This window comes from Tympanuchus pallidicinctus, unplaced genomic scaffold, assembly GCF_026119805.1.
Source record: "Tympanuchus pallidicinctus isolate F22 unplaced genomic scaffold, pur_lepc_1.0 scaffold1, whole genome shotgun sequence".
Classification (NCBI taxonomy): domain Eukaryota; kingdom Metazoa; phylum Chordata; class Aves; order Galliformes; family Phasianidae; genus Tympanuchus; species Tympanuchus pallidicinctus.
In genome coordinates, this window is record NW_026294618.1 from 77,911,860 (window position 1) to 77,983,948 (window position 72,089).

Below are 72,089 nucleotides of genomic sequence, written 5' to 3' on the forward strand. Positions count from 1 at the left end.
GTTTGTCTTCCAGTCTACTGCACCTATTGCCCTCTGTTGTTAGAAGCTGGAGCTCACTCTATGAGCTATGAGATGCTTCAGTCATATGTATATACATATATTTCTCCACTCTCGCCCAGTCTTTAGATCTTTGTGGACATCACTATAAGGTAATGTCACTGTCCTAAGCTAACTGTCCAATTATTAGTTGTATATATTGAGGCCTTATCAGTCCTCCTTGTCTTAGCCATGAGTTAGCCGATGTCATCTTACACATCAAAGAAGTCAAGGGATTGTGAAGTTGTCCTTATTCAATTTTATTTCCTTCATTTCCTTTAACAGAAATACTTCTCCAGATATACTTCCCACATCTAGTCTAAGACTCTGAATTGAAAGCCAATGAAAGCTGGTCTTTATTTTTCTTCACAGTTGAGTGAATTCTGGATCAGTCCATTTGTGAACAAAATTATCTGCTTGCCTGCTACATTTTATTGAAAACACTGTTGTCCTACATGCTCAAAGTATGTATTTTTATGTACAGTTTGTGTTACACAGGTGGCATGAGGTTAATGGCAGTCACACGCTAAACGAGATCTTCAGGGAATATACTAACACCACCACACTTGGCATCTGTTCAAACAGAAAGATCCAGGATTCACAAACATGATGGAGATCTTTTAATAAAGCCATTAAATATCACAGCTGTGATAGATTCATCTAAAACACTAAATTTTACCAGTCTGATTTTTAATATTGTACCCATTGATGTTACAAACAAAGTATAGCTTTAATATTTAATTTGTAAAGTTTTCACGTATCTATGTAAAACCAGCAGAAGTTTTAAAGTAAAAAGAGTTTTGTGGAAGCAACACCTTTCTCTTTAGAAAGATCCTAATTATTTAACAGTAGGGTGTAAACATTCATGATTTCCTTTCATACATACCTGTGTATATATTAATTGATATAAATATAATTTACTATAGAAATATTTTTGCTTTTGATTTTGCTGCACGCAGTTTTATGCTGGCATCACATATTAGTTGATTAATCTTTCAGAGTAAGATTTATGCATTTTGCATTCTAATCCCCATTATGTCCATTGCCAGCAGTGGACTCATTGTTCAGAGAATTGAACTCACGGTGTCAGCAATCTAAAATTAATCTTCAATATAGAATTATAAATAATCAATCAAAAATGAACGCGTCATTTTCATGACATAATTGCCACATGCTTCCCATCGACTGAGGCCATTCCCATCGACTCAGCTGGAATTCACCTGCTGCACACAATCACTACAGACTCTCAGCTTTATCACAGCATGAAGAGTTAAAAAGTGCGCAGTATCACATCTTCAGTGTGAGAAGTAAATCCTCTAAGTCCTTCTGGGCCTCTTTGTCCTGAAAGAAATAGACAATCATGCATCAACTTAGATAGGATAAATCCCTTGATTTGCTAAGACGTGCCTATCCACATTTCTTTACTAACAACAGACACAACACACAACTGTAATAGCCACAGAATGTACAGGACAGCACAGAAAGTTAATTTATCAGTGATTGCAAAAATAAAGCATGGAGTGAAAACAAGAGCCAGATGGCAGCCCTCCCTTTACAGCTCTGTTAAAGCACTTAAATGTTAGCCACATATAGCCTTCCGAGCAGACCAGTGAGCTTTCAGCTTAGGCCATAACTTTTATTGCTATGCCTTGCCCTGTGCTTTACATAAGCTTGCAAATCGATTATGTGCAGTTAATCCAAGGATACTTCTGCAATACCTGGAAAGGATTTGTTATCCCATTAACAAACAAAAACAGAAAAAAGGTAAGTTTGATTAACACAGACTAAGATAGTGGTTTCAGCATACAGCCACATGTACCAGTAGCAACCACTACAGAGTCAGAAACATCCATACCATGGTTGCTGGACTCTCTCTATGCTACAGGCTCACAGCAGAGTGGAGCCAGATAGTGAGCAAGAGGCGAGTAACCTGCTAAGATCAGAGCCAGTTCTTTGTTATAAATCCTAGGACCGAAGGCAGTGGCTCCTTTTAGGCTGATGCTCATGTGTACTGTTTGCACAGTGCATTAAACCATGCCCAGACCAACAAACCCTTTCAAGGTTGGCCAGTGACACACATTTTGGCTATTTCCATATAAAACCAGTGAGGAAAGAGGTACACGTAGAACAAAAAACTGCACTGTTCTATTTATTTTTGAAATGCCTCCTGAATATAATCCACTCCTCTTGCTTGCTGCTGCAAAACTTGCAAAATGCACTTTGGTTTAAATACACAGTTCTAAAAAGTCAGCACCTCATACCCACAGTCTGTGGTGGTAAAGGTCTAACCACCCAATACTCACACTTGTGCATTTAGTAAAGCAGAGTCAAAAGCACATGCACATCACCAAGTTTGTGCAAGTATTCCTAATGACAGAGACCAGTACTTCTTTCCCAGATAATGCCACAGGCAATTCTGAAAGAAAATACTGCACACAGACAGTGAAATAATCACTGAATTTCAGGATCACTTCATTATCTAATCAACCAAGAAGTTGGAACAAAATATAGGACATTTTAAAATACGTGTTACGGGTGAAGAAATTCCTGCTTCTCTTTATTTTGGTTAGTTGTCCATAATGTCATGAAGGAACAGAGAAGAATATTGAGATGATAGAAACCATATGCCAGACATGTCAAACTACATTATATTATTGGTCTGGATTAAGGCATTAATACATTAGCTGGATGCTTCTCTTGGAGTCACTGCCTTGCTCCCACTGGCAACAACAGGCTAAACTATCTGCCTAATCATTTATCAGAGGCCTCAGAAGGCACACACTGCAAAGCCAGTACACTCTTGCCAAAATACTCTAACAGAAGGAAATGTCACACTGAATTCAGCACCCCTTAAATTCCATGTCATTACAGGCTGCCTGGAGCACCAACCCATGGCTTTCATTACAAATTGAGAAACTCACATTCTGCACCAATACGTTGATTAATTCAGAGAAGATACACTCATTTCTGTACTGACCACAGTCAGCTTGTGAAAATTATTCTGAGCTCCATTAAGCAACAAAGTAAAAATATTGTCCCACGCTATTAAAAAGAGATAAAGGTTTTGTTGTATCTGGTCCTTCTCTTTTTACGCTTTTCTAAGCCAAAAATAATAAAGATGTAGTTTTTTCGTATCCGGATAGTGCTCAGCATTTCATGAGTTTATAGATTTATTTACTCACTTTGAACGATGATTAATAAAAAATAGATGTCTCCAATCAATTGTGTATAATCATCTCCTTCCTTACAAGCAAAGGACAGCATTGGGCTAGGAGGAGCTTTAGTGAGTTGCAAGGTACAAAAACCATTGGGCAACCTTTCCTGAATCTTCCTCAAGGCTTAGGAAAAAGAATAAAACAAAACTATGATTGTTCTAAGAACTAGTTGGAAAAGAAACTGCAAACGTGCAAAATTTTATACCTCTGGGTTGCCAGTTCTAAGCAAGACTGTATCAGACACAGGAATTATTGTTAGAAACTATTTAACAGAATGTGCTAATTGAGCCAGTGGCTTCCAGTCGATAATAATAACCCGAATGGTAAAAACATTTTAAACATCAGTAATGACATTAAAAAAACAAAGCTCAGAATAGTCAGTGAAGAGAACTATTATATCACACTTGGATTGGGTCCTTCTAGACCAAGAGTTGTGTTACATAGAAAAAAAGAGAATCCCAGAACACTGTTCTTTGTGCCAGTCTCTGTCTTAGGGATGAAAACTTCAGACTTTACAGACTTTACAGTTAATTGGAACAAAGTCCTAAGTTCTATATCTGGACAGCATTTCTCCTCACTGATTTCTGGATCTGCAGCTTTCTAAAAACAGTCAGGTTTTATTTATTTATTTTTATTTTAAAGACAGCCAGGTTTGAACTCCCTCTAGAGTGCAGTAGGGAGATGAAGAGGTGCAAGTCATACGAGGAATGCAACCTGTTTGCATCAGTCCCATTTCTCACCCCGATGCTTAGTTCAGTGCTCACTGAAGAAAGCCATTTTCAACCTTGATTCTCTACTGTCAAGATTTACATTTATTATACACTTTTTATATCATTTTCAGAGTTGAAGACAAGGTCAAATGTACTGCAAACCGCTACACAAGTTAGAGAATCAGTGAGTGTATTTCTCCTATTCCTACTTACTTGCCTTTCTTTCCTGTTTCATCATTCATGGAGGATATGCACAGGAAAAAAGATCTGGGAGGCCAGAGGCAAAAAAAAGGAAGAGAGGGAGTTGAAAACACAAGCAAGACAGAAGAAATGACTGATGGGAAAAAGGGAATGCTGGCCTAACTGGACATAGTCCACATTTCTACGATTAATTTCTGCTAAAAGAAATTACCAATAAGCATAGACACAGATATATACCCATAAATATGCATATAAAAATTAAATAGCAATTAGACATGGGAGAGAAATATGATGATTTTACCTTCCATCTCAGCTAATTATTCCCTTATGTGCTGAACACTCTCAACACAGGCACAACACATGTGTGCACTTGTTGACAATGTCCCAACTGTCAACAGAGAACAGATACATCCCCGTGACCACAGCCAAAATGGTAACTTCAGCCAACTACAACATAACTGTGCGCAAACAGTGCCAAATCCCAAGCTGACATGCATCCTGTAGGGTTTCACTGAAGTCAGTGTGGCTGCATGGTATATTAAATGAGCCTGACTGCGAGGGTGGTCCAGAGCTGTACTTTGATAAGTGGTAACAGCTACGAGGTGCTGAGAGCCACTTCTGCATTTGGGTACAGCTGCATCATTCCTTCACAGCTCCAGGAGAAATCCTGGATTGTAAAAGAAAAGGCTTCCAAACATGCACAAGGATTGTTAGAATCATAACTCTTGGGGACAATATAAATCGTATAAAGATATACGCTATCCATTCTCAATTTCTTGACAGAGTCTCACAAATTGTTACTGTAGTAGCTGTTAACTAGCACACAACAGTATAACTCTGTTTTCCCCTTAAATATTTCAATAAACCAATGCAATCATCCACTTAGAGTTTTCTGTGTGACTGCTGTATGTCCCAAGTCAGAGCACTTTATGTTCTTTTTTATTTTTAGTATCTTCCTCTGGGGATGAACCATAACTTCTCAGGGCCTTTCAAATCAAGGTAAGCACAGCCCTAAAATATGAGGCTAATGATAATTCAACACACTCTGATTATACTTCAAAGCAGACAGAAGAACACCCTTTCACACCCAGTAGACTGGGAAGGAATAGTTTAGCTAGTTCTAGGACTGCTACTGAAAAGTTATTCAAAATTGAAATATGCCATTTTGTAAATGATGGCTGTGTAAAGTTTTTATCCACCAGCAGACACTTTTCTGACTGAAAAGCCCAAGTTGCACCCAAATTCTGGTTTCCTTTCATTACTGTACTCAACATGGAGCATTTGGTCTCCAAGACATCCCCCTTTTCTCTCCAGCTGCTGCCCCACTACTGTGGGACCTACAGCCCTTTCAGAAGGACGCTTGTTGAAGCTCTCTCTCCACCCTCTCCATTGGCTCTGAGACAACATATTTCAAACACCTGGAAGCTTGATTTCCCTTGGCCACTTTTCAAAAACAGAAAACAAACTGCACACCTCTTCACCTTGTAATGCTCTGCGAATCCGCCTCCATGAATCCTTCTCCCTCTCTCTCCCAGCATGCCCACAGGAGACACGCTCCATGTGTTGAGGACCTGGCTGTCCATCAGCTGCTGCACTGACAATGCTGCTAAAACCGTGCTGTCTTCCACAGCACTTTGTCACAGATACTGCCTTATAAACTAGTCAATTTAATAACAAACACAGTAAGTTCAGGACAGACTGCATCCTTACCTGTGAAATTACTGCACTTTTAAAAAGAATAAGCAGACAATGCAAACAATTCTTTTGACAAGAACTTCAAAAAGATGCAGACTGATCAGACTGATCACTAAGAGAAACATTGACAGCATCCTCCGAAGTGCAAAATAATTAAAAATAAAGTAGGTCTCTACTTTTTTTCTGTTGACCTTTTACAGTTGCCTCATTTTTAGCGCCATTTTACAGTCTGATATGTGATCTCCTTATAATGAATTTCTAAAAGGTCTATTCCCTGAGCTTGAAGCACACATATTCAGCATAAACAGAACCACAAATCAAGAAATAGTTTTCAATTTATTTATGTATTTTTATCTGTGCAATTTTCAGCGAAATGTATATTCACAAAAGCCTCTAATTTGGGGCTGCTGGTAGCTGTCAGAAAGTTCTTGTTCAATGCCAGAAATAGTATTAGCAGGAAAATAGTCTAGCATTCAAATACAAAGGTTTCCACTGTTTTGTAAATGAAATGTTATGGACTTCTGGACAAAAAAAAAGTACAAAAAATCTAAAGAAACAAGTATCTTCTGAGGATGATAATGTTCTGCATTGAACAATACGTGTCATTTGGCATATCTTTGAACAGAGGAAAAATCAGAAAGGTGCAGAGAAAAGGAGATTTTTCATTTCATGAAAAAAACAGTTTGTGTGATGTGACACATAGTTTAAATAGGTAGTTTTTTCACAAATAAATCATGATTTGTACCTTTCATTCTAAAGCAGAAGCAGATTTCACTCCCCAAAACCTTACTCAAAAGTACAGATCAGAGCAGAACTCAAATGAGTTCTATTGGAAATATCACAGCAGTATCTGCCACACGGGGTCAACCAGTGGTGGCTGGCTGAAATGGGCATTTCTTGGTAAATCTTTTTGGAAAATTCAAGATATACAAGAGGTCTGTTGAGGCAGGAAGTGGAAGATGCTGAAGTTCATGCTCTGCCCTCTCTTCCACCCTTTTTAAACTCCCACTCTTTTCAACTCTTTATCAACATAATTCAAAACATAACTTAATGAGCTGGGAGGTTAACCACAATAATTCATGATAATCATGAAACTCTTACAGGCATTATTTCTCCTCAGTAGCTGCCCTCTTGTTTAGAACTTCAGCCACTGTTCTTGCACATTATTACACCTTCCTCCACCTCCTCCTCTCCTCCATATGGGTTTTTCTTGCTTTTTGAATGTCATTGTTGCTGAAAGCAATTTTGCCATCCATTACAATTCCTTCCATGCTCCAGCGTTAAGAAACAAATGTCATAAATGAAGAGTTTCTGTCATATATAAATCTCTTTCTTGTTACTGCCAACTCTGAATCGCCTTCATTGGGAAAGAGGGATTCTTTTTTAAATGAAGATTTTTTTAAAATCACTGATTTGTTTATAAAGTAAATTCTCAGCTTCAGGAAAATAATCTGTATTTTAAGTACAACTTTTCAGTAACTCTCAGTGCAAATACAGTTGCTCTGCACTTTCTGCTTTTCTGTTTTCAGCTCTTCCAAAATTAAATTTCTTGTAACGTAACTGATGCATTGCAGATTCATTAAAAAAAAAAAAAAGTTGGAGACACAAGAACTTTGAGATTTTAGTGAAGCAATCCCTTCTTTTTCTCTTTCTCTGCCAGGCTTAGGTTAATACCTCTGTGACAAGCTTACTGATCCTAAAAGCACACAGGGTTTATTCCCACCTTCACGCTCACTTCCAGACATAAGAAAAAATAATTTCTTTACTTTTATACTTCATAATTCTACATTTATACATAATTTTTTCTACAAGTTCCTCCCTTGAAAGTGCCAAGCAATTTTTGTCATAAAAAAGAAATTGATGTCATCTACATATCTAGCTCTGACAAATCACCTTATAAGTAAAGCAAAAAGCAATGCGTATTTGATCAAGCATACACATCTACACACTCATTTCATCTTTCTGAATGAAAGACAAAGGTTCATGTTTTCAAATTTGAATTATATTTTCTCCCCAGATTCAAAAAAGGCGTTTTTTTCAACACTGTAGTCCACCACATCTGGTTTCAACAGCCCTTTATGTAGCCACACTCAACACGGCTCTGAATGCTTTACAAATAATGAGTTTCAGTAAGGGTACTGCAAGTTCAATGAGATAAACAGAGCAGCTGTTATCCACTTTGTAATAACTCACAGCAGCCCTAAGCATTAGGATCTCTTTTCATGAAGGGGTGAATGTTTCCCAGGACCTTGGGTTATCCACCTGGACAGCAACCAGAGAAAAGCAGGACAATTTAATGTCCCCATGCACCTCCAGCCGTGTAGTACCACTCCACAGTACAACAGTATTTATGGCCAAGGAAGAACCACACAATTCATCAGAGGTTTCTGTTTAGAGTACAGAGGATAGAGAGAAAGGTCTACAATATAGCACTGTAACACAAGTTTCATTTTCCAGACCTAATTTGCACTAAATCTACTGTATTCCCTTTCAAAAGAAAAAAAAAAATAAATAATAATCCATGGAATGATTGGTTGAAAATGTGCCAAATTGACTATGAAAAATAAAAAGAAAACAAAACCACATTTATACTAGGATTTATAGGAATCATTAGTTTGGAAGCCCATCTAACCCTTGAATTAAAACAATATTCTCTAAGTGGCCGAATAGACACTCACAGAAGGGATATTTGGATGTGATACAACATTCAAGACAAAACTCATCTCACTTAACTTGAAATGCTACATGGAATGAATTCTAGACAAAGTGTCAAAGAAGTACCCTGAGTCAGACCGGCTGAGAATTTGACTTCAGGGTCAAAATGAGTGATGGGCTATTTTACTGATGCTGAGTACCTCTAGTTTCCACTGAAGTCAACAGAAATTGGGGATGCTCAGAAGAACTAACAAATTAAACCATTATCTACTACTACTTTTTCATAGTTATGCTGCAGGGTGATTTGTTATCATGAAATACTACACATTTCCTCAATGTGGCACCTTTCCAGCAAGTTTGTCTCATGGTCTACAACTGTTTTTATGCCTTTATACATATGCATGTTTCTCAGCAGAAGCCAACATTTAGAAACAATAAAGGAATTTCCCTGCCTGAAGAAAGAAAGGTTTAAAACTCCACATGAGGAACTATGATTACACTTAGGAATGATGAGTTTCACATGACTGTGACAACATCCTATACTGCTGACAACCATGAGATCCTGTGCTGTGGCTAACTGAAAGAAATCCTCAGACTGCTGCTGAGCTGTTTTCTATTTTAGTCTGTGAATCCTAGCTTTTACAGGGCTGCAGTCAATTCAATTTCTTCAGTCCCTCCCTTAAACAAACCTGACTAAATATTATTCACACATAGAGCTCTAAGCCTGAACCATTTCAGTTCCAACACGTTTCCCCCAAAATTAGTAAGAATTTTTCTCTAGCACCATAACAAAATAAGACGCAATATTCTAATTCAGATGGGACTTGAGGTAACAGCTAGCAACAGAGGTTGTGTTCCAGATCTCCATTTTATCATAATTACTTTCAGAATGAGGTTGGTGTTACCTTGTGCTTACTGATTTAGGGGAAAGAAAAAAAGATTTACACACTATTGCTCCAGTGTTTTGTATTCCTGAACTTTATACCTAAATCTAATTCAAAACACACTGCAAGTGAAATGAGCCAAAGCAGATAAACCTGTGATATGTGAAGAACTAGTCTAAAAAGAAGAGGACATGTCTTACCATCTTCTTCAGATTCTTCAGACAAAAGATTTTTGTGACACACTTGCTGTTTTTCCTTCAGTTTACAAACCAATATAATTCTAATTTCATCACCACTCTGCTTGCCAGAATACACAACACAAACACACACACACACACACCTTGCATCACTCCCATATTCCTGCTCTCAGGATCTGCTGGCACTTTGGAAACACGCTGAGGCATTCCTTTGAGAAGAGTCTAACTCCCTGCCCCAAGATGGCCCAGGATGCACTGAACTCTGAAGAATGCACTGAGCTCACCTTTAGAATGATGACACTGGCCTTTACAGGCAGAACTCACCCTGCATTAGCAATGCAGTCAAGGCGTATCACATATGTATCTTAGACATGTCTGCACACGCAGTCTCTCTCTGCCTTTCTCTTTTTCCACCGAGTGTATGGGGAGCCTCAGCAACTACCTGTGACTTGACACCAAAATTTTCTCCAGCCATTTTTGTGAAAGACAAATCTCACACTAGATTATTTCTACACTTTTTCAAGGAGTCTCTATGAATGTTGAATGACTTTTAATTCACTCAACACACGTAGCCTTCTGCACACCAGAAATTTATGTGAGACAATGCTTTTTTGCAATTTTATTGGCGAGCTCTGAGCTCATTGCAATAAGACCTGTGTGTAGGAGGTTGAATACAGAATAAATAAATAAATAAATAAATAAAATCAAGAGAAAAGCCAAAGCAGACATACATAAAACAGGCTGAGTCCAAGCAATTTCAGTTCCATGCCTATACCATTTGCGCTATGTTTTATGTAGCATTAAAGTACAAAAAAACCCATCAGAATGTATAGGAGTCTTTCCATCATTTCTTCAAAACAGGCAACCTGAAGGTACATTTCAACAATAAGTAAAGAATAAAGCAGTGTTAAGATATTATGTCATATCTGTGTTAGGACGTACTAAACGAACACTGAAAAGAAGCACTGAACTTCAGCAATGATTGCTTAATTTATGATTGACACATATTCTAATTTGGACTAAACATAAAGGCCACACAGAAGCAGCTGCTGGTAAGGCATGCAGTGGTCTTTCTTCTGAGTGAGAACTTCTGACATAAACATGTTAGTGCTCCACATACAGCATCAGTTGTCAATCAAATTCCAAAGCTATGAATGGTCTTTTTCCTCAACTTCAAAGAATTAAATGGGATAAGGCCAATTAGTCTCTGGAATCACCTCCCTCCTCTTCTCTACCACATCTGCTGTGCTCAAAGGGGGTCCCTTAGGCTGACAAAGCTCAAGTTTGAACTTGTCATGCTTTAGGATGGTAGGATGTTTTCAGTCATAGGCCAGTAATTATGGAACTTGCTTTTACATGAGATGAGATAGCAAGAGTGAACCTTCTTGCCATGACTTGGCTTACATTTGAGAAATTAGATCACTTAAAAATTTCACAAATATCTATAGAAAACTCACACATCTGAGTACTAAAATACTCTAACGGGTCTAAAACTGAATCTAATTATGTGTTAGGATAAAATACACTGTATCAGATGCAACAGAATGAAACGTGTCTCTGTAACCACATTGTAGTTGAAGACAAAGACAAGCTCGAACCAGTTAATCCACCTCTGTAACAGCCAGCAACAGGCAGCGCCCTGGAGGCCTCAGCAGGGATCACAAAATAGAGATTCTCAGGCAGGAGTAGAACAAGAACTTGAGACAAAAATCCCAAGTACTTTCAATTGAGAAAAAATAGGTCTGAGACAAAATTCAGAACATCGATGCGCACAATTGCTTATCTTAAGATAGTCCAATGAAAACGGACTGAATTACAAAGAGTGCAATTTAATTTCTGACAGCCTCTGGCACAAACCTAGCTTCTGACAATTGCTCAAAGTTTTGTTTTTGTTTTTTATGCAGTGGACATAAACAAATGCAATAAGCCAACGTAAGTGGAGGAAAAAGGAAGATCCCACATTTAGATTAAAAAAAGAAAAAGTGCAACATTACATTATTACTGACAAAGTAATAATGGGAGCTAAAGCAGACAATGGTCATGAGAGAACAAGTTATCAGCCTCAGTACCCACCTCATTAGTAACTGGGAGAACTGACAGTGCAGATTCACAGTACTTCAGTGCATTGGTTTTCTGGCCAAGATCTTTATAGCACTGAGAAGAAAAAACATTTTGTTTCCAATCATATCACTGTAAGAATATGGAGTCTAGAAATCATTATTCTTAAAAGAACTTGGTTACCTTTGCCAAATACACATAATTGCATTTGGAATATCCTGGATGCATTTCTTCTGCCTAAAGGAGAAAAAAAACAGGAAACTAAACATAAAGACAAACCAAACATCATGTGAGGAGATTTACCTGTCCATATATCATTTTCGACAACACAATAAGCTTCCTAAAACAGACTGAATCATCCTTACTGCGTGCACCACAATGTTTGGCACTTTCAATAAGAAAACAAATAAACAACATGAAAACAAACAAACAAACAAGAAAACAAACTCTAAATCAGGCACGTAAGTTGCTGACATCAAATACACTGAAATGTTCCATACCTCCTGGCTTCCTCACTCACCACCTGCTTAGAACAGATACCACCTCATTCTATAGAACATCTATTGGATGCCTTCACTCCCACAAAAGGCTGGAAAACATTTCTCTCTCTAAATCATTAGCATTTTTTTCCTCATCAAAGAAATATGCAACCAACCATTTTCATGCTGAGTAATGGATACTGAACTGTATTTGTCCATGTGATAACTGTTTCTCTTTCACGTATTCGTATTTTCCAGCTATGGGTTCACCCTTCTTTTCAGATTATTATCTTCTGAAAAAATTCAGGTATTGTGAAAAATTCAAGATCATCTTCCCTTTAAAACATGCCATGGATGTAAAACTTTGATTGATGAGTACAAATATTACCAGTTATTTACTATTCAAGAAACAATGATAATAGACAAATAGCTTTTGGGAAAGAAAAGTTACATCAGTGAAACATACCATAGCTGCAGTTCTTGAACCAAAGCAATGCTGCTGTCACTACAACTGTAGTCAATTAAATAATTGAATAATTGAATAATTGAAAAAGATACAATTGTCTTTCAGAAAGCAATTTAATTTTTGTTACCGAATTTGACTTAAAATCACAGCTACTGTGCAGCTCCCTACAAAGTGCCCTGAACCTGAAGTGAATATTTCAAATTATTTCTATAATCTTTGGATTTTAACCCTGCAGATAAGACCTATACACTGGGAAGATGGCAATGTATTATATTCTCTAAAATTCAGAAAGCATTCAACCTTTAACCAGACTAAGAACACAAAAAATAAGTAGTTTTGGTAGTGAGAAAAAATATGCTTGTCCAATTCCTTTGGGAAACTATCTGAAAGGAATTGTAACGCTGGAAGTTTACGCTTTGAATTCAGCCAAGTGAAAAACTTGTATTTTTCAGTGCTAGAAGTTGAAATTATTTCTATAAAAGACACTGAAAGACAGCTTGATTTTTCATTATTATTACTATTATTTTTTTTTGCATGCTGTGTTCTCTAGTAACTGCACACTCAAGTAGAACATCCAGGACCAAAGACTTATGTGACAGAGCCTTCTTTTCTACTGCACTGTAAAGATCTTTCCTCAGCATCAATTTCACCTCCAGAAACAAGAAAGGCTTCTACTGAAATGCGAAGAGTTTCTGATAAGAAGAATGGAACTGTCACAGTGTCCAAGTTTTCCTTGCCTATGTCAACCTTCTTGCAGAAGTGGTCAAATAACCATCACAATTATACATACATCACTATTCCATACAATACTTAACTAATCTGTATTTATTTCACTTTAAATTCACTAACTATTGACATGGCAAGTCACTGAAGATTTCTGCAGAATAAACGAAGAAAAGAAAGGTGCAACTCATTCATCTCCAAACTATTTTTGAAATAGAGAACAGCAAACCATTTTACTGTAGAGCTTTGTGGTATTTAGGAGATCCCTGGATTTACAGCTGCAGACTCTACAAAATCTCTTCAACAGACTTCTTGAATACAGATAACTGCTGGTAAACAGTGAAGGAAAACCATGGGTAGGACTTACCTTAAGAAAATTCTGCAATGCTTCATCTACTGTTGAAGTTGGTGGAGTACCAAAGAGAGCAGTAGCTACTTTCTTTTCAAGCCAAGACAATTGAGATACCTATAATAAGAATATGTATATATAAAAATCAAAAGTCTTTAGGATTGCTTCTCTGTTTTGGAGGAAATATTTCACTGTACTGCTATACTACTTATGAAACTTATTTTGAAAAAAAAACAAAACAAAACAAGATGAACCCACAACACAAAGGAATGTTTTTTGCTGTCAGTTTTCCAACTCAAAGAACAGTCTTTACAATATTACATTCCACTAAGTGGGAAAAGTACACATTAAAAAAATACACAACAAAACACCAACATTACTGATATGAGAGTCTTCCAGTATATAAAGTTAACATACAGTTTGTTATCGTAAGACCTTGTCTTTTCTAAGGCTAAAAGACTTCAAGCCTGTTAAGTTTTTAAGTTAAATTTTTAAGTTTTTAATGATAGACAGCTTAATGCTGTAATGCACATGTGGACTGCTTTTCAGTGTTATGAAAAGAAAGCTGCTGCTACAGTCAAACTGTCACTGCTTTGGTCCCCTGTAAAACAAATCCATTTACTACACTGAAGCTGGTCACAATCACCGTTAAGAAAGTGGTTTCATTTTCTCTCTTTAGATTTGAAAAGTAACACTTGTCAAAGACCTCTTTCAAGAAAGACAGGCAGCAATGAAAAAGCCTCTGGAGAACTGGCACATTGGCACACAACGCACATTACTTATTCCCTTAGGTATATTGACATCTGACAGAAACTGCTGTGGTTGCTGCCATGAAGTACTTGCCTCCACCGCCTAACCCAGAGAAACACACTCCACATCGCTAATGAATGATGGAGCTAAGAAGAAGTTTAATGTAAGACTGGATCCTATTCAAGCGGAGAAGTTAAGCCACCCTCCTTTGGCCACATCTATGCCTGCAAAATGAACTCAGAACTTCATTCTTCATCCCCATCAATACTTGAAACAAAGAATTGATTGCTCCAATCACTAAGTACAGTTGAGTTAAAAATAACAAAACCAACAAGGTTCTGCGTTTTCCTAACAACTCCTAACCTGATCTATGCAGAAGCAATGCAGAAAATGGTTACATGCAGTCAAAGAAAGAGAGCTTCCCACTGGAGAACTAGGAGGTGAAATACAAGTCACCCATGGACATCTCTGTTTCAGATGCAGATGCAATTCACATCTTCACAAGAGTTGAGCTCAGTTCTGTGCTACTGCTTTAAAAATTGTTTTGGATAGTTTCAGATTATTCCCACCTCATTTCCTGGCTTCCCAATCTCTTCAGGGCTGTTGCTCCTTTCCCTTACCCCTCTCCTGATGGGTTCAGTAATTACCCAGAACAACAGTTAATCATGACAAAATATAAGAACCCATTAAAGCAATCAACCAGAACACTACTCTTCTGAATGGGCATCAAGCACTGTGTATTTCTTGTTGCAAACTGCCTAAAAATACTATTTCAAGGAATACAAACACAGACCAGCATGCAACAGGAAAACGCATTAGACTGTACTTTAATGTCTAGCCTCATTTACTCAAGCTCCACAACAGCAACATTACTTGGAGACAGAGGCATCCTGAAGAAGTCTTTCCGGTTGCTTGACAGGGTTCAACACCTTATTTGTTAAATACCATCAGTAAGTCTCATACAGACTCACTAAAATATTTCAGAGAGAAGCAATAATAAGAAATTAAAGCGTTTTTCATTCTTCCTCTTTCATCTCTCACTCTCAAAGCATCTTCTAAGAGAATAAAAAAGCTCTCTGGCAAACTCAGAGCTCTCATTCATTGAAACAACACGATGGGGAGCCCATCTACACTGCAGTGCTTTTACACTGTTACAAACTGCAGCACGCCGGTTAAAGGTTCGCATTGTAGGTATGCCTGTAACTCCTTCCCACACTACACTTTCCTAGCTGCACTCTAGTTTCTAAGTCATATTCTGTGAGAAGCAGTAATGTGGTTTTTGCAAATGTATTGTTTTCTTCTGCTGCAGTGTTCTTTATTCTCTTGGAAGAGGAAGGAGTTTTCTACTTGTCTAGGTTCTTCTTATCAAGGAGTGAGCTAACAGAGGGCTGATAAGTGGAAAATAATAAAGGGAATGATGCTTATACTGTTCTCTGCAAGGCTACCCAACACCCTGGAGGTTTACATACAACGCACAGATACAACTACCACAAAAGTGTCTGCTGTTATGCAATAACCAGGGAACAGAATTGTTGTTTTTCCATGTGGAGCTATAATTGCATATTGAAAACACAAGTCCTTCCTGGCAGTTGTTTTATTTTCTTAAAAGATTTCATCAGAACCAATCTACTGAGGTTTTAGTCATTATTTTGTCTGGCCTGGGTGCTGCTTTGCACTATTCAAACTTTTTAAAAAATATACACTCGGCCATTTTTATATAATAAACTCCACCAACCTAAAGCAATCTTGAAAAGCATGATGCACATATGCACAATAGTGATGTATATTCCATGCACACTGGATTCAAAGTCTTCCTTTGCGACTCTTGCATAGATAGCCTGATAGTTCTGTAATATTTGAAGTATCCTGATTTGCAAGCTGCAGGCTTGATAAACTCATTACAGCTAGCTAAAGCCATCTATAAATGAAGTGCCTAGTTTACACTTGTCCATGCTCTTCATACAGTCAATAGAGTCAGCAGCATCTCTATTAGGCATCTGCTGTTACATCAATTATAGCAGTTCAGCTTGAACACTCCGCTCCTTCCCTTCATTCTTTTCTTCAGCTACAGAAGGAGCATAGACAATCATGACTTGTGGATAGCAAAAGATAGGCAGATGAATCCTATCCCAACACCTTAACCACACCTCACCTGGGTCAGTCAGTACCCCCAAATGACTGAGGTGGGTAAAGGGCTGATTCATGCCAGACACAGAATTGTGTCATGGAGTAATAACTATGGACAGGAAATACTACTCTTTCCCTAGACAAACAAAAAGTTTCTAATTTGAAATAACTTTATTGAAGTAAATCTTTATGCCATGTTCAGTGAGATGGAATTATTCTTAGTACATCGGCTAACTTTATTAAGTATTCTTCTGTGTGTAAGCAAGCACAGGCAACAGATACCCTGGTGCAGCAAGCCCTCGTGTAGTGAAAATTTAACTTCTAAAGTTAAGATTATTCCATATAGTGCAGTGCATATCTCAAGGTCCACAGAAAATGAAGTACAAAGCAACTCTGTAAGGAGTGAGATCATTACTGTCACAGGACTGGTAATGGACATAGGAAAGTAATATGAAAAACAGCTACTGCAGCAAGTAATTACTACTATAACAACAATAAAACAAATTAAAGAAGGAAATGCCCTACAGATGATTTCCAAAGCTTAAGAGAGACCTGATGTAAGTCCCTCCCAACAGCCTGAAAAGTCACAGAAGCACCACAGGAATGCTGGGTTTCCAGAGAATATCTCATTTTGATGTACTGGGTCACTCTGAAGAGGAATACTGCTCCCCAGCTGCCACACATGAGGACAGCTAGTCCTGCTCATTCATAAAGAGAAAAAAAAAGAGGGGAGGCTTGAGGGACCAGCAACCACTCCCTGAACTTCCCCAGGGTAGGAGGAGTGTGAGTCACCACAAGAGCCTGGTCATTGGCAAGGAGGGAAGGCCATCCTCGTGTTCCAAAGCTCACAGAGATGACTGTTCCGGAAGGCCTCTTCTATAGATGTGTCAAAAGAACAAGCTCTCATCAGCTTTTTCTACTTGAATCTCTTGAATACTTGAATTAGTAGCAAGAGAGAGAAGTGTCACCCATGGAATTAAACTGCAGCTGACTGTAAAGCTGCTCTTTCATATCAGACCTCTCATTCCACTGAAGATTAGGGCAGTAAATGTGGTTCTCTCTTAAATACCGTGTAAAGGAATTCCTTAACATGTCTTTCTCCTCTGTAGCATAGCATCAGCACAACTCACATGGGAACTAAAAGCACTTACTGACTGAAGTTCATTTTTTTTTGGTTTTGCCTCCTCCTTGGTTTTGAGAAGCAAACCCTGTCCGTTCACATCTCTTAACAAACTCCAGAATGTTGGCACCAATAAAACTAATTTGTTTGGATTGAAAATTCAGCCAGGACTGACCCACGACCTTAAACAATTTCCTCCTCCAATGTTAAATGGTAACAGCTCACTGTTGACAATTCACAAAGTTGTCTTCCACAAAGGAAAACAATACTGTTGATCCAGCTTCAATAAAACACCACTGGCATCTACCAAAACACTCCCACAGAATGCTTTTCTTTGTCTTTTTAATGACGATATATTAATGTGAAATTGTATTAAATAATTGTACAATGTTTTTATTTCTGGAAGAAATTAAATATCTAAACAGCAGTTTTAAAATACTGGCTTCCAACACAAATATTCTCCTTCTGGCCAGCTGAGGATCCGCTACAGTCTGTACAGGCATCTAGACATTTATCCAACTTGAATTCCCTGGGTTTTCACTTTCCTGTAAGAAGAGCACACTCACAGAGCACTCACACAAATGAACTTGATCAGTTCGTTCCCCACTGTAACCCAAACAGATGATACTGGGATACACCACACGAATCCAATGCATTGCATCTAACCTCCAAAAACAAACTTCCAAGAAATCTAATTTTTAACACCTCGATAGCATTTACCAGAGGCTCCAATCTGCTAAACATCCTGAGTCTGTTCTGTAAAGGCAAGTAAGTAGGCATAAAAAAACCTGAACAAGGCATGGACTCTGTTTTAAAATCTGCTCTAAATGCTAACATACATTAAAATGAAACATTGAATGATTAAGGATTATCAGATAATCACTTGCAAACTCTAAAGAAAGAAAATAATTCCTATACTTTATGTACCACAGATCAATTAACTTGCAATAAATGCTTTGTGCTGATCTGAAGAGCAAAGGTAATTTTCACTCTCTCAATAAAAAGAAAGCTACAACTTAGAGGGCTCTAAACACTGTATTTACTTTAAATAACATTCATCTACACAAGCAGATAATTAAAAGATCTGAACGGTGTTGTTGTGCTCTTTGTAGCTGCTGTAGTTTCCGTGGAAACAAACAAGAGGCATTACTTTCAGAACGACCTCTGTAATAAAGATTTCAACAAGTTCTAGTTGGAGTGATCTAAGATTAAAATCCTTAACAGAACCACGTGTCAGAACCCAAACTATGGTCTCATCCTCCTATCAGAAGCGTGCAAATCACAGAAAGTGGAGGTGCCTGCCCCAGAATTTATCACAAAACGTTACTCAGTCCTATACTCACACTTATCTGAGCTATGCAAATCTATCCTTAGTCCATCAGGTTAGTATTTTGTCATGGCCAGCAAAAAAGTCACAGAATTAAAAAAGAAAATATGTATCAATCCTAAGTATTACAGTGGCCACATCAGTTTGGTGGATAGTTTCACTTATTAGAATGCAGGTCAGGTCACACCCTAAGGCAGTGCTCATCTGTGGCTTTATTGTTCCTGAAAGGAGCACTGGATAGATGCTACAAGTGTGGAACATTAATTTGTAATGATACACTTGTAACAAACCACATGCATCAGCCAGTGAGTGTAATTGCCACTAATGTGAAATGATTAAAAAACCCAGTGCAATATAAACAAAATGAGGTACATTTGGCTTACGTGTAACGCTTCCAAAAGCAATAGCTCAAGTGAGAAATAAGACATGAGAAACATCTGGGAGTGTTTGACATAAATGGGAGCTACACTTGGTTGTTGGCCATAATATAAAAATGCTTAAGGAACCACTGACAAGAGAGATACTCTTTAAAGGCAGGAGGGCAGAAAGCACGTTATGGGGCAATCTTTAGCAACTCACTTTTGCATTGCCAATGCTGACATTCAAGAATAGCTGTGACAAAAATCAAAATGAAAAGCTTTTTTAAAAAAGTTGGTGTCATTCTTTACTTGGATCAAGAGAGGAAAAAAAATCTAGATGCTAAAAGTTTGTTGAAAGTTATGTATATGATCTGAAAGAACTACTGAAAGGTTACCTTGCATTAAGCTTTGCTGTAGATAAAGTCAGAGGCTGCAGTTCACAGCAACTCCCTCCTTCCAGTTTGTAGGCACTATATAGTAACTAGCACTGGAAGTAGCTGAAGAAAAGGCAGGGCTGGAATTCACTTTGCACCAGCCACTGCTGCTCTGAGAAGTCTCCCAATGGTCTTTTACAGCCTACACTTTGCAAGAACATTTCCTTCTGACAAGAGATCGAGGTTGTGGTTGGACTTGACGATCTTTAAGGTCTTTTCCAACCTGAGCAACACTATGATTTTAATATTCCTCACAGCATAGAACATGAGCTATAAAACAGGTGGCTTTAAGAATAAAGCAACTCAGCAACTCTATATTATAAGCACAAGCATTTGCTAAAAATATATATATCAACAAAAATATATATAAATAATCAACAACTAAACTGATAAACCAGTGAATTTTTTTTCCCATATGAGTACTTAAAACTACATTAACACAATATTTAGAACTCTTTTATTGACATAACAAGAACTGTATTTTTGCAAAACATTTTGGTGAATTACAGATTTTATATCTGAATCTTTATTGTGATATCATCCACCAACATTCCACGTCATTATGATAGCCCAGGAACATCACATGTGGAAGTTAATTCAGGAAACTTACATGTCCTGCTTCATTTAACTCAAAATATCTACTTCAAGAAACATCTGCTTTAAGTCCCATTGCTTCACTTCAAATGCATTTTAATTTTTCAATACAATAAATGTTAGATACAAAAACAACAAACAAACACTTACTGAATAGCACCATCTTCCATTTAGGTAATATAAAAGAGGATCTTGAGGCTTCAGTTCAATTGCTTTATCTAGATGCTCCTAGTAAAAAGAAAACCATCAGTGTCACTTCAGATGTCACATTCTAAGAAGTTTACTGCAAATCATATAAAAAAAAAATCAGAAATTCTTTTCTGTTGAAATTATTTTCTAATGTCCTAAAAGTATTTTAATTACTGAACACCTTACCTACAAAGGAAAACCACAATAAATGTTACATAACAACTCTGCACACAATACAACAAGACCAGCAACTCAAAATCTCAAAGGGCTCAGGAACTTTTGTCTTAACAATGCAACAACCTCCATTATATTTTTAGATATAGTTAGCATTAAGCAGACTTGCATCAAATCAGTGGGAAAGCAACCACTGTGACAGCTCAGACATGTCAGTGCCCATCACTGAAATCTCTATTACCCTGGAATATGACTGCCCCAATGAAACGACACAACAAAGTGTTGTTAAAACATAAAATTCAGGAACAAAATGGTTGCATTGCAGTGAAACAATAGAAGCTAGAAAGTTTCTAATCTGGTGATTCCTCCAAAACCATTATCATTATAGGTTATAAACGTATTCATTTCTCTCTTTAATTCACTGAAGAAAGCTCTCATTGCTCAACTTGAATTAAAAAAAAATATATATATATATATATAAAATACATTATTGCACCCCTAAGTGCTGTTTGCCTCTCAAAATAAATACACACAGGCTTTATTATTTTTTCTCTCCCAGATACCACTGTTCTTGTAACTAAACCAGTGACTAGGATTTCTGAACAATAAAGATACGTGAGTCTATTATTCTATCACTGTGTCCACAAAGTAATCATGGAGGAGCTATGTTTTTATGCTCTTATTTTCCTCGAAGCCCTAACTTATCCAAATGATTCACACGGACTTCAGAAACTACCCCTGAAGAGGAAGATCTCACTGAAAGCGCTACCAATGCCGTGTGCTCCTTTAAAACTCCATTTTTAAACAACCACTGCATTCTTCTGTTACTTGTCACCTTCCCCTTCTGACTCAGCCTGTTGCAGCACCTGGTGCTTGGCTCACTTGGCTCAGCTCAGATGGATTCGGCACTCATTCATTAGAAAGCCCTGCAACATTCTCTGCCATGTGCAGGATGTGACAGGGACTTGCCCCAGCTATTCCCTGGGAAGGGGGATAAGTCTGCTGTCGAGGGGAGGGGAAGCACGTGTAACAAAACTGCTCACCCTGGAATACAGAATTATCTTTGAGAGGACAGTGTTAAAACAAACATCACTCATTAAAAGTAGCATGAAGCATGACTGCAGGACCGTGTTAGTTCATCACCTTTGTTTTTTTAATTATCTGAACAGAGTTGTTCCTCCTTTTTCCTCTGCCTTATGACTACAAAATGAAACAGGAATCTTGATGCTGCTCCAAAAACCCTTATCTCAATTTTTATTTTTTGAAAGCATATAATCCATTTGCATACACAAAAATAGCTCACTTTAACATCAGCACTGAAGTAAACTGTGAGGCTGAAGTAACTGCATTTAAAAAATCTGTCTTTGACACTGCAGGGAAATAATTTGAAGAAATATCTTAAAAAACAACAACAACAACAACAAAAAAAAACAACCTACAAACATACCTTAAAGAGATAACCATTCCTGATTTTGTTTTGTACACTGTCAAACTGAGACATATAGCCACACATAATTGCAAACCTGAGAGGGGAAAAGAAAAACACACACACATACTTTTGGTGATTTAAATAAACCTTTGATCAAATTACAAAATATTTCAATACCTAATTCACAGATTAAATACTGGTTTTCTTCCATTTTGACAGCTGGAGGAAAGTTTGGCATGAGCCGTACAGATTCAGGAGCAGACAACAAAACTGTACAAAACAAAGTAATAATGGAAACAAGAAGTTTAAATGACACCATCAATGAAGTGAAAAAGCAGGGAGTTTTTTCCTCCAAAGTTTCTACCTGTCAGCTCATAGCTCAGTGCTTCCCAACTGGCCCCAACCCTACCAGCAGCTCAGCCCAACCTGCTGCACTCTGCACTGTGGTGCTCCTGTGAAGGCAAACCTCCAAGGTGTGCTCACAGGGAGCAGCAAGCCTCAGAAACAGCAGTTGTCTTCTGCCTTTTGCAAGCATCTCTGTGCATTCCTGCACCTCCAGCATTCTTTTAACATCTTTACAATTATTTAAAAAGCATTACAGGCTCTTACAAAATCACAGCTGCTATTATAGCTGCCTATTGACTAAGATTTCTTATTTTAAATCTCAGAAATTGGGTACCGTGACCATATATAAAAGAAATGTAAGGTTATTGCTATTAAAAATTTTCTCATGGATTGGGTAAATCTGAAAAGGTTTCAGAGCTCTCTCTTTTTAGAGGCTCATTTTCTCAGTGATGCTTATCTGACACTTCACTTAACTTCCATTACTTTGTCCTCAGTACTTCAACAGCAACAGAAACTGCTTTTCATAAAGCAGCTCTCCTGGATACATCAGTCCAACCTTTCTTGGACCTATTCTCATAGGGTATTAAAACAACTTCACTTTTCTTCATAAAACCAATAGAACCACCTAAGCTGTACTTGAGCATGACAAACTAAACTGATGACTTATCAATTTTTTAAAAAGATTTTTAGTTTTGTATTAAAGATTTTACAAGGTAATATTGAGTTAAAGCAAAGAATAATCCTAGAAGTGAGAAATGAAGTTGAAGAACAGAGCAAAAGATGGGAGTTGTGCAAGCAGCTTGTGAAGTCAGTGGTGGTAACGCGACTGCAATCTGTATGGCACACAGTGTTTAAAGGATTACTAAACCTCAGCTTTCTTTAATTTCTTTATATAATGTAATTATTCAAGCTTCAATGAGTCCTCATTAAAACATCACTGCCAGCATAACTAAATAAATCATTTTATTGCTCAGAGCCATACCTAGTGGTGTTTAATTTAGCAATATTCATGCTGCAAGTTATTGCTCCTTTGGTCGGCTGACGTTCCCAGGGACAGCACAGCAGTTAACACAGCACAGGAGTTATTTGTGAGCTCCAGGCAGCTGTCAAATCCCTCTGGGAGGACATGAGCTGCCACTGGGGAGCACTGAGCAGAGCCCCACTCATGGCACCGCGGCCTCTGACAGCAGGAGCTGCACAGGGAGTGTTTCCTATGGGAAAGAGTGAGGAGGGTGGGAACAAGCAAGGTTGGGTCAGGAAAGTTCAGGTATTTAGAAAGAGGGGGAAGGCACCGAAACATTTATTAGGCTTAAGTAACTCAGGCAACATTTCCCCTATTCCCTTTACTCATTAAGTGCTAATCAGATAAACTCAGCATACCATAGCTAAACGGATTGCTGCTACAAAAGAAAACAATGAAAAGCGAACAGCTAATCCAGCACCTTGCAGTATTTCCCTGTCTGTGCGTGACAAGAAAGAGGGCCTTAGTTTAAACCAGTTCAAAGAAAAACTTCTACTTACAGCTCAAATCTCCGGGGAGGGAAATCCGAGCAACATTCATAACGAATGAAAAATAAGCTGACCTACCCACTTAAAAAGCGTGAAAATGTGTTTCACGTATATTCATAGCCTTTTTTTCCCTCCTTTTTCTATCTCATATTTCTAAACTGGGACAGACAATAAATCAGTATAAATCAATTATTAAATGTTTAGAGTTGAAACTCAATTGCATTTCAGAGATTCATTTGGGGAAAGGGGGGGAGTTGGTGGTTACTTTTTGCCAGGAAAAAAATCTTTTGACACCTCAAATAATTTTCAGAGATTAAGAAAACAAGCCTAGGAAAGGCAAAATTTTTATCGCACTGATCCAAGCATCAACGATAGAATTAAGACACCAATCAGTGAAAACTAGGAACTGACCACATTCGCATCGGTGCGTTCCTTACCCGAGCATTGCAGAGCTTTGCCTTTCAGACCCCCCCCCGCTGCAGCCGATGGCCGCGGAGCCTTCAGCGCTGGCCCCATCTGGTGGAGACGCGCGGAACTGCGGCTAACGCCCGGCCCGCGGGTACCGCCAGCTCTGGGCACCTTCGCTGCTTTTGAAAAACTTATGGGGAAAAATAATACTAATTTTTTAAAAATCACATAATGATAATAATAATAATGAGCAAATATCTTATGAAATGAGTAAAATATGTCTTCTGCAAGCCAGAGCTGTTTGCTCACAATCACTGGCAATCACGTGAACTTTTAAGAATAGCAAGGATGCGGCAGCCAGGAATCTATGCACAGACAGGGGGATGAGAGGTTGGAGAGCAGCTCTGTAGAAAGGGATCTGGGGGTTCTGACTGATGGAAGCAGAATCTAAGGCAGCAGTGTGCCCTGCCAGTTCAATGCGCCAACTGTACCCTGGGGTGCAGCAGCCCAGCACCGCCACTGAGCGAGGAGAGGGGCTGTCCCACTGCTGTGCACTGCACAACCTCACCTCCAGAACTAGGTGTGGGTTGGGTGCCACGACATAAAAAGGACATAAACATATTAAAGAGTATCCAAAAGAGAGCTGCAAAGATGGTGAAGAGTCTGGAGGGCACTGTGCGTGAGGAGCAGCGGGGTTGGTTCAGCCCAGAGCAGAGGAGCTGAGGGGAGGCCTGATGGTGGCTGCAGCTCCTCACAGGGAGCGGAGGGGCAGCGCTGAGCTCTGCTCTGTGTGACAGCGACAGGGCTGAGGGAACGGCATGGAGCTGCGTCAGGAGGGGGTTCTTCACCAGAGAGTGGTGGGCATGGAACAGAGGGCAGTGGGCACAGATCAGGATGAATTCGCATTTTCCTTTCTGTCATTCCAAAATCTCTACACCTATTCAGACAACATAAAACTGCATAGTGCATGCCTGCTGCAAAAGAGCCAGCAGGAGGCAGATCCAGCAAGTTTTATCAAACACGTTTGCAAGCAAGCAGAATTTTAATAAAGATAACACAGAGAACTGATGCTAGCAGTTTAGCTCTGGCAACCACAGCTATTCCAAACAAAACCAATATATATAGCAAAGATTTAAGATCTTGAATCAAATGCCACATTAGAGCATTCAAAATCCTATCTTACTCCTTGGCCATAGTCTTCCTGCCATACTTGCTTCACTCACTGACATACTCTGACCATCTGCAATCAAGCCATACCCAAAGGCTCACTTTTGAATCTGACTTCAACACAGTATCACTTTCCATTGAATTGCATAGGTTTTTTTTGCAACTTATATTACTGCTTGCGATTCCTGCTCCATTACTCTTCCAGAGATCATAGTTTGACATCACTTTCCTACGCTGACACATCATTGTAAAAATGTATCTTCTAAGCTTTTAAGGAAAAAAAATAATAATTCAGTTTGCTGTCTCTACCCTAGTGGGAAAGGTATAGATACAGAAGTAGAGTTATGAATGTGAAAGACCACCAACATCCAAAGTAAAATGTGCCAAGGTGCCAAGCGAAGTGTTTAGCTTCTCAGTTGTTGGGTGTTGGGTTTTTGGTTTTTTTGTGGATTTTTTTGGTTGCACTGTTGGTTGTTATTTTTTCGTTTTTTTTTTTTTTTCCCCCTGCTTGTTTGTTTTTAACTTGGAATGCATCTAAGCCTTGCAAAAATTGGCAGAAAAATAGTTTTCATATTAAAAATTTACCAGAGCACTGAAGCTGAGCTCCAGGAAAATATCAAATGCTGCATATGCTGGGATAAAGTGACACTAGAAAATACATGGGAAACAAATCCATGCTTTGGTAAAAGAAAAGAAAACAAAACAAAAACAATACATGAACATAAGAACACTTAAGAATTCTGGGTTCATAAATTACCACAACACATACAACATATTCAAGCAAGGAAAAATGTTGCTGCTAAGGGATATTCACAGAAGTTCATCAACAGAACACAGCTATGCCATGCTTTGCATTTCTGAGGCTGCAGAACCCACAACTAAAGTGTGTTCCAGAAATTTAACTTTTGCTTTTGTAGCTGACATTACTAAACCCTGTAGCTGCAAGTATGATCTTGAAAAAATTAGCAGGGTCTTCACAAGTCTGGAAATAAAGTGAAGCAATAGCATTCTGGGGTAGTAATACAACCATCCTTGACAGAAAGGTAATAAGCATTGCTTGGTTGCCAGTGTTATTTTCCCTGTGACTGGGCAAGAAGCTTCTAGTAAATACAGTTCAAGCTCACCTCAATTGCACTGGCTGCAGCATTTCATCTAAGCACCACAACCTCAAGGCCCTTATCCCAGGGTATACATCATGCTCCTCCTCACAGGTTAGTGGCTTAGGAAAAACTCAGTGACCTGCAACAGGCATATGCTGACTTCTTCATTCACATTCCTTCACAACTTGAGTAATCAGTACAAGCTGAGCAAAGCAACAAACCATGAACAGTATTTAGTCTCTCTCTGGGGTAGTCAAACAAAGAGTAACACCTCACAGCTAGTTTTTCTTTTCCAGTGTTACCATTCAAATTTTTTTGTTTTATTTCTTAAGCAGCGACGATTTGATCTCACTGGCAGCGCAATATTAAGAGTGATCACGTTTTCAAATATCTGGATTCAGATATGAAAATTATTTGCATCTGGAAAAGTTCATTACTAAAACTGATTGTTTCAAGATACATTGTTCTTTTTGTTCTGCTAACATTCCATAAAATTTTGCTTAAACATAGTATTAGTAATTTGTAAGTGTTCTGATCAGCAAGCCAGATATTCTAACTTCTGATATATCTTATGATACAGTTTCATGAAACAGTGCAGATGACCTACTAAGAAGTTAGACAACATTACCTATTTTTATCCAAAGCATGTCTGAAAAGTAAGGAAGGATATCAGAACTCTAAGCATACATGAGCAAGGGTTTAACTGACAAACCATTACACTAAATTCTCCTGGTGCAGACAAAAGAGATATTTTGTTTTCCAGACAGTTCCACAGCGCAAGAAAAACCTGCTGTGGAAACGGGATGCTTTCACCAGCATAGCTTTGCCTACACTAGGGCTTTTCTGAACAGTTATGTCAGTCAGGGTGTGACCAAAACACCTTTATGCTGTAAATGGAGCTTTCAAACAACAGGACTAAGTTTCCAAAACAAACTTCCTGAGAGGTCTATTGTCCTACTTCTTGCTACACCATAAAAAGAGTGCCAGGCTATATGAATTTCTATGGAAGTTATTATGAAACTACATTCAAGAGCACAGCAGCAAATGATCCTTTCTGATGCAGAGGAAAGAAAGGAAGTAATTTTAAGGACTAATTCAGTTCCAGCAAGATATTCTCTACTGAATTAAAAATCAAAAAGGAACTGGCCCTAAAAGTTAAAAGAGCTCACAGCTGAAGTGGGGATATTGGATGGGTGTAAAAGAATAGCACACAATTACATACATACATGAGAAATTCTAAATACAAACTGAATTTCAACTTGAAAGATACATACAAAATAAAATAGCTGAAGGGAAAGAAACATGAGAAAGAAAATACAGAACAATTAGCAGTGAGAAAAAAAATAGTCAATAGAGCCCCTGTTCAATTCACAGGATTCCTGCCTAGGCTCAGGTGCCCAGGTTTGATGTCACTTCCACGTTATTTCTTCATGCAGCCTTGCAGTATTTAAAAGGGGATTATAAAAAGGAAGGGAATCAACTTTTTACTCAAGTAGATAGTCACAGGACAAGGGGGAATGGTTTTAAGCTCAAGGAGGGAAGGTTTCGATCAGATGTTAGGGGGAAGTTCTTCATTGAGAGAGTGGTGAGGTGTTGGAACAGTTGGAACAGGCTGTCTAGAGAGGCTGTGGATGCCCCATCCCTGGAGATGTTCAAGGCCAGGTTGGATGGGGCCCTGGGCAGCCTGGTCTAGTACCAGATCTGGAGGTTGGTGGCCTTGCCTGTGTTAGAGGGGTTGGAACTTGATGATCTCTGGGGTTCCTTCCAACCCAATTCTATGATTCTATCATCTTAATTGTATTGCACTGTTTTCTGTTCACACAAAATTCTGTTTGCATACAGTTTTGAGAGCCCAGTTCATTCTGGAAAGATTTCCTGAGCCCTCCTTTCCTGTTCATGGTGATTAACGTGTAAAATACTGTTTATATAAATCTGCATCAGCCAGACCCAACCAAAGCAGATCTGAGATGGCTGACAATCTTAAGTTCTCTTGAATAATGGAGAAAATCCCAGCAGAAAAGAAAAAGGAAAATCAGTTCTTATTCGGAAAGAGAAGAACAGGACAGAGGCTACAGACAAGCCAGCAAACACATCTGAGATAACTGCTTGGTATGCTTTTGACTTACAGAAAAATGTTAACACAAGTTTGTTATGAATTAAGACTATCACACAAAACCATTTTAGTTTTTTCCTGACAAGATAAAGTGTTATTAGAGCAATGTAACAAATGGGGTATGGCTTGACCTCAGGATAACCTTTGACTTTGTCCTACATAACATTCATCATAATCTAGCCATGAAAATATTGTTTAAATAGTTGCAGAATCATCAGTAAGTAGTTGCACGGTCATTAAAGGTATTCCACAGAATTTTGTCCTGGATCCATTACCTTCTAATAATTTCATTAATGAAAAAAACAAAAAAAAAAACAAAAAACCAAAACTTTGAAAATAAATTTGTATTCTGAGAGAGGACGATGCAAGCATCTGTACCCCCAGCGGCTCAATAAACCAGAGAAATGGGCTGAAATCAACATGAAATCTATGAAACTTACTGAAAGCACTCTACTGAGGAAACAACACAGTTATGAAACAAATTCATTGCTGGTTAAGTAGTGGCACAGAAGAAGAGAATATACAGAGACCACAGTCTGAGCGTTAGCAGGCTAGACAAAAAAATACAAGTGTCTTTCTGGAACATATCAGCAGGAAAGTTCACTCCATTCAGAGCTTCAGCTAGAGCCATATATCCAATATGGACACTACACTTAAAAAAAATAATATACATATATATATACATGTACATGTTTCAAACCAGAAAGACTTAGAAAAGAAGAAATAAGCTGATAATGCAGGGGGGAAAAACATTACACTAAGCTATTTAAATTTGCAATGTCTGCATATATCACTAGAAAGGCACCACTTCAACAAGTAATAAAATCTTCATATCCATTTGCAATCCGTGTACAAAAAGCATGATAACTATAAACCATGCCAAAATCCCTTGCCTCTAACAAAAAGCAGTAGTTTACAAAACAGAAAATACTCAAGTAAAGACTCTCAAATAGGTTTTCTCAACTAACCTCTGGAACATGTCTCTTTACACTCACAATTCTTCCCTTGCTTGATGTGCCTGCCAGTACAGGATCTCACATCTGAACTCAACAGACCACCTATATCTCCCTCAACAACATACAAGCTTTTGTCAGTATAGTTTCTGCCAGTTGAAGTTGAGTTTATACATCCTGCCAATCTCTCAGGATGGTGGCAAGAAATGGGCAACCATACATTTGTGAGATTTTGTGGTTGTTTATATGCATAGCTCTAGCTGAAGGGAATACAGCATTGTTACTCTGAGCAAGTGGCCATGGCTGTGGTCAGCCTAATAGCAGAAATGGCTGCAAATTATTGTCAGCAGGTATTCAAGCTACAGTGGCTTCATACCACCTTGCACTAAACAGTGATGCTCAAATGATCTTCCTCCATTAGTTCTGCTGCTGCAGTATCAAACTCCAGCAGATAGGCAGTAACAAGCAGCTGAGAACAGCCAAAAGCAAAAGCTTTATCCTAAACTGCACATTACAGATGCTGTCATTATTTGTTACGAGGGACCAGAGAGAGAAAACGCAGATCTCCATGAAGGTGAGAGCCAGCCTGAAATTCCCACAGCGCACCACTTCCAGCACCCCACTGTTACATAGTGGGTATTTTGGTCACTAGTTGCTATAAACCCAAGGGAAGAAAAAAGAAGAAATGCAGCAATGCTCACAGCAATGCAACACAAAACCATAACACAGCCATCTCTGAAGCTAAGAAATAGTGAGATACCAAGCCTAAGAGTCACCTACTTAAATGAAACCATCTGTATCTAACTAAGTAGTTAACCTGAGGAGAAATTATTGTCACTCTAACTCAGGTGGGTAAAATGAACTCAGATAAACCATGCTCCACAAGTGGCTTCTTCTTTTTAGACAGCCTGAAACAACAGGATTAGGTTTAGATACTTGAATGTTATGTGAATTCCCAAGTTAAGTACGTGAGGATAAAATTAATTACAAACATAGAAGCTAAAATGGAAAGGAAAAGCTAAGAATACTGGAAAAGAAAACAGGAGTTCAGTGACAGTGATTAACAAAATAGCAATGTGAGGACCTATTACCAGAACTCAGTAGAATCATCTTTTAACTGATAATGATGATCAGATAAGAATCGTTCACATTTGCAAAGATTTTTTAATTACAGGAAAGGTCTATGAAATTTATCCAAGTGCCAAGGTTAGAGAAAGATTATACAAGAAAGAAAAATCTGACAAGTCATTTGAAATTTTTATAGTACTCTTACTGTCTAATTATTGGAGTTTAGCTTATCAAAATGTTGGAGAATGCTTACTTTTCATAAATGTAAAGACAAAGCCTGAGGCCAAATGACATTTTTTGAGAAGAGTTGAGAGAGGAAGTAAATTGAAAACTATAGCTTTTCTGAGCACTAATATACTGACTGAAGCAAATACTCCCACCTACATTTCACAGCAGTTATTAAAGCATGGTTAGTGAGTTGTCTCACATGCTATCATAAGTGCTGCGCGGAATACTTCAATGCAATTATGTAACTACAACTAATACTAAATGACTTCCATAAAAACTACGAAAAACATTAAAGAATATTTTATGAAATTTATATCCAGCTCCACCATAATGTGGATACTTCTTTATAGCCACAGGCAGCTGTCTCTTGCATTGGATTTGATAAATACATTTAATTATGCAAAAATTAATTTTCCAAACTTACCACTGGTGACTCTCAGCACTCATGGCATCCAACTGGACAGCCTTTTCAGCTTTAGCCTTTCCTGTAACAGCAATACAATATATTAAAAGATTTATTATACTCTTCTACATCTTTGGCAAGTACCAAGAACTAAGCAATCAGAAATACTCTGGCTGTAAGGAAATTCAAAATTCTCTTGCAAATATAGGTAGACAATCATGGCTTTACACAGTTTGCACTTATATACGTGCACTCAGACCCCAATTAAATGATTGCAACTTTACTATTTTTTTGTTAATCCATTTTATCAAGTCAGATGCAACTGAATCAGAGATGGACTAGATTGGACTGTTGAAGGAGGCAGTGTTATTTCTAAGACCTTTGAAAGTAGGTTAGATAAGCACACCTGTCAGAATAAACAGCAGAGCTGCTTCCTTCCTCGGGTACAGGGATTAGCTAGTTGAAGTTCCTTTCCAGTACAAAGTCTTCCATTATGTTCTGCTTTTAACTGAATAAAGATGACAGAAAGTGGCCTGATCAAACCCACGCACCCAGATGAGATGCTTGCTCTTTGCACTGTTTCAGCTGCAACCAATTAAGCCACACTGACATTTCTGTATTACGAGTTAACTTCATAAAAACAAAGAGCAGCATACACAGTCCTCTAACCCAGTGGAATGAAAAAACACAAAACTACTGCCAGCTCCCCTGCAGTCTCAATCCTTCTGCATCACTTCCAAAAACAGAGATGAAAAGGGCTGCCACCACCCACCCCTTCGTGAGAATGAGCCAGAGGAGGCTGATTATCCAAGACCTAATCCTTGTGTCATTCCTTCTCACTCCCTGACTTTTGCTATGCCGTTATCTTCCATCAGGAGAGGCTACAACTAGTCACTGGTAAAAGTAAAAATCCAACAACAGAGATCCCTGTTGTAAAGTAGTTTGTGTTATAATCCTCACAGCAACTTCCACATAAAGAAGCCAAACTGCTACTAAACCAAGGACAGCAACAATTAAACAGTTAAGAAAGCACAAGTCTTTATGATGAAAGTGCAGGAACAAAAAGATAAGGTCAGGGACCTTGGGATATGCCTACGTTGGCTACAGAATGAGTAATAACAGCCCAGGGGCATGACACTGCCTTTAAGGATGACAAATTGCAGCCAAAGTTGCTTTTTCAGTGTTGTCCTTCCTTTTGGCAGAAAAAAAAATAATAAACAACCTGCAAAATACTAGAAGAGTCACAAAAGACCGAATTACATGAATTTGAAATGCACTTACAAAACCTTGCTTTGTTGCAGCAAAAAGGGAGAGGCAATAGAGAAATAGAGGATAGAGAGGCATTCCCAGATACAGGCAAAGAGATTGCCATAAGAACAAAGTGTTTGGAAAGACTGAAGGAGGGTGATACAGGTAGAAAAGAAGTAGGCTTTATTGTAGTCAAGAGCAGAAGGTCCAACACAAGAAAGGAAACAAATACTGTCCTTCTTGCCAATATAAAGCAAGACTGCAAAAGAAAGAGAAGTGCTTTTAAAAGCAGTGAAGAAAAAAAAGCTGTGAAGAACACTGGAAAATTGCTATGGCTGAGCTATCAAACAGGATACATGGGAAGGGACACCTGGAAGCAACATCTTAAATTGTCATACATGGGAACCTTGAAAAAACATCAACAAGATACAATTTTATCCCCTGTACCATCATAAAGGAAGCTGCTGATTTGCAGAAGTGTTACTGCCTCAGAAAAACAAGCCTTGAGCTTGCTTTTCTTCTCTCTCTCCCAAAGGTGTAATTAAGAAACTGTGCTGAAATATTTTTTATATTCTTTCATTTTAAAAGTTATTATTTTATATTCTGCTTCCATCTGATTCTCATCAAAATGAAGATTTTTAAGGCATCACCAATAGCCAACAGACTTAGATTGTGACCAAGACTTTTTATACACCATTTTTTTTTATATCTCCAGAGAAGAAAGAATGGACTGAAGTTGTACAACATGATGGGTTTTGTGCAAAATATTTTTATTACAGTACAAATGCTCTCACTTATTAGATTGGACATTGTTTAGATAGGAAAACATTACCAAGGTTCAAAGCATGTTTTACTACATTCAGAAGAAGTTGGACATAAGCATTTTTCATCTACTTACCGTCAGACACATATTTTTTCTTTTCCTCAGCATCAGTAGCCATCTCAAACATATCTCCGTAAGCACGTGCAAATCTCCAAAGAAAGTCCACACAGTTTTCATACTGAAAGTAGAAAACAGCTTAGAATCAGATCAGATTGGAATTTACACAGTTTCCTTTAACAACACTTAGAGTGGGTAAGACAAATACGGCATAAATATTTGGTTATTTTACATCCTTTTATACTACTTTTAATTTACATGAGAACCAGAGATCAGTTTCTCACTGCCAAAGGAGAAAAGTACTTTGGAAATACTTCAGACAAGCTAAAGAGGCTTTATTTCAAAAACCAGTTTTAAAGTTCTTTTTTTTTTTAAATTAAAAAGATAAATGTAACCCCATAAAATCCAACAGATTCCTGAATGATGTGATGTATGCTTTCCTTACATTTGAAATGAGCATCAGATTAACTTGCAAGTAGCATTTCATCAATTTGCTTGGGTATTCCAACACATAAAGAAAATGTAATCAGAACTAATTATGAAATTGATACACTGAATGGAGTGCTACCTGTCAAACATTTTGGAATTTTATTAAGAGTTAAACAAGCACGCAGTAAAGCCATCAAAGGAAAAGCACACGTGAAGATTACCATAAAGGTATAAGCAGAGTACAGGCTCATAGTTTGATTTCTTCAGAACACTTGGTCTGGTTAATACCTTATTCCATAGGACTTTCTCACACAGGCCATTCTAAAACCAGCAAAAAAAGTTTCATTTACCCAGGAAAAAAGCCCACAGTATCTTTCTTTATTGTACACAAAAATACAAAACCAAACAAAATCTCTAAATTTTTGAGTCTAGATGGGATATAATACAACAAAACTTTCATTCCACCCAACATGAATATTGGTGCCACCTTGGAATATTTTATTTTTCAATATATTTTCAAAGTAAGTATGAAATTCCTGTGTGCATTTTAACACTTGCATTAAGGAAGTTCCCAGAGGTAGTGCTAAACATGAGTTAATAGCAATGTAACATTATTACCTTGGCTTCTTCCTCAAGTAGTAGTTTGAAGCTCTTCCTTTTGTCATCCTCTGAACCCTTGTGCAAATTGTCCACCTCCTGTAGAAGATTAAATAATTCATCTTCTGGCTGCACAGTGGTATCAGGTGACTTCTTACAGCCCTTCTCTTCCTCAGAGTCTCCTTCAGTATCAGTATGAGCTGTAAGGTAACTAAAAATCACAGAAAATAATAACTATATTTTCTAAAAATACTGGCAATTCATTGTGAAATTAAAATGCAAAAAATTCAGTGCAATTTATTCCATTTGTCCAGACTGAAATGTTTTTATTCATGAAATCAAGCTTATAATTATTACAGAACTTTTATCTCCAAAAGAACAGCACAGCCATAATTTCAAATTGTCCTGCCCAATCCTACATTCAAAAAATTTAGAGACATATTAGAAACATGTGTCCTTGTGCTTCAAATGCAGAACACTTTAAATCACTAATGTTTACTAAGACATTCTCTGCAACTCTGAACACTTTGCAGACCTGAATCTCTTCAACTCTTTACCTCAATTTCTCTCTATTTTGAAATGGGAATGAGCTTAATAACCACAGCAGAAGTGCTGTAACAATCACTTAAAACACAATGTCCTCTTAAACACTTTCAAGATCTAAGTATAAGCAATAATACACGTAAACAAATTGATAACAGCGATCTTCTGTACATTCTGAAGGTTAGAATATCTGAAACTGGGAAAGATCTTATGGTAATTAATTATACTCCGTGCAGAAGTACTCAGCACAAGGCAGTCAAGGACAAGGAAATATTTACAAAAGCCATAAATACCACACAGAGATGAGCAGTTGGCCTTACTGTGCAAAGTGCTGAGCATACATTAGGTTCCTCCAGTTTCACACAGGAGGAGCTGAATAGGGTTATATTTAAAAAGTAACCACTTTCTCTGTTATGAGTTCCCATCTCACCAGTCAGGCAACCCAGGCAAACTCCTACATTGCACAGGAGCCACAGGGATAAAACAAGAGCAAGATAATTTAGTTAAGTATTAAATATCATTTCAGCATTTTGGCAAACAAGGCACAAGTTTTTTCTGTTTTGTTTCTGATTGCATTAATTTTCCTACTAGCTCTCTGTTCAATCCTTGTCATGGTTGAAACATTTTAAGCACAAAACCATAACAGGTTAAGAAGGCTATATAGACCTCTAAAAAATAAATAGCTAGGATTTTTCCTATCAGTGTGAGTGAGTAAGCTGTTTGAACTGAAGGCAGTTTTATTTTGAGAGTTCTATTTCCAGCCAAAATAAGAGTATAATAGATACTATTGATACAAAACTGTTATAAAAAGAGCTTGATAACCGATTTCAAAAACCAGCTAGCAGGTTTACACATCTGCTCATATCAGAAGAGCAAGCTGCATGTTATGAAGACTATACACTATATACACTATATACACATATACACCATAATAAGTGCATATGTGTACAGAAGCAAAGCAAAGATTTATTTCAACACAGTCCAAAGTCTCCTAGAGTTTAAGGGATGATGAAAGTAAACCTTAGAAACAAAGCAAGAACAGTTATTATAGTTTGTTTTCCAACTCTTTTATGTAACTACTCTAACATCTGCTATTTCACCTAGTGTTTTATCAGATGATAAACAGAACATGGTTTGATGTGATTGGATTAAGAGCAGCCTCGAGGAGAAGGACTTTAGAGTGTTGGTTGATAAGAAGTTTGACATGAGCCAAAAGTGTGGACTTGCAGCTCAGAAAGCCAAGTGTATCTTGGGATGCATCAAATAAGAAGGGACCAGCAGGACAAGGGAGGTGATTGTGCCTCTTAAAGTGGGCCCAGGCATGGGGTGCTCAGCACGATAAAGACACAGAGCTGCTGGAGTGGAGGAAGACCATGAAGATGATCAGAGGGCTGGAGCACATCTACTACGAATACAGGCTGACAGAGCTGGGCTTGTTTCTTCTGGAGAAGGCTCTGTGGAGATCCCAATTCCTTCCACTACCAGCTTCCTGGTAGTCTTCCACTACCTAAAGAAGGCCTACAGGAAAGTTGGAGGGAGACTCTTTCTCAGCGAGTGTAGTGACAGGTCAAGCAGTAATGGCTTTAAACTGAAAGAGGGTAGGTTTAGATCAGACATTAAGAAGAAATCATTCATGATGAGGGTGGTGAGGCGCTAGAACAGGCTGCACAAAGAAGCTGTGGATGCCTGATCTGTGGAAGTGTTCTAGGCCAGGCTGGATGGGGCTGGTGTTCCTGCCCACAGAAAGGGAAGCTGGAACCAGATGACCTTTAGTGTTTCTTTCAACCCTAATCATTCCATGGCTGCACAGCCTTGAAGATCTTTTCAAATATAGATGATTCTATGAAAAGTGAATATTTACATGTGAAAAATACATTAACCAATACCTGAGAAACTGGAAGAACTTAAAAAAAAAAGTCTACACTCACTGCCAACTGTTTTAATCTTTATTACCAATGGATCTTATTTAAAAGAGAACAACAGTGAGTGATAAGAATGTGAGGAGCAATGGTCAGCCAACAGGACTCAGACCACAGAAGACTGTTCAAAGTCCAAAAAGCAAACAGAAACCATGCTGTAGACTCATCACACTGTGGTTAGCTGTTACAAAATCTAGACACACAGTATTGCATTAAAAAAAAACACAAAAGAACAAAAAACAAAAACAAACAAAAAAACCCCCACAAAAATAGAAATAGAAAATCATTATTGAGCTATCCGGTATAAAACACTGCTGTGGTAAACTTGCTCTGCTGGTTCAACAGATTGGATCAACTGGTTGGGTTTGAGGAAACATTTGCCAAACCTGAGTCAGGTCAGCTGAAAACTGCACTGAGAAGAAATGGAAAGGGATAACAAATGAAGAGATACAGGAAGTAATTCTTAGAAGCAGGCCAAGGAAGTGTTTTTTGAAAAAAAATCATACATAAAACATAGGAGGGAAAAGGATTTATGATGTAAAACTTTCTGGTGACTGACATCAATTATGATCTGAAAAGCTTGGGTGACAGGCTTGTTGAAGACTGGTGCCAAACGTGACACTAGTTTCAATGGTTCATCACTGCTGCACCAGGGATGAAATCTCATTAAAATGGCAAGTGAGATAGAATTAGGGGAAACCTTCCAACCTAAGTTGGAAGGTGATCACCTAGACACAATGTATTTATTTTTAAATGAATGTGCCCTTTTTACACTTTCTCAAATGGTAAAGACTGAGGTGAAGAATAGAAACTGAAACAGTTAAAAGCAGAAGGTAGAACAGACTAGATGCAGTGATCTCTGGAACATTCAGTGAAGGTCTCACTAATTCAGCATATCTTCCAATCAGGGTAGCTTTTATTATGTGAAAAAAAATTACAATTTTTTAAATAAAAAGTGCTATTTTTCCACTGAAAGAAATACACAATTTTTGAAAGGCAATAATGCAAAACTTCTCTCTCCAAGGTGTTGAACATGAACAGCGACACTGGGAACAGACCAGAATAGATCAAAGCAGTGAAGGTCACAGCAGGGAATGCCAGCATCAAATGTTTTGGGGGGGGAGGAGGGGAAGTAACATTAAAAGCTTTCCTGTGAGAAGTTTGCAAATCTGAATCTGGTGTAGTCATTTGGCACAACCTATTCATGTGCCATTAACACAAGCAAAACCCTACCTTTTATGATATAAAAATATTGCTGGGGCTGTGAAACACACTGCATGTACTTTATCCTAGATAGAAAACCAGAAGAGAAAAAAGGAAGTTTAATCTGTAACTAAGAACAACACTATTTCTCTAGTGCACAAGCCAGTAGCTGAATGCATTGCAATGCACAGACTTATCACAGGACAGCACAAAGCAGTGCTCATGGCATTTATACACTTACAAGCACATGAAATAATGAAGCATATTAACTCAAAAAATTTCTGTGTCTTATTGTCACTTATAGAAAACTCTCATATAATGTGCATCACTGACACTGAAGTTACTTATGACCTCAGAAAAACCTATATACATCTCAGCTGTATGCAAACCAGGATTATTAACCTATTTCCATTTAAAAGAAGAAGAAAAAGAAACTTACTGAAGTGAAAATAAAATTTTCTTAAGTATAAAGAAGATACATGAAACAATGACACTGAGTAGAAGGCGTTGGAAAAAAATGATCTTCTGCTTTTCAAAAGACATTACAAAACATCATTGAGAAATTACATACCCAAATGACTAATGCTATCTACAACCTTGAATTATCATCCTTCCTTCCAACTGTACGCAAATACTCATCAGAGAAGGCCTCTCTTAAGGACACACTCAGTACTCTTTGCACATTATAATCACTTGTGTTGGATCATCCCATCAATTTCTTCGTCACACAGAGCCTGAACGGACAAGTTTCCTTGGTTAGTTCCCAAATAGGAATGCATCACTCCTGACAAGATGTAATGATCTCAGTGTCAGGTGTGGAATGACAACTATACTGTGTGTGTGAACCTGATTATTTGTTAACTGGTGCTTTAGACTTATCTACATCTCCAAGTATTTTATGCTCAGTATAAAGGCCTCTGCAAACCAACCAAACTATAAAACAGTGTGAGAAACTACAGAACTTGAAATGTTTGTACACAACAAGAAGAGGAAATGCCTTTGACAACCACCGCCAATAATGAATGTTCAAAGTAAAAAAAGGGTAACAACTGATTTGTAAAGAACTGATAGCCCTCAGAATATGCTATCAAAATAAAAGCAAGAGGGCTGGGATGCAACAAAAGAAAAGATTCTGCCCATGGGAACTGAAAATACAGATGGAGGGAACTCTTCAGAAACAAAATTTCATTAATTACTACGTGCAGCACATTGTTGTCTTCAGACTATTATTGTTAATTTATACATCATTAGAGAAAAAAGTTATTCAAGATGGACAATTTAAGGGCATCATTCTGCTTATATGTATGTAAAACAGTGAGGAGATGTTAACCAGAAAACAGCTGCTATAAACACACACTGAATAAACTGCATGTAAATTTCTAATCTATAATAGCAAAACAAAGATGTAATTACAGGGAAGTAAGGTCATCACTATTCTCACATTACTACTGTAGGGTGTATTAGGCAACAGATGAAATATAGAACTACAGTTTCTCTCCTGAGGAACTCCAGGTACATCTCATCCTTCAGCATGTTCCCCAACTGAAGCCTAAAGAAGACTTCATTAACAGCAGTTGGAAAACGAGTTGTGATCAAAACCAGGAACTCTGAACCTTAGTCAGTACCCTGAATCACTCATGATTAATATTAAGCAACCAGGAAACATATACAGTAGCAAATATATATAAACAAGCCTGCCATGTGTACACGCCTTGCATTCAGACATAACTTCCAAAGCATGCAACACCTTTTGGCAGAACACTGTAGCAACTCATCTTTAAGGCTCATAGGAAGAAATAACTAAAAAGACTCCTAAAGTCTGAACCTGCTCTGTCAGAGACTTAAACAAGACTATCTCATTGCTGGAAGTGATTACAAATCACACCATTATCCTGAACTTTGCTTCTCATTGCACAGCTGTGTAGCAATACTGCAGCGGACTGTTGCCAATCACACGTGTAGCAGTCTGTATTGGACTTCATGTTGGACTAACCACTAACCACAGAGCAGACTTACAGAGGGTCACACAGAGTTTTCTGATTTGAAAACAACTAATCTGATCTTTTTCTGAAAAGAGAAATATAAAATATACATAAAACTTTAAAAGGACTACTGTTTAGAACACAAAGCTTCACTTACATAATGATGCCATTTGCACTGCATATGAACTACAGCAGAAACAAAATGTGACCAACTCACCCTCCTTCACTTTCCGCCTCCTCAGAGCTGGTAGTTTCTGTTGCACCAGATGCTGCCTCCACTTTCCTCCTCCTTGCTGCTCTGTGTGATGGGCTAGCTCTCTGTGCATCCCCTCTCCCTTGGAGCTCATCTCGAACCAGATCTTCCAGCTTTGGAATAGCTTCTTTCAGAAATTTCACCTCTCTCTTCAGTTCGTCCACACTTATTAGCAAGCCGTTCAGTTTTTCAAGTATCTGTAGTTGTCTTCCATGTAAAACCATGACTGCTCCTTGTTCATTATGGGCTTCATGTTCCAAACCCACAGAATGAAGCTTGTTCCCTACATCTGTGAATGCAGGCATGTGCACGGCTGCACTGGGTTTTCGGGTCTTGTGGTACCAAACCAGGACCAGGCTTATTCCAGCAGTCCCTGCCATTATGCCCAGTATCAATCCTTTATTTTCAAAGTGAGACATTTCTGCGCTCTCCTAAGATTGGGAGACAACAATAACAGGCAGAGTTAAAGACGTTTTCCCACTCTACCCAAACCACCCACTTTGCTTTTAAATCACAAAATGTTAAGGCTAGAATAATCAGTGCATGCTACAGACATGAAGCCACAGCACAACTCCAGCAGCTTCTGCAGTAACAGGCGATGTGCAGTGACAGCAAAAACAAGACAGCTGTGGGCTGTTGTTGGGGACAAGGACGCGCACTTTTGTATCAGCACAGCATCGCGCCTTCGCTTACACGGCTCCCCGCAGTTTGCGTTGAGTATTTTATTGTTTTTAAAGGCGAGAAACTCGTGGCAACCGGGTTTCTCCCCCTGCCCGGTGACAGACAGCCGTCAGGCCGCAGCGCAGCCCGCCCCGCCCCGCCCGCTGCCCCGCACCGAAGCCCCGCGCTCCCCCCCTCCCCGCGGCCTCCCGCCCCGCAGCCCGTCCAGACAGGGGGAAGCCGGCAGAGCCAGCCCCGGGCCCGTCGCCCCTCTACGTACCGGCGGGCCGCCCCGGCTGCGGGATCACTCCCCGCAGCTCTCCCGCCGCGGCCCAGGGGGCGGCGATACCCGGATCGAGGGGGACGGGCCTCCGCAGCAGCGGCCGGCCGGGCCTCCGGGGTGACGGCCGCTTCCCCTCGGAGGAGGGCGCCGGGCCCGCCCTGCGGCTTGCGGCAGCACCGGCACGGCATGGCGTGTAGGGAGGCGGGAGGCTCTCTGTGCCGGTCGAGGCCTATCCCTGCGAACCCGGCCGGGCCGTTGCTGCCTGAGAGCACCAAGGGGTGCTGCCGGGGAAGCCCGCTGCACCTGCTTGGGTGCTCAGGCGGGGCTGCTGGAGAGCGAATGTACCTGTGAGCGTGTCTCTGTCCGCTCTGCCGGCTGCCGATTGCTACCGACTTAACCTTTGTTACTTCTAGGAATTAGAGAGGCAGTTTATTTCCTCTCCACCTAGTGCTGCAAAGTGCAGAGAAACCCTGACCGGCTGCGGGAAGAGGAGCAGCCCTGGCACAAAAGTGTAATCGGTAACTTGGCTGTCTGGGAGCCCAAAGCTGACCGTGTAGTTTGCTGGGGAGCAGGATGCACTGCTCCTGTGTCCCATCTTTTATTTATCACATAGCACCCTTATTTCTCCCTCGTGGCAGTATTTCTGGTTCTGCCTCCTGCTCCTGGTTTTGGAAGAAGGACTGCCACAGACAACCTGCTGTGCCCATCCATCTTCCTGAGTGCTTCTGGAGGCCCTTGCACAACATCCTGCCACAAGGGTGGAAACACAAAACTGCTGTTCACTGGGAGGGCCCTGGAAACCTTTAAAGAAACTGTTAAGACTGCACATAAGGAAAGTAACTGCTGGTCAACAGCTGGAGTTTTCCTCAGTCCTATCACTCAGAAAAAAAGGAATATAATGTAGTTTTTTAAAAAGCAAACAAACAAAAAAAACCAAACAAAACCCAAAACATGCTAAAACCAAAAATCACAAAACCATGACATACCTTTATAAGAGTGAACAAGATATCATATAAAAAAACAGCAATAAAAAGCCGATCCATGCAGGTATTTTAGTCTGATAGTCTTGTATCTATTTCTCTTTACAGAGATTTCCCTTAAAACAACCATGCCTATCTAATGCTCTGTTAAGAACCTGAGGAAAAAACAAGCCTTCCACGAGGCCAAACTACAGCCTGAGAAAGTCAGAAATCTTTTAACTGAAATGGAAACATTAAACCTATTTCTATATTCCGCAATTTTCCAAGTTACAAACAAGTGTAACCTGTTCATATGTTCATAATTCAAGTTTTGTAAACATCTCAGTTTTATGAAAACTTTACTAAAATAATTTTCAAAGAGTAATTTTTGTTATGATGGAAATAATTGTTTGGAGTTGTGTAATCCATCAGTATTTAAAAATGAGACCAGATTACATGAATCTTCATGCTGATCATATTTCAAATGTTCAGGAGTGGTCACAACATTTTGTTGGATAACCTTTATTTGTATTTTCTCTTTTCAACATCATTTGCCAAAAATCTTTCTCTAAGCCAAGTAAAACAGGAAAGGTTATTTAAAGAGAATTAATTGGAGGACAAACACAGCTGAAGCAGATTATAGATGCAGAAAACAATATGTTTCCAACGATTTTCTAATGTGGCTTTCTAAAGCCTGTGGCCCATGGTTTTAGAGTAGTCCATTTCTTTTCAAAAATAATAACCAGTAAGAACTGCTGTCTGCAGCTGCCATTAGTTTCTCTGGATGCATCATGACTGTCAAAATCAAGTCACAGGTCATGTCCCAGATTCCTAAATTGCTTTGCACCTGAGGCCACCTTACCAGGCATACCAATCAGAAATTAGAAGTCATTGCATGCATGTAGAAACCTGTCAGAACCCAGCAGCTTTCCAAGCTAGGACCTAAACACTAATTTACCTAGATGCAGTATGTTAAATCAGACTAAATCTTACAATTGGCCTAAGCGGATGGCAAGAAACTGTAGAGAAGCAGTGTTCTTCTGCATGTGGATTTTTTCTCATCAGTCAAAATTTGCACCTGAAGTGCTAGTAAATATCCAAGTCCAGCTCATACCTCTTACAAAATGGCTAGCCCAGTGTGTTTTTAGCCTTCCTAAGAAGTCAGAGCTTATGTCTCCAGCTTGTCTGTACTCTGTCCTGTCCAACAGTGCTACAATACTTAATTCACACAGTAGCTCCTGAACCTGTATATTTGCTTCAGTTTTGACAGAAGAAAGAAGTCACGATCCTGCAGTTCCAGCCATGTTAGCAGCTCTGAGGTAAAGAGGGCCTGTTACCATCCTGCCTTCCTCCCACTGTCCCCAGATGAGCTCAGCACCCAGGCACACCTTCATAAACAGAGCACTGTTTGTGTAAAAGCAGGCTATGCAGTGGCCTGGTCTTTTGGGATACTCTGAGCTTGGACAGCATTTTCTGTGTGATATTAGAAAATTAGTTTACTATTGAGCAATTGCATTCAAAGGGTGAAGGAACCATTACGTTATAAGTAACCAATGCATGCCATTTCCAACTAAGATGTGTATTAATTTACCAGTGTTCTAACTTCTGTATGAAAGCCATTTGTGTTTTTTTCATAACATTTTTGTGGTATTTTTTGTGTTTTTTTTAAATGCTCTCTCCTCAACAGAAAGTAATTTTGTAACAAACACAGAAACTTGTAATGTGTTAGTAACATTTCATACTCATTATTTCAGCAGTTGTAAGCATATAATCAAACCTTGTTAATAAATCACCAAATATTGTGAAAGCTTAAATACCTTTGACCAGTCTTGCCAACAGCCTGCCAGAAATCCTGCAGTTCTGTCAAGTTGTATTTAACTCTTTCCAAACCATTTGCTATAAAAAATAACCAAAATTTTACCGTACCTCAAAGGGAAGGGAAGCATTCATTGTCAGACTTCACAACATTTTCTGTTGCTCTTGCCATCAGCAGCTGTCCAATGCTATTAATAAAAAATAATGAATCAGTATAATAATGATCAGTAACAGCATACTGGTATTATCTGTTTTCTTCAAATAAACATACAGTGCTTGGCGTAGTTCCCAAGGAGGTGAGCTACTGTAATTGCACCATCTTTAAGCCTATGTGTGTACAAATATAACCCAACAACCATAAACACACTGCTCCTGCTTCTTTGTGTCTGTCTTCATCCCATCAGGAAGCTCAAGGATATTATCAAGGTATGTTTGTAGAAGCTATGTTATTTTTTTAAGTCCAAGATACCTGATTCAATTTCTGTGCTGTGAGAGATGAGAGTTGGCAGCCCAAAGGAGTTTGTGTATGTTGTGTTGACAACAATAGGAATAAATAGGCAAGGTCATAATTCCACAGGGCTGTCCAATTCCTTCACAAAGAGAAGTTGTCCTGGGAGTGCCAGAGTACACTGAAAGAGAAAGAATACATGAATAGACATGAAAACACGAGAAAAGTATATGTGTATGCATATATTTTACACTTGGATGTGTGATATTCTAGAATGGCCATCAGAACTTTATAAATACGTGTGTGTGTGTAAGTGCACATGTATGCTGTGTCACCCAATTTGTTTTCATCTATTTGAAGTGATGTGTCCTTTTCTCTCCTGCTTTCCAATATTATTTAGACAATTTTAAAATATTTTAGAGTTTTCTACCTGCAACTGGCAATGCCCCTTCCTGAACAGTCATGTACCTCCAGTATGCCAACTAATACGTGGCCCTTGGGCGTCTGCAATTTCATGTAAAACACACACTTGATTCAGAGGATGCGGCGTGTTCTTCCCTCACTCCTACTCTGGTTTGTACTACCATTTCTGAGCTTATAAAAAGTTTCTCTTCTGATTTTAACTTTCCATTTAGGCCTCTATAGCAATGTGTCCATTAGCATGACAGGCATGCATGTCAGAATTAACACAGGCTTGTAGTATAAAGAGGAAGTCCTAAAACTCAGGCAAGACAATTAAATCAAGTCTGAAATAATCATTATTTTACCAATAATTGTTTGAGTAAACATGAAACTTTTCCACATTCACCATTCTTTCTCAGTCTTTAGCATTGTTGACAAAAGACAGATAACAAAGAGCTCACTGCCTGTGCCTGACTCTGTCACAAACTTGCATGTGTTCTTCAGTAAATCATTTCACTATTTAGCATCTGCGCTTCCCTTTCTGCAGTACCCAAAATGTTAAAGCTACAGCTATACAAATTTATGTATATTTATAATATCACAGGATCATAGAATGGTTTGGGTTGGCAGGGACCTTTAAGATCATGTAGTTCCAACCCCCCTGCTACAGGTAGGGACACCTCCCTCTAGACCAGGTTGCTCACAGCTGCATTGCAGCCTGTACTTGAGAACACCTCCAGGGAGGGGGCATCCACAGCTTCACTGGGCAACCTCTTCCAACGTCTCACCACCCTCACAGTGAAGTATTTCTTTCTAATATCTATATCTACCTTCTTCCAGTTTAAAACCAATTCCCCTCATCCTGGTTTTGCATGCCTTTGTAAAATGTCCCTCCCCAGCTCTCCTGGAGGCCCCTTTCAGGTAATGAAAGTCACTACTAGGTTCCACCGGAGCCTTCCCTTCTTCAGGCTGAACAGCCCCATCACCCTCATCCTGTCCCTGTAGGGGAGGAGCTCCAGCCCTCTGATCATCCTCATGGCCCTCCTCCAGGGCCACTCCAACATTTCCATGTCCTTCTTGTGCTGGGGGCTCTAGAACTCAACACAGTCCTGCAAGTGGGGTCTCATGAGAGCAGAATAGAAGGGCAGAATCACCTCCCTCGACCTGCTGGTCACACTTCTCTTGATGCAATCCAGGATACAGTTGGCCTTCTGGGCTGCAAGCATGCATTGCTGGCTCATGTTGAGTCTTTCATCAGCTGACACCCACAAATCCTTCTCCTCAGGGATGCCCTCAAGCAATTCTCTTCCCAGCCTGTATCTGTGCTTGAGATTGCCCCTACCCAAGTGCAGGACCTCACTCTTAAGTATAAGTATATACCTTTGCAAATGGTTATTTTTCACAGTTCAATTTCTTTCCTGTTCAAATGATTCTACTTTAAGTCTGGATCTGTCTGTGCATGGAATAATTTTTCTTTGGTAGCCCACATCATCTGTTGTGTCCTACGAGATGAGCACAACTTCACTCTAGATCAGGAGATTTGGGGCGTTTGGCTCTGAGCTACACAGTTACTTGGGTAGGACAGAATGAGAACATTTTGAGGATGTCACCTCCGCCAGTCGCTGCTGTCTGAACACAGAAGAGTTCCCTTTTCGTCCTAGGATCCTGTTTGGACAATGACAAAGGCAGCAAAAAGTATGAGGAAAAGTGAAGAAGACAGAGAGTTATTGGGAAGCAGGGGATTCCTAATCAGTCAGAACTTTTGCTGTATGCAGCAAGAGGGCAGGATTTCTGTTTGATTCAACACCTGCACATCCATGCACTTACACAAATGAATGCACACGTAGAGAATATTCTGGTTTCTGATTATTTCAGCTCCATTTTGCTTTTTCCTGGGAACAGACCTATGAACTAAAGTAAAAGTAAAGACTGCATTACTCCAGTTGCGGTTTGCAGTTAGTACTGGCGTTTAAGAAGCTATTCCCATCTGGTTCTGAGCTAAAGACTCCTAAAGGACTGAAAAGTGCCTCAGCTGGGAGGCGTTCCATTGCGAGGCGAGCCGGCCGTGCTGCCTCCTGTGCTCATGCGGCGTTCGCGTGCTGCCACCGCGTGGAGAACTGCTCCGCGCCGCTCCCCCCCCCCCCCCTCCTGGAAGCGGGGGCTGAGGTCGGCTGTCCAGAGCCGTAACGCGGGCCTTTTGTGTCCCTATGTTTCCATTTGTTCGTTTGTTTCTTCCTTCTAAATGTAGATAGATTTCATCCAAGCGGTATGAGCGTGACTGTAACTGCAAGATATTATGCGGAATCAGTGTTCCCACGGATCCTTCCGAGGCTCTCCCCACACACGACTGCCCGTGCAGGCACTCTGACCCCTGGCCCCGACATGGCCGCCGGGCGGCTCCGCACAGAACCGCGCTCCACGCGCCTCCCTCAGCGCGCTCCGGCCGCTCTCCAAAGGCTCCACCAGGAGGCGCGCGAGCGTCGCAGCCCAAGGCTCTCGGTATCGGCCGCGGGAAGCCTGGCCCATCCGACGGAGGTGCGCCTTGTGGGTCCCATACACCACTAATCGGAACGTCTGCACCAGGAGGAGCGTGACTGATGCCCCGCAGAGCAGTGAAGGGAGCAGCAGAGCTCTCTGCGGTTTTTGCTCATTTCGAGTGCAGAGCTGAACTCAGGTGTCATCAGGTGGCTCTGTGCGAGCTGATTCGTGGTGAGAAAGACTCAGCTCTGAGCATTGTGTCCTTTGAGACTCACGGAGAACAGGCAAAGTGAAAGAGAAACAGCAGAATGGTGGCACAGGAGTGTAATAAACTAAAATAAAAACTGGGGCTAAAACAAAGGAGCAAGGAAGAAAGGAAGGTGGGAGAAGTGTAAAATTGTAAATGCTTAGAGAGCTCGTCTTTGCATCTAAGGTGACCATGACCTGGATTCCTTTCTCATGAGTTTATGTGTGTACCCAGGGTGTACAGGTATGGGGTTCCTCTGACTTCTGCAGAGAGAGGCGCCTTCGAAGGGCAGCAGACCTTCGAGCAGAACAGCAGCAGTCCTGCTGCTCCAGGCTGAGGGTAACTCCAGCTCTTGCTCTCATGTGCCAAGCGTTTGCTGACCTCTGATTGCAACACAATCCTTGCGATAGAAATTACTGGAGCGAGAGAGGTGGTTTGTGATTTACGTAAGGCCAGTCCACGTGATCATCATTAACTCTCTGGTCTTAAAAACGGTGACTTTAGTTTCAACCTTCGGCACATTGTCCTGCAATCTATTTTGAACTGAAACAGGAGGATGAGCAGAAAGTCATGAAGCTGTGATATGTTCTCTGCTTATCTTGGCTCCCTACTCCCAAAGAGTTGTGCTAAACAGCAGTGTGGAGCAGCAAAGAAGCTGGATCATTATCTCTAAACAAACATGGATTCCTTGGTTCATTTTTTTCTTATCTTTATCTCTTATTTTTATACTTTAATCTCTGTGAGGCAATGGCAGTCTTCATCTGTAATGGCACTAAGACCATAATTAGTGTTTAACTGCAAAGCATAAATGTTAGCTCAGGCTAAGCTGCAAAATAGCGTGATTACAGACACTTCAGTTTAAAAAATCAAATTGCTGCTTTGGTTCTAGTTCATTTTTTTGTGTGTGTGTGTTATGTACTTTTAAGTACCACAAGAAGATGAAAAATACACACTAAGCACAAGCTTCGCATTTCCATTGTGTTTTACTTTCTAATACGTGGAAAAGTACGGTACATGGAAAGAGGCAATGTAAAGAAACACCACCAAAATAGATTTGTTGCTTAAGCTGAGAAAGCGAAGTTACAGTAATACTTTAACAATGCTGCTTATCAGCAGCAACATCCAGATTCATTTCAAAAGCTCAGCTTCGATGGTAGCAATTTTAGTAGTTCTGTGCAATTCAGATAGATGCTATTGTTCATGTGAGCTATAAATGCATCTTGGTCAGCTCGGATAACAAGTGCAAGTTATTAAATGACTGAGTGTTTAATAAAAGAAGCATATGCTTCTATATAGATAAAAAAATAGCAGGAAAATTTGCTTTCCTCTTCGACACAGAGCATACTGACATCTTCCAGGGCTTTAACAAGAAGTAGAATTTTCTATAAGAGGATTACAGTGTAGTGTAAAACTCTTGCCTAAGACACCTGCACTATTTTGGCAGCCATAGAAGAGCAAACAGCCATACTTAATTCTGCAGGGAATATCTGACATTTCAGACTTCTATTCATGGCTGGGCTGTGGCAGCCAGCACTGCAGACCTGCTGTAATGCCAGGTCTCCCAGGACCCTATGCCTCCTCCCCACAAATCTTTCTGGCCTTTTTGCCATTCTCATCTGGAGGAGTGGTGGCAACACAGAGCACAGCTGGCCAAAAATCTCTAACAGAACATATCTTCACCAGGGAAAATAACAAATTGTAATTGACAGGTTTCTGAGCAGTGTTGTTTCTGACAGAAGCCAGGATCTGAAGCTGTGTTCTTCCCCTACAGGCTTCCTTGGCTTTCTCTGTCAGCAGCTTGCATGCTTTCTGGGTTCCTAGTCAGCTCTCTAAGGAAGCTGCCATGGGTCAGGAAGCCTGAAACCTGAGAGGTAGGACCAGGATCAAACCCACATTTCTACTGTTATCTCCCTTTGGATAGTCTTTTCTGGAGAAGAGGAGAAATTCTGGTTTTCCAGTGCTCTGATGACTGAGAAGGTCTCCTTTTTCAGAGTACTGGAGATGCTGGCAGTAGCAGAAAGAGCATCTGTCCTTCTCCAGTTCAGAATCAGCAGCAGTGGTAAGGTGTTACAAGGGAAAGGAGGCGACCCCTCTTCCCTTTATGAGATGCAGAGGTGGAAAGGACCTATCAGCTCCATGGCGGCTCTGGCTGCTGTGCTCTTCCATTCCAGGCAAGTAACATTTTCTATGGAGATACAGTTATTGCATATATAGCTCAGACCAGTGAGTGAGGGGAGTAAACACAGGGCAATTTATAGCTCTCGACCACTGTTTTCAGGCAGATAAAGGCACCAGCACACCTTGGCTGCTATGTCAGTGACGCTTGGATACTTTCCAAGCTGGAAAGTAACTGCTGGGCATCTACAGTTTTTAAGCAAGCAGTGAAATGCTGAATAAATGAACAACAAGAATAGTTTTAGGCTACCCGTAAGTAGCCATTCTTCAGTATAGCTCTAAGCATGTTTATTTCCTTTGCAATAAATGCTACCTAATAGATTAGCCAAGCAACATACAGCAATTCTGCTTCTCTTCACTATGGATTAGGAACTGTTCTACAGAGAATTTAATTCAAACCCTGAATACTTTGTGTCATGTAGACTCCAGAGCAGTGCAGATCCTGATGTCTTTATTCAGGCTTTGTTTAAACAAACTGCACAAGCATAAATCACACTAACATGATAGCTTGCTGAATTTAGGTCCCAAATCTAACTCAAGCAAAGTATTCAAGCAAGTCAAAACTGGGATGTAGCTTTTAATCTGTCATTCACATCTGAATCCTTACACCTGTGAATAAAGTCTATTATCGCTTTCTGTTTCCATACCTTTTAGTTTTATTTAGCTTTTCACAGTCATCTGTAAGTCATTTTCCCAGCTGGAGGTATCTGTAGAAGCAAATAGCGCAGGACAGTCTTGTAAGACATCTGGTCAAGAGGCAGCATTGAACTTATCACAACTAAGTGATTTGCCATAAAACAGTGAAAAGCATATTAATCTTTTACTGGTTCCATTTTAGGTTGTAAGAAGAGAGGTGAATATATATATATTTTAAATGTGTCTTCTGTACACAATACCAGAAGGTTAAGCGTGTGTTTTCTTCTTCATAAGCAAGTCCATGCTTCTGGCTACAAACCAGAAGACATTTCTCTTTGTCCATTAAGGCAATCTCCTACGCGGTTTACCAAGGGAGGATGAAATTCCTCAAGCTGTGTTATAAACATTCATCACTGAAGTCACACTACTCATAGCACAAACAAAAGACAAAATTTAAGAGAGCTCTGTGCTGGATGTGCTGTACATAGACTGTAGAATCCGGGCGGAACCAGTAAAACCAAAGACCAAACCATGAAAAGCTTAAACAAGACCATTTCCATCACCAGGACTTTTGCGGTTCAGTGAAAGTAGGAGTTGTTCTTCTCTCTTCCTCTTGCTCAAGATCATTCCTCTTGAATAAGACTTCTTAAAGATGAAATATGGGCCCTGTCAAAACCGCCCACTCTATGAGCAGTGCCGACTTTAATTTGGCCTGCTGTTCACCACAGGTTTGAAAGCAGGCAGCACTGACATCATCACCCACAGGCTTCTGGCCAGAGAGATCTCTTTATCAGCTCACCTTCCTGTCTTCCTTTTCAGCTGCAATTTACTCCCTTCTCTGCCAGTCTCACTAATTAGTTCAGGGGATTTGTTTGTGTATAGCCCTAATAAAGAGGAATCACCTTAGATACACAGCTTCCCCAGTCTCTGACCTTCTGCTCTTTGTGTATGTCCTGTGCCAAGTCCTGGGTGGAAGGACTGGGCAAGGATTTCCTATGTACTTCCATTGCCAGTAACAGAGAACACAGACCTCCCTCATTTAGCCTATGCTAAGGGCTACCAGCATTAACAAATTATTTCCTTTATGAAAGCATTTCACAAATTTGAGGTGGATAAAGACAAGAAAGCTATCAAGAAATTGAACAAATTATTACAGAACTTCTAAATCATTTTTAAAGATGAAAACTTCTTATGTCCATATTTTTGTGACAAAAACTCCATGAAAGGCGTATTTTTCTAGAAAAACAATAAATTGTAGGGGGCTTCAAAAAGGTCTGATAACATGCCGATGACAAGAGGATACTGGGGTGGGACATTCTGGTCATACTGTGAGTATATGAGACTCCCTGTTACAGTAGCCTGCACATGGTTTTAGAGTTACATTTTCAAAGATGCTGTTCTGGCAAGATTCTGATGCATGAACCTAAAGAATCTGTGAGTCCCACTGGACTATAACTTACACAGAAGGCTGCACTGAAGGCTAGCAAGTCTACTTCTCTAGAATTTAATGGTGCAAAAGAAGGAAAGATGCCAGACCATCTACCTGAACTACTATTCCCTCAATACATTCCTCTGTGGTGTATCTTGGCTGGCTGCTTCATTGTTCAGCTCTAGAACTATTAAAAAATTGGTGCTTAGAATTACATTCCTCACAATTCTTCACATAGATTATGTGGCAGAAATACCCCAGAATACTATAAAAGTTCCATTTTCCAAAAGTAAACACAAAGTCTGAGAAATAATTTTACGTTCCTAATACCATTAGGTAGGTATACTTTCAGTTGATACTCAGAAGTAGCAAAGTAATGCTGATGAATTTAGATATAGGTCTACAAAAATGAGAAGTGCATCTGTAAACACACAGTTTTTCAAAATTTGAGTGAGATATTGCAAAATTCAGAAGTGGAATTAATTACATTTTAAAGAAACTTAAATTAGAAAATACTATTTGGGCTAACACTACAATTTATCCTATTTTACAATTTATCCTATTTCATCACAACCACTCTCCAATCTTTCTTATCTGCGGATGATTTGGCTAAAATCCCATCAACTGCAATGCTCCCCTCTTACTCTAGCTAGTGGATCTCTATTTATGTAACACTTTACAGTAGGTACAAAATAAGCACAAAATGTGGTCCTATGGAAACAGAGGAGCTTAGTACAGGAAAAATTCTACCATACAACTAGGGAACTACTGCAGAGGTCATTTAATTTGTGCTTTTATAGTTCACGTGTGTAGATGATTACAGTGTCTGCTGCAGAAAGCAAAGAGGTTTCAGTGTTTGCCTGTCTTGCTGTACCGCAAGGAAGCAATATGGGTTAGTTAGGTCATGAAAGTCAGTCATGTTAGTCAATAGGAAAATGCAGCTCAGCTTTCCTGGAAATGGTGAAACTGATATTTTTGTGAACTGAGGAGTACTTCAGGTTCAGATTGTATGGAATTGTGGTGTATTTATAATTCTTTTATTAGTACCTATGACAAATACTGAAGATTGTTTCTAGCAGAAGTAATGCTCAATGTATTTCTCAGCTATATACTTGCTATATACACAGCAGTGAGTTTTAACAGCATAGCAGTCACACTACAATGGCCTTTAAGCACAGTGTGCTATTGTACCCTTTGCACATACTGTATAAAAAGCAGCTAAGTAAGCAAAGACAGGAATTTGGAATAAGTTTATGCTGTATATTTTTGGTCACTTTCCATTTTCTTGACCAGACAAGAAGAGCAAGGAATCTTATTAGTATTCAGCTAATGATTGCCACTGGTAACTTTTACTGTTCCACACATTCATGTGAAAATAGTCTCACGTACATAAAATTCTGGCTCTCCGTCATTCTTATCCATGCAGACAATACTCCTTCCAAGTGTCCTGTCTCCAAATGACCATGGTACACTGTAAGATTTCAGTTATGATTCTCTGTATTTCCCAGTGATACTGGGAAGTCCTATTGGAGTGCAGGAGTCCTTTCACTGACTTCAACAAGCCTTGGACCAAACTGTGATTTGCTCAGCCCATTGCTGGGAGAAGTCAGCAACTCTTCTTGACTTCACTATCTCTTCCTTTTGGAACACTAACTTACAGCCTTTTGGGATATCAGTTATTGTCTTAGGAGAGCGTTTGCTGGTTTTTGTTTGTTTGAAATTCTGGCATTAGACTATGGGTTGTTCATAGACTAAGAAGAGCCTCATATTTATAGACCTTTTGAGAAAACTGAATCACAAGTACTCAATAAAAAATAATCAGCAATTTAAATTACTCACAGACATAAAAGTTTAACTAAACACAGAAAATAGCCTGGTGTTCCACCCCACAGGGTCTTATTGTGGTTAGCTTGGCTTCTATACTACAAAAACATCTTCAGCTCTTCAAATATGCCAGTAAACTTCCCATACAAGGTAGACTTCAGCAAATAAAGTACTCCACTCATGCACCAGTGTTTGCTTGTTAGACTTAGGATAAAAGAATCAAAAATGTCTCCACAGAGCCAACAAGCTGCTGGAGGTGTTCAAATTAGCATGGGAAAGCAGAAAAGGTGAAACCATAGAGATAGAATTTGGGACAAGGTGATGTCACTGCCTAGCATGCAACATTTTAGTACACAGACTGCAGAATGTACAAACTCCAGAATCCTTCCAGTTCTTCTGTAGCATGGATGCCACAGGAGAGGTTTTTAATAGACTGTACTGAGCCAAACTGAGGTCTTCAGAAAGCTGTGGGAGAAATGAAACATGCACATTGGGAACTAAACCAAACAAACACTGTACTTAAGGCTTTTGCTTGCTATCACATATAAAGAGGGTTGTGCATTTTTTAAATTCTTTTTGAAAGTTCACGTTAGCTCTCCAGACACTTGTATTATTAATGGATGTATGGATAAAAAGATTCATTGATGGCTATCAGGTTATAGCATCAATAACTAGAATAAAAGGGAGTTATTCCCTGAGGTAAGATATTATTTTGCTTTGAATAAGAGTAAGTTAGAGAAAGCAGTGAGTTACCAACCGCAGCGATGAAAAGGGGATAGCCTACATCCCAAGAGATTGAATGCATCCACAGTGGTGTTCAGACAGGATCCTGGGAAGCAGAATTGGCCAGGAATGAACAATTAGCTCAAATAAAAGAAACACATAATGATGTCAGAAACATAGAAAACGTTTCACAAACTGTGAAAAAAAAAAAAAAAAATTACCTTAAGAAAAAATGTTCTCATTTTTAAAGCAATTTATTCAGAATTGATTAAGCAACAGTTCAGTCTAAGGAGAGCAGCCATTAACTTTTCAAGAAGGCATAATAGCAAAGGCATATCTGCTATTATATGCTAAGAAAAATAAGGTATGGCAGTAGCAACCAACTGATGTTTCCAGGGAAGGAGAACTGGGGGTCCCCACAATTCTCGGAGAATTTCTGAGGCAAACTGCGCCCCCTGTGCTGGGCATGGCACAAGTGACATGCTGCCATTCTTTCCTGTTCATAAATAATAATTTAAAAATGAAATCGATTTCAGCTTTCGTTTAGATCTGCTTGTGTGTTCATTGCTTATCTTCAGAAATGATAATTTTGGGGGTTAATGGGCATGTTGCGTATGGAATTCAGGCTTCACATGGGAATCCTTTTATTCATGATTCGGAATAGATGGTCTTTAAAGGTCCCTTCCAGACAAACTCTGTAAGTCTACAAACATTTCTAGTTGTAAAATATGAGGACTGTCTGTATCAGTGATGTCAATGGAATAACGAGAGCAAGGTTGCATTTAGTGCAAGCACTTTGCTAAGGCTGCTGGGACAGCCTGTCTCCAACGCAGGCAGCTGCTTGTACCTGTGCACAGCTGTTCCTGAAGCACACGGTGTCAGATCCCCAGGGAAGGGCCTCTTACAGTTCCTCCAGCCCAGGAGGAGCTGTAACAGTCATTGCTAACACAGAGTTTAACACAGAAGTGTTTTTCCAGGCAGCAACAGAGAGAGGCAGCATATCACAGCTATTCTGCCATGAAGGAAAATACTCACTTTTCTCATTTTCAAGGCAAAATCAGGAGTTCCTTTCCTCCTCCTGTATCATCTTTTGGAACAAACTCAAGTGAAGAAGCATTTGAGATATTCAGGTCCCGAAGGACAGTTGGGGATCTCCTGAGAGGATTTTCAGAGGATCTAATCAGTTTCTCATAGAAGAACTTGTTTAGCTGAGAAGGCATATGGGCCAGTTTCCTATCTCCTGCTTCCAGAGGAGCTGAATTCTCCTCTGTCCCCTTCTGCATTCTTGAGTTGGACCCTTTTTTTTTTTTTTCCTGAAAAGATGCTGTTTACTTTCCTTTCCAAACGGCCTGCAATGTGTGTGACTTGAGCGTGCACAGCATTTAGCACAGGCCTACAAGTCAGGATCCTCAGATAGCTGCTTGAGTGCACACTGAATCCAGGCACACCTGGAGAGTGCTTTTCATGCTTAGGATGGACACATGCATGTTTCTGGAAAACCTGGCCTTTCATCTTGTTCAAACTAGCCAAACTAAGCATCAAAAGATTTAAGCGATGGTTCACTGAGTCACCATCTCTCCACAAATGATCTGCAGGTCAGTTTATGTACCCTCCATGCAGTCTTTGGGCTTTATAGCTGGAAGTAAACCTGGCCCTGCCGATGGGTGTTATATTACCTGGTGGTTTTGTGATGTTGGGTTAACCTTCAAAGAAATTGGACTGGAATCATGTAACTATTTTCATTACAGCCTCCACCTGGACTGACATCACAGTCTCACATAATAAACAAGAGCCCTGTCCACTAAACCCTTTCAAGCTGTATGCTTTAATGAAGTTTACAGTTTATGTAAAGATTTTGGTGAAAATCCCACTTTGAAAAAATCACACTGTGAGTGCCTTTATGTTTGTGGATTTCCCCTTCCCTTGATCCTACTTTATTTTCTTCTGTTTTCCTTACTAATTTTGCCAAAACTAACTTCTGCAAGCTGAGGTTTGCTTTACTCCCAGCTTTCTACTTCCAACATTTGACTTTTAAAGGTTTTAAAATTTGGATTCAGTAATAAATGTTTCAGATTTTCAAAGCCAGAGTAATTTGCTTTAGCAGGCTGGTGTATTGCACCTGTATCAGCTTAGTGGCACAAAACCTCTTCAGGGAATTTTTCATTAGAGATTTTTCATTTTATTTTCATTCAGACATGAGAACAAGAACCCAGCCAAGACTGATTAAACTTTAAATAGTTTTACTTGTAACAGGGAAGAGAAACGGGCTGCATAAAGAATTTGCTTGCTGTGCTTGGCCGATGCAAATGCTATACCAGTATTGCTGAAATTATTCAGCTTGTGCTCAGCAGTTAGCATGTGCAGAAGAATAACATATCAGAAGTTTTAGCAGATAAGACATGGGCTCAAACCATGGCTGGAGGGGAAATATTTTGCTTTATTAAAGTTGCAGAACTGGCTTATATGCCTGAGAATTGTAGACAATTACCAGCATTTTAAAACGCAGCCATATTTGGCAATATGTGCCGATCTTGTTATGTGCAATTTAGATGATTTACGTGCATTATTCTGTATGCCCATAGTGAGAGATCTGTCCTCTTCACTGCACTTCAGTTTCTGCCCATGGCCTCAGTACTTTTTCATACAGGCAAAGGTTAGTATTTGCCCTGTTGCTGCCCTTATACTTGTCTGAGGCCCAGTTACAGGCGTGTCTATTAATGGAAACTGGGGCAAGCTAGAGAATGTGCCCAAGCACCGCACACCTCCTTGCTGGAGGTATACAGCTCTTAGCTAGTTAAGTTGAACGCTGCAGATAGCTAGGTCCCTGGCAGAGCAGTATCTCACACAGTTCTTTAAGCTGCCAAATGGAAAGATCTTGTGAGTGATGTGTGTTACCACGTCTAGTCTTCTTTTCTGCAGCCCTCTGCAGGGCTATTTGTTGGCAGTAAGACCCAAAAGAAACATAGGAGATGGATGTGCTTCAGTCCATTCTTCTGTCATCCTTACGTTAGGTAGTATTTCACTACAAAGCTATCCTTGCTGGATTCATACCAGGAGCAAGTATCTCTGTATGCAACTGCGACAGCATGTAACTCCTCTCCAAGCATCCTGCCAAGACTCTACCTGCATTGCTTCTATCTCATCCCAGAACCCAAGATTTCCTCACTATCAGCCTCCTGGTTCTGTTGGCACAGCCATCTGTGGTTTCTGAAAGAGGGGACCTCAGAGTGCACCATCGACTGCTTGGTCCTTGCTAATGCCAGCTCTCCAGTCACCCCCAGAGCACCATTCAGCAGCACCTACTGGCTTTTTTGGATGCCTCATAGAAATGAGGTACAGAATATTTCTATTTTTGACCTTCACTGTGAACTGCCAATCATTTAATCTTCAGCCTTTTATTGTTTGTTTGTTTGTTTTAAAAGTTGTTTTAAAATATTTATTTAAATATTTAAAATATTTCACACAATTTCAGGAACACTGAGGTCAGAAGGAACCTCTCAAGATCATCTGGTCCAACTCCTCTTGCACAAGCAGTGTCTGCTAAAGCAGGTTGCTCAGGACATTATCCTCTCCTGTTCTGGAATATCTCCAAGAATGGAGACTCCACAACCTCTCGGGGCAACCTGTACCAGTGTTTCATAGAATCATAGAATCACAGAATTGTGTGGGTTGGAAGGGACCTTTAAGATCATTTAAATCCAATCCCCCTGATATAGGCAGGGATGCTTCCCTCTAGACCAGATTGCTTCGAAGCCCCATCCAGCTTGACCTTCAGTGCTTCCAGGGAGGGGGCACAGATCCACAGATTCACTGGGCAAACTATTCCAGTGTCTCACCACGCTGACAGTAAAGAAATTCTTCCTAATATATAATCTAAATCTACCCTGTTCCAGTTTAAAACCAATTCCCCTAATCCTGATGCCTCATGCTACATTATAAAAAGACACTCCTTAACTTTCCAATAGGCCCCCTTCAGGTACTGGAAGGCCGCTATGAGCACTCCTTGGAACTATCTCTTTTCCAGGCTTCCAGTTTCTTCCTATATTTAAGTGGAATTTCTTGTATTACAGCATGTATCCATTTCCACTTGTCCTCTCAGTGGCCATCACCACATTGCTGGCTCACGGCCAATTTGTAGCCCCCTGGGCTCCTCAGCTAATCAGCCTTCAGCATGTACTGCTGCATGGGGCCATTCTTCCTACAGAGCGGGGTTCTGCATTATCCTTTCATGAATTTTATAAGGTTCTTGTTGGCTTATTTATTCAGCTTGTGAAAGTCCCCCTGAATGGTACCAAAACCATCTGGAATATCAACCATCCCTCCTCGTACTGCACCATCTGCAAACTTGCTAGAGTGCAATCTGCCACACTGTCTAGGTCACTATTGTCAAAGTTACCCAACTGAAGAACAATGAGATATCTCAAATGCTGCTGGCTTTTGTCCACTGGCAGTTCACTTGCTCATTTTCTCATTTTATTTATGAATATTTTGAATATTTTGGAAAGCAAAGCCCAACAATTCTCCATTATTCACCTTTATGTATTAAGTGCGATGAGGTTATTAAGTGAATCTTAATATAATGAAATCTATATCACAGTACTCCCAATAAACCAGTTTTGTTTTTCAGGATGAATCTAATGGAACAAATTTGGGAGACTACTGAAACCTATTTTTTATTAAAGGTTTGGTACAGAAACAGTCAGTTTTATAAAGAAGGATTTGTGGTTAGAACACAGAACACACATACTGAAAAAGAACAAAGGAGACTTCCTTGCTAGTCCTGATGTAAAAGCTAAAGCCACTTGAAATAAGGTGTTCCTGAACAAAAATAAATAAATAAAAATAAATCTGTATATTTATGCATATATATATATATATATGTGGATGTTCCTATTAAAAAAAAAAAAAAGCCAAAAAACCAAAAACATATATATATATAATTTTAGTATATAAAAATGAGATGTTATATTTTCATTCTCCACCCAGCACAAACACAATCCGGATTTGACAGCAGCAGGATGTTGTACACATTTTTATGCTAACACAGATTCCTTCTGTTAGTGCAAGCTTGCATGCAAAAGACTGGACACAGATCTAAGGTGGGGAAGTTACAAATGCATATACAAACTTGTAAAGCTCTCCTATGTAAGAACTGGAACAGCAGCCAGAATTTGCACAAGATCAATAGTCCCCATCCTCTTTCCTAGCAATAAATAAAGCCCCATGATGTCTCTGATAAACTGATGTTTGTTTCTGTCCCATCAGAGCTGTGCCTTTAGATTTTGTCCAGTGTTCTTCCAAAGTAATCCCATCTTTCTTACTCCTGAGAGATAATGGGGCAAAATGTAACTGCTGTTTGTTCCTTTTGTGTTTGCAGGCTGTGTTCCTGTTTGATTAGTGGTGTTTCCTCTTTCCTGTTCTTTGTTTATTACTCTCAGTTCCTGTTTATCAGTTTACAGTAACCAGACAAAAATAAAGTTGTTTAGAGCTTCATGAGACCTCTGTCTCAAAGTGCTGGAGATTCAATCACACAAAGCATTTGATGGTTATACTCCTTCCTGATCTCTCAGCTTCTTCCTCCTCTCCTCTTCCCCTCTTTCTTAGCCCTCCTCTCTTGCTGTCTCACAAGATGCTTCTTGCTCTCCACCAAATCCTTCACTCACCCACTCTTCTCATTTCAGACCCTGGAAATGTGAGTATTTGTCCAGAAGGAGGGAATGAACCACAAAATGGGGCCACAGTGCAGCCACTGTAAATGTGAGCTTTGCAGTGCTGATAAGAGAAACACAGTTGGATGCTGCTCCCCAGTGATAGGACGTGTGCATAGAAAGCCAAACAATTGAATGAAACCAAGCCCATTGCTGAGCACCCACCAAGACCTGGATTAAAAAATTCTAAATCTCAAAAAACAAGAAAAAGTATTGTTTTGTGGTTTTGTTTTGTTTTGTTTTATTTTTCATGATCTGGTGATATTTAGGGCTTACATTTTCAAGTGTCTCTCTACTGTACTGAAGACTATTGCTTTCAAATTACTGTTCTCCTTTTTGACAAAAGCTCACATTCACAGATAACAGCCTGCAATAGGACCTACAACTTTAAGAAGACAATACAGATACTACTCAAATACCATAAAGCCCTTCCAGCAGAGACCTCTCTGCCTGCTGGCGTACCTGCAATCACACTGATTTGCTAGAAATTTGGTAGTAAGTTGTCCTACTTTCTTCATACATCAGCCTCTACATCTGCCAGCTGCACCAGCATCTCCTAAATGTACACATGCAGAGAAACTGGAGACCTTCATTAGACCTGATAGAAATATTGTACACAAACATTCAGGGCACAGTTGCCTTAAGAGTGGTTGTAATCATAGAGATTACACCTTCATATCCAACCTCAACAGGGCAGTGAATTACAGGAAAACAAATGTAACTCTTCATGCCCAGCATAAGAGAGTTGCAATCTGGGGTGCAGAGCACAGAGCAGCAAGCTGTGGCATCACAACTGCTGCGATCGGGAGCTCTTGGTGATCCCTTGGCAAGTAGCTGTTTGCTCCTCCTGACCTTCACAGGTTGCTCCCAGCTGCTGCAGAGCCCTGGAGAGCTGCCTCCAGTATACTTGTCTTGCTCCTGCTTCCTTCCTGGCTCCTTCCTGATAGTGCAGTCCTATATGGTCTGGAAGTTTTAATGCAGGATTTTGCAACCTTGAGGTTGGAACTGGAAGGTAATATAACAGTTGACATATTGACAACTGTCAATTGACAACATATTGACAGTTCACTGCAATAAATAAGACCTCAAAATCAGAAGGCTTTGGTCAAAAGTGGTGTCAAGAGCAATAATTTTCATTTTTTGGTGGCTGTAAAACTAGCTCTGCTTGCTAGCTACTAAAAGTCTGCATAAACAATCTTATTAGCAGCTGGGAGCTCCTTAATGAAAAGAAATTATGTCTGTCCAGAAGCTGAAGGAGATGCCCTAAAGAGAGAATTAGATCATGTGAGACACAGAATGACCATACCAAGGAAAACAGACTTGCCCTTCCAGGATGTTATTCAAACTACCGAGGAAATACTTAAAAAGAGCTTGGAGAAACAAACCGCTTGGAATAATGCTTGCTGCAAGTCCAGTAGGGATGTAAATCATAGCAAAGGGCCAAAAACTATTTATTAATTAATAAGCAGCCTGCAGCACCCAGAGCATTACTGTGACAAAAACGTAACTGTGGCATGAGATATCACAGAGCAAGTCAAATTTAACACTCTGTCCTACAGTAACTGAAAGCAAGAGGCATTTATAGACAGCAGGTCAAGCTTTGGTGCTTGTAAATCACCTACATAAGCAACTTCACTAGCATTTCTGATGAAGTTTTCCATTCATACTTTCAGTCTGTATCAGTGAAGATGATGAGGCTGGCTATTTAGGTGCTTAATAGGAGACTCAAGAGTCCAGCTTGAGTTATACGTTTCAAAATGCTGTCCTAAGTTCCTCATCAACGCTCACAGTCAATCACTGAAAGAAGGGTGACTGCGTTCCAGAGCACTGCATTCCTACCACTTGACTGGATGCTGGAGAGCAGAATAAAAAAAAAAATAATTGTAGGGTAATAAATTCTTGCCTTGAATGTTTTCATTTTCATAGGCATTCTCGTTTTGAGTGTTTTCGCAGGCATTGATTTCCCCCAGGTAAAAATATATGCACCGGAATCACATTTACATTTTTGTCTAAGTGTTGCCACCCTCTGTTTTCCAATAAGTTTTTATGCCTATGTTTAAAGACATGTAATTTGTAACAAGTTTTATGCTGCAAGAGAAACACGTAAAATTCTGTTTATTATCCTGTTCCTTATTTGTCTCCAAGTTCAGCCTGTCCCTCTGTGGCACTGAATAGTCATTTGCTAACAACTTAGACAGTAGATAATCACCAGTTTTGTCTCCAAGGCTTAAAATAAGGCAGGGTGGTGTTTGTGAGCTTTTGCGGACACACATGCACCCATCCCCTGCCCCAACAGCCACAGTTAACCACAGACGTATTTCCAGATATCTAAGTATCATTTTTCCTTGCACAACAGTGGGAATGTGTCCTGAGTCACCCCAGCTCACTTTTTTTCTTTGGAACCATACAATTAGCATCTGTTTTTAGTACTTTGTGTTCAGGCAGAAGAGGATAGAGAGAAGTCTCTCCTGTTGACCCTGTTGCTGTCCCTGTTGCTAGGGTCTAGTTGGTAGCAGAGTGAAAAATGTTAGCCAGCAGAATGAACCAGATCACTCTCCCAAGTGCATCCCCATATTTTACCTATTAGCCCTCCCTTTCCCTGTGAATTAATAAAATCTTTTGGAGACAGAGGGTTAGGAGTCCCAGCAGAGAGCTGAGCAGTTCTGCTTCTGGGTACACAGTGAGCTGTGTTGGGAAGAGAGAATGGAGGAGGTGTAAGAAGACACAATATTTATACGTAGCTCTCCTTCATGGTCAGTTATTACAAACTCAAGACTTGGGTGTGCAGAATGGTGTTGCTCCATCCCTGCACAGAGGAAATACATTTCATTGAAAGACTCGGGTTTCCTTCTTAAAATTTCCTTCTCCACTCTCATTTGTAATGCACCTAAGCATCACTGCAGGCAGGGCAGTGCAAGGGCTCTGATCTGGCAATGTTTTGCTACTTGGACCCTGAATTCTTGTAAGAGTAGTTCATGAGGTACCACAGAAGACGCAGAGAAAGGTAAGGAGAAAAGTAGCAACATGTTAAGAAAGAGAAACATCTCACCCCATTTAGTGTCAATAATTTTATGTTTGCCACAAAGGTTTCAAAAATAAAAGGTCTGTTTAACATTGCATCTAACTTCACTTAAAACTCCAGTTTGTCTGCAGTGATTGTTAATTGTAAACAGATTAAAAAACTCAGCTGCTACTGTCCTCACTGGTTTACAGCTATGTCCTTTGAACAAGTACAACTCAGACTGCTACATTTGTGTACCTCATTTCTTTACCAGATTAAGTGTCTCAAGCAAGTTGGAGACATGGTTATAAAACTGTGCACCCACAGTACTGCAACTCAACAGGCAGTTTCTATGGAGAAAGGTGAAGAGTTGAGTCAAGCCCAGAAGGAATATGTGTGAGCATGGCTGTAAAATGGAGGAGACAGCAGCAGTGTGGGAGCAAGAAGCTGGATGTCGCCCCGTGCGAGGCTTCCCTGGTGCTGCAGGCAGCCACAAAAAATGTTTCATCTCAGGTCCTACCAGACCCTGGGGAGAAAGCTGGATGCTTGGACTGGCAAAATCCTGGCTGATACAGGTAGGCTGGTTGGCCTGCTTAAAATGTAACATAGTTCTATGATTCTGAAGGGAAAAAACATGGTGAGTTATTCTTAAAAAATACTGCATCTTTCCCTTCATAACATCCAATGCAACAGTTTTCAACTATGCAATCACCATGATCTTAACAATGAACCAGGGACTACTGGATTTATAGTTTTCCTACTCTTCCAAGCATATTTAGCCATAGTTTTGTTATAGCATTTTGTATAAAATTTTAGTGACTAAAGATCTCACTCTATATGTGCTCTTACATAAGACACAATCCTTGTGCAAGCAGTGATGTAGTAACATTGCAGTGATGCAGTAACATTGTAACCTGGCTCTTTTCAGTTGTTGCAAGTTAGGCCTAAACCACAGATGCCCATATTTTAAAAAATGTATTCAGCTATTTTGTGTCTTACTTGCACTCCTCTCTCACTGCTCAGTCAGCCATTTTGTTATTGGCCATAAGCTTTTATGTGAAGCTAAGTTTGTATTATCTCTGAATAATTTCTATCAAAGTAGTCACACAGGCAGTGATAAAAAGCCCAATATGTTACACATTTTTTCATGATCAGGGAGCCAAATTCTTTCTTATTATATCAAGCATATGTTGGATTCTGCTAGCAGGAAGTGTTTGTGTATTTGCCTACACAAATGCCTCCAAGAGGATGAGCTCCTCCATTGCCAAGCCACATTAGCAGTCAGACAAGATGTCTGTGATTTTCTGAATATTTGGCCCTGAAAACAGTAAGACTGCAATTATAATCCTAATGATCTAATTCTAATCCTATGGACCATATATCGATTACATGTGCAAATTAACACAGACTGTTCTTCTGCCTGTCTTTAGCAGAAAGAGACAGTTTCAGACCCAGAACTCCTAAAGCTCATTGCCGTGTGACAATTAGGAGAAATCAAAGTAATTTCCCATTCCTTCATTAGACTCTCTATGTATAGGAAACTTTGACTTTCACTTGAAAACCAGTGCATTGTTATATCATGTCAACAAAAGACACCTGTAAGTTTTATGACCTACATTTTAATTAGAGGTGAGACTTGTTCCAGTTTGCTGATTATTAATTACGAGGAAGTGGAATCAGAAATGCCTCTCTGGAAACTCATGAAACTGAAATGAAACTCATGAAAAGTGTTTTACTCTTGCCATATGGTTTGACATTAGGCTTTGGGATTGAGACCAAAACCACTCTGGATTTGTGGCCAGCCTTAGGGTCTGGTACTGCAAACCATCCTGGGGTACAACCACACAAGCACCAAGGTAACACTTCACAGTTTGTTCAGTGAGCACACTGAAAGCTCTTCAATTCAAACCAATAGTATGAGACTGGAATGCTGTTTAACAGCAGTGTTTCAGCAGTCTTGGAGCTGTAACAGCATGGCTTTTATGTTGCAGATGGGATTTGGCACAGCAGACAAACATTCACATCACAATCAGTAACTGCAGTCTCAATAGCAATATCAGCAATCTCAGTATGACTTGAACCCATTTAATCTAAGATTTCAAATAATCCAATCCTCGTGGTTGTCTATGAAGAATCTCTTCTATCTACCATGGGCATAGACTAGCTTTTAAATAATTTAATTAAGGTAATTTTGTTATCCTATTTATCTGAAGAATCCTTCCCAGAGATAGTTTATATAGCAGAACTACAACAAGCTGTCTATAATTTGGGTGATTCAGATGAGCATTGTTTCTAAAAGGCTTAGCTTAGACAATTAGTTAATAGCCATCTTTCAAAGATCAAAGAATAGAACCCGATCAGGAGCAGATGCTGTTATGTGTGATTATTTACATTTTCCTGTCTGATATTTTAACATGTTTTTCATGATTTTTCTCCCCTCTGCAATGGATAATTCCACAGTTTTATGAAGGAAAATTGATGCATCTGTTCTTGGCAGATGACAGCATACCTAAGATTGTGTTGTCCTTGATCTGTACGTGGAATATTTCCCAGCATGAATAGAAGTTTCATATACGTGTGACCACAGACCAGAAAGGGAAAAATCCTGCTGCCCTCAGGGAGTTTTTCCTGGGGAGTGATATTTTTCCTAGCAGTGATACATCACTGGGCAAAAGGGCTGCAGGCTCAGACGTAAAGACTGGAGAGTGTTCATAACACACAGGCTTCTGTCTTTCCCTTCCTGTGAGGGTAAAGACATGGATTTCACATGATGCATCCCTATTCTGTACATTTGGATGTCTGCAAGGAAATTTGGTATTCCAGGTGCTTCAAGACTGACTCTGGCTGGACAGATGACATGCCCAAGCAATAAGATCCTCTTGTCACTGTTTTTGTCAGTAATTCCAGTTCAGACACGCAGACTCATTAAGGAAAAGTAAACTCTACTTAAGCTGAAACTGAACAAAAAGCACATGTTGGTTAAGGCTAATGATACCTAGCTCATCTAGAGAAACTGAAAATAATGACCACAAATGTACTAAAAAGAAAAAAAAAAAGGAAGAAAGATGGAAATTGATATGGAAATATCTGAGAGAGAAGGGAGAAAGATGACAGAAATTATGGCAGGGCAGTAGGCAGCAGAGAACAGATGGGGAGAGAGGAAAAATCTCTTGAAGTGAGATTTTCTGAGCATGCATATCCTGTATATAGGCCACCCACCCATGACACATGGATTTTGAAAGGGTGTTATTCTACCCCTTATACATAGCACTGGCTTTCCCTGTAACTAGGAAAACATTTATTTTAAAAATTGAATCAACCCTGACTAAAACATGGGTTTCAGTTACAGGAAGAATAGGTTCATGAACTCCAGCTAGATTTCTGAACCCTGCCATCTCAAATACAAAATCAAAAAATCTCATATCTGCAAAACTCAAGCTCCAGGAGGCTCACCTCTCCCTGGATCACCATGCAAACTACCCAGTAAGGGGTTCCAAACTGCACATGAGGCAAACTAACTGCTAATACTAACTTTTAAGCCATTGAGAAAGAAAAAAATTATGAAAATGGGTGCCATGAGTGCCCTAAATAGCGGAGCTACTTCATTCTTCTGTTCTGAGGCAGAGTTCATAGGTACGGCAACCAAAAACTCGCAGTAATGTAGACAACTACTAATGCCAAAGTGGGACAGATTCAGGTCTTTCCAAGTGTGATGGAGAAAGCTCTCCAAGTCCTTCTGTTTCTTTGCAATTCCTAAAAGCTGGGTAGATTTGTAGTGCAGTTTTCCCTTTCCTTTTCTAAATAAAAGGTTTTGCCAGCCAGTGCAGCTTCACTGGCAACTGCTGAGCATATGCAGCAGCAGAGTATGATGTGAACTCATAGGCCACATGAGGAATTTGGCCCCTTCAGGAGACCTGTGTGGTCCTACCCCAGCAGGGCAAGCAATGTTAGCAAAATAGGCTTCAGACAAGCAATGGGCATATCCTCATGAGTATCCAGGACCTTGATATTATTCCTTGACAGGGATAGTCCCTCACTCATGAGAGAGAAAGATTCAGCTCTTATAAGCATTTTACTTCTACGAAATGTTTTGCAGCTTCCTGAAGACACATATCTACACAACCAACTGCTATTAGATGTGGTGTGGCATATAAACTTTATTTTGATCTCATACCACATTTACATCACTGCAGCCTCACTAATTCAAGGCTCTGTGAGTGAGTGACATGATCTGTAAATGGAATCCAACCTGTTGCTTTAATTTCATATAAATTCAAAGGTAGTTTTATTAACTGACCTTCATTCAATTACTTTGGATTGCATCTGAGGATAATAAAGGTCAGAAACTTGCAAACTTTCATTTGTTGTAGGGGGGTTTTCAGCATTCCCAAAAACACTGAGTAATTACTTTTGACAGTTTCCCCCATTCCATCTCCTACCTGTCCAGAGTCATTCAGTGCATTCAGTAAGTAACTGGACTGTATAATGGTTTGACTAGCATACTGGCAAGCAAAGGCTCAACTGGTTGCAACTGAGAAGATCTGGCATTAAGGTCACAGCTTTCAGTGTTGTTTGTGCCTATGAAAAACATATCACTGTGAATTCAGCAGCTGTATCTTCCCTGCATATTGAGACTTGTCTCCTGCTTGTATAGAAGGACATCAGGAGGCTTGCCACGTTCAAGAACAAGGCTATTCTGTTTGTTGTGGATGTTTACGTGACCAGATATACTCTGCTGAACAGTACTTGAAAAATATCTGTGGCATGTGCTTCGTCCCAACCACTCATTCCCTTTTCTTGACCTGCCCTTTGTGGAGAGTATGGAATGTTAAACATTTCTTGTTGGTCTGCCCAGCCTCCTGCTCTATTTACACTCACTCACTCTCCCATTCCCTTATCCTGGGGCACCTTTCAGGATATTTTCTTTCCTGCTCAAAGTAATAATGTTGGTAGGGCCAGATTCTTCAGCAATTAGGAAGTGGAGCTGGCTATGAAGTCTGGAGTCTGTATCCACTGAAGCTGCATGTGGAATTAGAAATAAAAAAGCAGTAAAGAAAGTGAGGATTTAAATAACGCGTTATGTTTTGCTAAGATCTCCTTTAAATCATCCCTTTTTCTGCTGCTCTGAGAAAAAGTATTTTTGAAACAGTAAGGAAAAATCTGTTCTGCAGAAACATTTCTTCTCAACATAAACAAGTTTTGGGCTCTCAAACCCAGTAGATCAGTAATAACAAAGCCATTTCTGCTGCACTGAACAGACTATGCAGAGAATGAGCCTCAGAGCAGAAACAGCCAAGAGCCTGCACTTCCATTCAACCTGATTTACAGATTTTATTTTGAACTATTATAACTAATAATGTGAACACTCTACTTAACAGTTAGTCAGGTTTGTTCCAGTTTCAGTAAGACAACATAGAAGCTGCTTTAAAATAAGATAAAACAAAACAAAACAGAATGGTGTCATTTTTTTTTTTTTTTTTTTTTTTTTTAAGTGTAGATGTTTTTATATGTGTGTGAGATTGGTTAGGAATTGAGGGAAGCGGATGGACAAGAAATTGTCATTCACTCAGAAATTCGAAGTGAATAAGAATTCAGCTTTTCCCCCAGACTTCAACTATTAACTCAGAATTCAGCTACTTTGTGAGCTTTGTGTCACCTCCTGAAGAGGTGCTGTAATGTTCCAGCTCCCATATATGCTATTTAATTTCATGTTTCAGTTTCATGTGATATTTTAAAAACATGGTGCCACCTCCCTTTCTTCCGAGTTATCCTTTGCACTAAGAACAAACTATGAAAGAGAAAAGATGTTTTCAGCAATGAGGTTACAATATAAACATAACTTCCAAGGAAAATCCACAGAAAAACAAGGAGGAGCTTCCAAACCTTCCTTCTGGAAGTTCATACTCTTAGTATTGATATAATACAGTATATAGTATAGCCCTGGCCAAGATTTGGAAATGTGCCTAGTAAGCACAGACACCCTCACACTTAAGGCACTTTGCATGACCCAATTTACAGAACCTGCTGAAAATACTTGCAGCCATGTGGAGGGATGTTCAAAACCCAAAGGAGAGGCTTTGTTAAGTTTGGTATTTAGCTGTGGGACTTAACAAAAGACAAAGAGATGCAACAGTATTCAGTGGCTTGGTAACAATGACACCTTAAATAGACACATATGCCAGTGTAACCATGGCTTAGCCTGTTCTGCCTGGAACCTGCTAGTCTGCCTCAAGTGTTCATGAGGTCCAGATCCAGCTGCTGGCTGCCTGCTGAGCTTTGACCTGAGCTGGAGCACAGCGGATTGGTCTGTGCCTAAAATCATAGCCAGATCTTGGTGTATTTCTTGGTGATAAAGGGTGCCTGCAGTGAGAGATGCAAAGCAGACCCGTGGATTCCTCATCCCTTCATCTACAAAGTAAGATAAAAAGGATCTTGGTGGTGGCAAAGGACTGCACAGTTCATTCATTCATTCATGCCAGAGGGAAGCCAGTATGTTTCATAGTGGGATAAAACATATCTGGAGGGTCTGGCTGAAAAATTGCACTGTCATACTTCTCTTTGCTATTGAATGGGTGACCAACCACATCTTATCAATAAAGCTATTATTCATGATCTCATCTATCTGATGAAAAGATTCTTGGAGGATTTCTGAAAATAACTTGGTTTTCAAGGATTTACAGGAGGAGAGGGTAGGAATTCCATGCAAAGCCCATGTTCAAAGCATTTAGATTCCTTGTGGTTTCTCATCTTCCTGGAGGTAAACTAATAAGAGAGAAAATGTGTACCAGCTTCTGTGTCGTTGCACAAGAACACTGTAAGATCATCAGAGAGATTTACTCACTAACCACTGAGAAGTTTATTTAAGGTATGTTTCTGCCCTGCATGGGGATACACAGTGGTGTGGCTGTATGGAAAGAGCAGATGCAACAATGATTCCTTTACCTGCTTGAATGTGAGCACAGAACGGGGAGGATCTCCTGGTCAGGCTTGGAAGCAGCATGGAATTTGGAGCTTTAAGTCAGGGTAAATCTTTTAGCCCTTCTGTACATTTGTTCTCACTCTGGGAAAAATGTAATAGCACTTTGTATGGATTTTCATGGCAAACAAACAAAGAACAAAACAACCACAACAACGTTAAAAGCTGAGAAATGCTGCATCTCCATAGAACAGAGGATGGGACAATGCACATATTTAATGTTGAAGCAGACACCGGTCTCCTATTTTGAGGACACTGAGGACAAACAGAAAGGGTTTCCATGTCGACAAGCTTGGATAAAAATGTATGCCATACCCCCGTAGTCTGTGAGGTCAACAGAACAAGGATACTCAGAGCTTTGTAAAATTTCTTGGGAAGATGTCCAGTGCACAGTGGCTTCACTGTATATGGACAGTAAGCTTAACTCTTCCCAAATATTTGGTAATTACTGTGGGGTGTAATTGCTGGTGCCAAGACAAGTGCTCAGCACTGACAAAGGCTGGTGGTAGAAGTCAGGGTAAAACCACCTCCACACCCTAAGGAGTAAGAGCCAAGTCAGCCCTACTCAGGGATGCAGAAAAGCAGAGATAGGTGGCAAAACAAAACAGAATGTCTACTGATGGAAAACCAAGTCAGTCACTGCCCACCTCAGGCATGAGGAGGTTTTATTCCCTGTGAGGTGACTCCAGTCACTGTCCTCAGAGCATTGTCCCCATCCCCAAACCAGACATGGACCTACGTGGTGCCAGAACTTCTACACAGCCAGGTGCTGTCTTTTGTATCCACTGCCAGGAGGAAAAGAACAACTTGAAGATGCATGAGGTAATGATATAGCATTGAGATGTCATTGATTTAATCATGTGTTAGGTTTCTCATAACTCTTGGTGTCAGTGCTGAGAGTCTGGGTGAGCATGTTTTCTCTGGCAGAACTGATAGAAAAACTAAAATAAGAATTGAAGTGTGCAGGAAGTGAAATCAAGACAGATTCAATTTTCCCCATTCCTGGCTATATCAGGAAACAAATTGAAGCTTGCACAGAAGGGGGAATCCCACTGTTTCTATCACGGTCTCTCTTTCTGTTATCTGTAGTCTGAAGTTTTTGGAAGCCTGTGCTTACAAGGAAAGGAATGGGGCAGTCACCTTCACTGGTAGCAAATGTAAGTTTTGCAGCTGACTTGATCGTAAGCCTTGGAAAAGGAACCTCAGTAATCCAAATGCGAAATACGGAGCATCCAGGTAGTCAACATGAAATTACAACATGAAGTTGCATTGTGAATTAAAAAACAAACAAACAAACAAGAAACCTATACCTTTGGAGTTTTATATTTATTTGACAAAAAAAGATCTTGAAGCACATCTTGTTCCTTCTGTACTAACTTTAGTTCAAAGGACAGAACTGAAGCAGTCATTGTGAAATCTGAGATACACAACTTTGTTTACAGAATGAAAAAATTCTGATAACCACTTCCATGTCACTACATGCCTGCCTTTTGGGCTAATCAGTTTTCAGTACTGACCTTAATAACAACCTTTGAGAGGTGAATTGGATTAGCACTGTGCACTATTACTGTTCTTTATCTCCTGATTGCAACAAACTGTACGAATGCATCAAAGTCCTGTTCAAACTCCCCTAACCCCAAAAGCATATAAATTTTTCCTCAGACCTTTTGCTAATAATTTTACCTGCTGCAGGGCCTGATGTAAGGGTCTGAGATATTCTCCTCCATTTTACTTATTTGTACCACTGCACGAACAGCCTGCCATTCTACATTATATAAACTTACACTTCATAGCAAAAATAGCAAT

At 39.6% G+C, this 72,089-nt stretch overlaps 1 protein-coding gene and 1 long non-coding RNA gene across 4 annotated transcripts; one reads left to right on the forward strand and one right to left on the reverse strand.

The window, feature by feature from the left end:
- Window positions 1–272: 272 nt before the first annotated feature.
- RMDN2 (regulator of microtubule dynamics 2) lies at window positions 273–41,906 on the reverse strand. 3 transcript variants are annotated; one of them, XM_052672945.1, is made up of 11 exons: window positions 41,808–41,906; window positions 40,484–40,950; window positions 34,641–34,830; window positions 33,612–33,714; window positions 31,487–31,547; window positions 22,190–22,265; window positions 20,530–20,607; window positions 13,687–13,785; window positions 11,835–11,888; window positions 11,667–11,747; window positions 273–1,377 (listed from the first exon to the last, which is right to left on the reverse strand). In XM_052672945.1, exons 2-11 carry the CDS (start codon window positions 40,936–40,938, stop codon window positions 1,324–1,326), a joined length of 1,251 nt encoding a protein of 416 aa, XP_052528905.1. In that variant the 5' UTR covers window positions 40,939–40,950; window positions 41,808–41,906; the 3' UTR covers window positions 273–1,323. The 3 variants fall into 3 exon arrangements, with proteins under 3 accessions (XP_052528905.1, XP_052528895.1, XP_052528913.1); XM_052672935.1 differs by lacking the exon at window positions 41,808–41,906 and adding an exon at window positions 41,460–41,553; XM_052672953.1 differs by lacking the exons at window positions 273–1,377; window positions 41,808–41,906 and adding exons at window positions 4,181–4,228; window positions 41,460–41,553.
- Window positions 41,861–42,412, forward strand: LOC128075851 (uncharacterized). The gene is made up of 2 exons (XR_008204131.1): window positions 41,861–41,980; window positions 42,101–42,412. It is a non-coding gene; the product is annotated as an uncharacterized LOC128075851 (long non-coding RNA).
- The last annotated feature ends 29,677 nt before the right edge of the window (window positions 42,413–72,089 follow it).

Coding starts and splice junctions, on each gene's coding strand:
- RMDN2 (XM_052672945.1), bottom strand. CDS start 40,938: ATGTCTCACTTTGAAAATAAAGGATTGATACTGGGCATAATGGCAGGG. Junction 11,889..13,686: donor CATTGCAGAATTTTCTTAAG/GTAAGTCCTACC, acceptor TTTCTCCTTTAG/GCAGAAGAAATGCATCCAGG. Junction 1,378..11,666: donor TTCTCCCAGTTACTAATGAG/GTGGGTACTGAG, acceptor TATTTCTTTCAG/GACAAAGAGGCCCAGAAGGA.